The sequence below is a fragment of the Melospiza melodia genome, unplaced genomic scaffold (assembly GCF_035770615.1).
Source record: "Melospiza melodia melodia isolate bMelMel2 unplaced genomic scaffold, bMelMel2.pri scaffold_54, whole genome shotgun sequence".
Taxonomy (NCBI): Eukaryota; Metazoa; Chordata; class Aves; order Passeriformes; family Passerellidae; genus Melospiza; species Melospiza melodia.
Window position 1 is genome coordinate 4,881,087 of NW_026948798.1, and position 71,290 is coordinate 4,952,376.

General features: G+C 51.0%; 2 protein-coding genes across 2 annotated transcripts; both read right to left on the reverse strand.

Moving 5' to 3' along the window:
• Positions 1–20,872: 20,872 nt before the first annotated feature.
• LOC134413847 (olfactory receptor 14I1-like) lies at positions 20,873–21,727 on the reverse strand (the record flags this gene model as incomplete). Its single annotated transcript, XM_063147888.1, has 1 exon — positions 20,873–21,727. A coding segment is annotated over one exon (855 nt), but the record flags the coding sequence as incomplete, so codon positions are not given.
• Positions 21,728–26,851: 5,124 nt separating this feature from the next.
• On the reverse strand, positions 26,852–45,560 carry LOC134413848 (olfactory receptor 14J1-like; the record flags this gene model as incomplete). The annotated part of the gene is made up of 4 exons (XM_063147889.1): positions 26,852–26,857; positions 28,570–28,641; positions 34,197–34,244; positions 45,099–45,560. Coding segments are annotated over 4 exons (588 nt in total), but the record flags the coding sequence as incomplete, so codon positions are not given.
• Between the last annotated feature and the right edge of the window lie 25,730 nt (positions 45,561–71,290).

Here is a 71,290-nt window from a genome sequence, read left to right on the forward strand (position 1 = left end):
ACAGTGTCACAATGGCCCCTTGGCTCTGTGCTGCCATGTCTTACACAGTGTCACCATGGTCCTCTTAGTGCCACAATGGCCCCACAGTGTCACAATGGCCCCTTGCTTCCCCAGGGCCCTGCAGTGCCACACTCATCCAGGCTTTCCACCAGGCTGGAAAAGACCTTGGAGAGCATCAAGTCCAACCTGGGACCCAACACCACCTTGTCACCCAGACCATGGCATTGAGTGCCACATCCAGTCGTTCCTTAAAGACTTCTAGGGATGGTGACTCACCCATCTCCCTGGGCAGCTCATTTCAATGCCCAATCACCCTTCGTGTGAAGAATATTTCCTTATGTCCAGCCTAAACATCTCCTGGTGCAGATGAAGGCTGTGTCCTCTTGTCCTGTCAATGGTCCCTGGAAAAAGAGCCCGACCACTACCTGGCTGCACCCTCCTGTCAGGGAGGTGTAGAGAGTGATGAGGTCTTCCCTAAGCCACCTCTTCTCCAGGATAAACAACCCCAGCTCCCTCAGCTACTCCTCACAGGATTTCTGCTCCAGACCCCTCCCCAGCCTTGTTGCCCTTCTCTGGACACACTCCAGCCCCTCCATGTCCTTCCTAAATTGGGAGCCCAGAACTGGACACAGCACTCGAGACGCTACCCAACCTGTGCTGAGCACAGGGAAAGAATCACTGCCCTGGTCCTGCTGGCCACACCATTCCTGATCCATAGGAGTGCCAGGGGTTGGAGGGAAATGGTGGGGAAGGGGAACAAAGTGATATTGTTTGTCAGCCAGTTAGAGGGCCTTGATTTTCATATCTTTTCAGACTGCATTTGAAAATGCTGGGGATAAATATAATTTGGACGTTGCTGATATCAATCTATAAACAGGAAACAAAAGCAGGACAAAACAGTTCGGTCTATGTTGAGTTTGTGAGGGTCCCAAGGAGGAGGTGAGGGATGAGAATCTGACTCCATGTTCTCAGAAGGCTGATATTATATTATATTATATTATATTATATTATATTATATTATATTATATTATATTATATTATATTATATTATATTATATTATATTATATTATATTATATTATATTATATTATATTTTATTATATTATATTACATTACATTACATTACATTACATTACATTACATTACATTATATTATATTATATTATATTATATTATATTATATTATATATCATATCATATCATATCATATCATATCATATCATATCATATCATATCATATCATATCATATGTTACTGAAAAACTCGTGACTGACTCCTTAGAGTCTGACACATCTGATGGTGATTGGTCATTAAGTAAAAACAATTCACAGGAAACCAATCAAACATGCAACTGTTGGTAAACAATCTCCAGACCATATTCCAAAGTATCAAACACCGAGAAGCAATCAGATAATTATTGTTTTCGTTCTTTTCTGATACATCTCAGCTTCCCAGGGGAAGAAATCCTGACAAAGTGATTTTTCAGAAAATGTGGCAGTGGAACATCTGCATTGTTTTCAAAAAAGGATATTCACTTTGAAAACATTTCTGAAATCTTTCTACGTAACCACAGAGGAATTGAACATTTAAGATATTCCCAGGGCCTTTTCTTGTTTGGGTGTTTTGAACAAATATTTATGAGCTTTTGTCACTGAATTCCTGAACAGGAAAGCTCAGCAAAGAAGAGGCCTCTGGAGTAAGAAAATTCAGCAGCAACCTCCAAGAGGCTGAGGATCCATCCCCATGCGAGCAGCAATGAACAGAAATGGGCACAGCTTTGTGCCTGCCCCAGCTTTGGCATGAGCCCTGGGCCTGGAGCAGGAGCAGCTCTTGAGGGCCCCAAGGCCACGGCTCTTGTGCTGCCCTGGGCAGATGGGATGGCAGCAGGGGCTGCAGAGCTCTCAGCACCTCAGGCAGAGGGGAGCAGGGCAGCCAGGGAGCCTCCTTTGGCCTTGGCCAAGCGCCTTCCCCCATGGCTGGGGCTGAGTCCTGTGGCAGCTGCAGCTGTTGCTGTGCCCTTGCCAGGGGCTGAGGCCGTGGGGCAGTGCCCAGAGCAGCCTGGCCTGAGCAGAGCTGTGGGGCCAGAGCCGGCTGGGCTGGGCTGGGAAGAGGCCCTTGGTGCTGCCCAGAGCTCAGGGCAGCTGGCAGAGCTTGCAGGGAGCTGGGCTCCGAGAGCCTGGCCCAGAAACCATCAGAGTCCATCTCAGCCTGGCTGAGCGAGCAGGGGCAGGACTCAGGCCAGGCCTTGTGGGGCAGGGCCAGCACCTGTACAAGGCATTGCAAGCAGGCAAGTGGCCCAGAGAGGAGGCTGCTCTGTGCCCTTGGTGGCATGGACAGAGCAGGGAGGGGGCCCAGGACATTTGTCAGTGCCAGCCTCTGTGCCCAGCCCTTGGCAGCCCTGGCTGCTGAGCCCAGCTTTGCCCTGGGCTGAGTTTGGCTGTGGCCCAGCTCCATCCTCCTGCAGGCCTAGGGCCTGTTCCCGGCCATGGCCAGCCCTGGCTGCCTCTCTGCTGGCCCAGGGGCTGGCACAGCCTGGGGCGGGGCTGTCTGTGCAGCCCCACAGGTGCCACTGGCTCTGCAGGAGCTGGCAGAGGCTGCCCAGCAGGGAGGCCATGGGGCACAGAGCCCCAAGGCTGCTGTGGGCACCACGGCACAGGGGCCATTCCCAGCCGCAATGCTCCTGGCCTGGGCTGGGCCTGCACAGGGGCTGGGCCACCATGGCTGGGCCAGCACAGAGCCACAAAGGGGCCACGCAGCCGCTGCCAGGGCTGACAGCAAGGCCAGGCCCACACAAGCAATTGCTGAGCATGGCCTGTGCTGGCCTGGCCTGACTGTGCCAAAGGCAGAGCTCAGCTGCCCTTGGGGGCTGCAGGAACAGTCCAGAGCCCAAAGAGCCTCCACGGCTGTGCTGGAGACCAAGGCTGCAGCAGGGAAATGCAGGGCTGCTGTGGATGGGGAGGACATTGAATTCCAGCACACACCTCAGCTCTCTGATGATCCCGGCACCATTCTGGGCCCTGTTTCAGACTGGAGCAGAGCAGATGTTGATGGGACAGGGGCCCTGCGGGGCTGTCAGGGACCTGCAGCTTACAAGGTGCTCTGCTCTCCCTCAAGTGCTCTCTGAGTGATCCAATCCCAGCTGGGCACCTCAGGGCACAAGTGGCACTGGCTGTTCATGGGCACATAACTGATGTCAGCCTGAATAGGGGCACAGCTTTTATTACCTGTTAGTTTCATAATATACAAGCAAATCTTTATTATCTGGGTCATTTAAGTACTGTTAAGAAATGGAACAGTTTTCCCATCAGGAACAGGAATTTCCTGGAGGTGTACAGATGGCAGGAGGAAAAATACTGATCTTGTCTTCTACTGTTGTGACCAATGTTCTGTTTATTACTTCCTCTCCATTTTCCTTCAGGTGTTTTCAGCTCTTCTGTTGAAATGGCCATGTCTAAGAACATCTCTTCCTTTACAGCAGGTGGATCTATGTACTTCTACTGCTATCTGATTTCCTCCTCTAGATGCTCTCTGGTCATTCAAGTGCCTCTCAACTGACTGGCTTCATGCTTTGAGCTGGAAGAAATTGCCCAATATTTCTGAAGTTCAAATAAATATATAATAAATATCCTTTTAATTGTGTTTTTATCTATCACAGAACTACCTTATGACTTTGTCTAAAACTGTTCATGTACAGAAATCCCTGGGGGACGGGGCACATTTCAGATGCTGCTGACACATCACAGAGAGCTAAGGGAAGAGCTGTGATGGTTATAAACTGTTCAAATGTTCAACTTGTGTTTTTTGGCAAGAAACCTTTCTGTGCCTCTGAGTGTCACCAGTCCCTGAGCCCAAAGGACACAAACCTGATGAGTTGTGGTTCCCACTGCAGGGGCACTTGGACCTTGGCTCTGTGCAGGAGAGCTCTTCATCCTATTTCTCTCTTTTCCTCCCTCTGGGCATGGAGGGAGCTCCTGACTTCAGCTTGTGACTCATGTGTGCAAAGAGCAAATCTGGGCAGAAGCAAGACAGGGAGGGTTTGGGGGGACATTGGGATCTGTGCTGGGCACAGAAGGTGTTTTCCATTGCTCTGAGGCTGCCTGATGTGGAAAGTGGATTTAATATCCAGCAGAGAAATGACTTTTGCCTTTGATGGAGCTGTGCCTTCCCTTGGCTTTGTTGGCTGACATTAAACGAACATCCCTCTGTTTCTTGGGCAGCTCCTTCTCCAAGGAAAGCAGGTGGGAGTTGGAGCCAAGGAGCTGAAAGCTGCAGGTGCAGCCTGGGCTGGAGGGAGCTCAGATTTGCGCAAGGCTGCTCTGAGTGCCAGGGCTTGGATGGGGGAAATGGTGAAGTGGGGGTAGGGACAGAGTCTGATTGATTGTCAGCCATGGAGGGTCTTGATTTCCATATCTATTCCAATTGTATGAGGAGGTACTTGGATTCAGTGTCAATTGGAGACTGCAAAGATCGATTTATGAACAGGAAAAAATCCTATACAGGATGTAAAAAATATTTTCTCACTGTATTTTTAAATATAATGCATTCACTTTGAACACACTACTGAAATCTGTCAAATTACCCGCAAAAGATTTGAACACTTAAATCGAATTTTCCCCTCAGGCTTGGCTTGTTAAGGTGTTCTGAATGTTAATGAGCCCAGGGACACTGAATTCCTGCACTCAAGAGCTGAAGGCTGAACAAGCCTCTGGAGCAGGAAAATTCAGCAGCAGCCTCCAAGTTGCTGAGGATGTCAGCAGCCCCCACTCTCCTTGTCTGCCCATTCCCCCATCCCTGCCCAGAGACCGTGGGGGAATGGGCACACAAGGAGAGCATCCCTGGGGCTGGGGCAGCACAACTCAGAGGCACCAGCAGCTCCAGCTGGGCAATGGAGTGTGGAATGTGGCTGGGAAAGCCCTGCCTGGGCTGTGCCAAGCAGGACACACAAGCCCTGACTCCCATGCCCCAAACAATTCTCTCAAGGAGAAATTTAAAATTAATTACAGTTCTTTGCGTACTCTGAGTTGGACTCACTGGAGAAATACCAACAAAAGATTCTTAGGAGCTCAAAACAACAAAACAGCTTTTACTGGAAAATTTAGAATATCAGAGAAACATTGGGAAAAGGTTTAATATGACATTCAATCAACACAAAACACTTCTCAAAGCTTTAACTTGGCCCCTTTACCTTCACAAACTCTTAGCTTGATCAATTTTAAGTTACTCAAAATTGGCAAGAAGAGGAAATTTGGAGAAGGAAAAGAAAACACAGAAAGAGAGAAAGTAATACAAGAAAATACAGAGCAGCACACACACAGCTACCAACTCCTGGATTCCAGCAGTGTTCAGATGGAAATTCCAAGAGGAGGGAGGGTCAAGATGTGTACTTGCCTTGTGGTCAGCCTTCAATATCCCTTGGTTTTCGTGGGCCCTTCCCCCAGGTGGGACCTGGGCTCATTTGGTCCCTCAGGAGCTGGGCTGGGGCTGCAGAGGTGGCTGTGGAGCATTGCCTGTGCTGTGCCAGGGACTGGCAGCCACTGCTGGGCTGGGACAGAGGCGCATGTTTGCTCAGCACCAGAGTCACCTTTCCCTTGCTTGTCCCCAGCTGTCATCCCTGCCACTTGTGTTCTGCTGTACCTGGAACGTGGGGACAGTTTCCCAGGCCTGTCCCTCAGATGTATCTATTTAAAGTATGAGAAACTTCAGTTTCACTACCTTTTGAGTCCCTGAGAATTTTTTTGGAACAGTCTGTGGGACTCAGTCTGATGCAAAGAGCACCAAATCCCCAGAGGGTCATTAAAGTCCCTGTGCTGTGTCTGTGCTGCTGAGCTGGGCCGGGCTCCTGGCCCAGAGGCAGCTCCTGGCAAGGGCAGCGCTGCAGAGAGACAGCTCTGGCCAGGAGCAGCTCCTGTGCACCGCCCAGCAGGGCTGGGGCATTGCCAGGGCCCCTCAGGGACACCAGCAGGGCACAGACAGAGCTCACAGGGGCTCAGCACTGGCAGGGGCTGTGGGATGGTCCCGACACAGCAGCACCTCTGTGGCTGTGTCACAGAGGCACAGAGCAGCTGTGATGTCAGCAAGGGGCTGTGTGACAGCACAAAGTGGGCTGGGTGAGGTCACAGATTGGGCTATGACATCACAGAGTTTGTTGTGTGAGGTCATTGAGCAGCTATGGCATCATAGAGTGGACTGTTTGACACCACAGAGCGGGCTGTGAGACCATGGCATGGCTGTATGACATCATAGAGCTGGCTGTGAGGTCAGAGTGTGTGCTGTAATATTACAGAGTGGCAGTATCACTTCACAGACAGGGTTTGTGACATCACTGAGGGGATTGTGACAGCACAGAGCTGCCTGTGATGTCATAGAGTAGGGTATGAGGCCATAGAGCAAATTCTGCCATTATAGAGTGTGGAACTGGGGCATCAGAGAGTGGGTTGTGACATCACTGGGTGACTGAGAAATGTCATAGAGCAGGAGGTGACATCACAGTACAGATTGTGAAATCATAGGGTGACTCTGTGACATCACAGAGACTTCTGTGACATCACAGAGCAGCTGTATCACATCAGAGGGTGGCATCTCAGAGTTGGCTCTGTGACATCACAGGGGCTGTGTGACATCACAGCAGGTTGCATGACATAACAGGAGGGTGTGACATAACAGGAAGGCTGTGTGAAATCACAGGAGGCTGTGTGACATCACAGGATGTTCTGTGACATCACAGGGCCTGTGTGAGGTCCTTGGGGAGGTTACTCTGTCCCGGCCCCCCTCACAGCTCCCCCCAGAGCAGTCCAACCCTGCTCGTGCACAGCAGGGTCCCCTGTCCCTCTGGGTCCCCCCGCCCCCGGCCCCACAGCCTCCCCCAGAGGATGTTCCATGAGATCGACCCCAGAGCCTGACACGGGGATGGGGGCCAGGGCCCTGGGGGTGGCACAGGGGGACAGGGACCCCCCGGCAGCGTCCCCGTGTCCCCCAGGGCCAGAGCCTGGGCCAGGGCTCCTTCACTCTGATACAAAAAAGGGCTTCAGAGCCCTGAAAAGTCCCTGGCGAGGGATCAGCAAAAAACAGGTTTAATATTAAGGGACAGCAGCACAAAGTTCCTTGGCGAGAGTCACTCTGCTCCTGACTGGACTTCTAGGACACCAAGGAAACAAAGCAACAACAAAACCAAACCAAATCCTGGCAATCAAACCAGAAATGAACAGAGAACTGTCCCTGTGGTGTGTGACACAAGGGCAGTCAGGGCAAGGATAAAAGGAATACCTCCTAAAAACTTAAGAGAGCTCAAACTTAACAGGACTTAACCTTGACTGATACTGTAAACTTCACAATTGTGCAAAAGAACAGCACTTAACAGTATTTAACCTAACTTCTAACCTATGACTTTGACATTTAACAGAGGAATAACATTTAAAAGTATTCAACTCTGCTTATAACTTATATTAAACAACTTAACAAAAGAACAACTCTTCACAGCAATTACCTTAGCTTACACTTTTTGACTTAACCTTACTTACAGGCATGACTGACTCAGCTATCCAAATCCCTCAGAGAGCAGCATTTCTGCCACATTTCCCCAGCACAGGCATTCCTGTGTGCACACAGACAGAAGGAGTCAGTGCAAGACACCTCTGAGCAATTCCCCTGAGGGCAGGAAATGCTCACTGGATTTGACTAAATCCAGTGCCAAAAGTGGATCCTTTGGCATCTCCCCAGCAGACAAAGGGTTGAGCCTGGAGGAGTGGGGGGATCGGCCCAGGCTCCGTCGTTGTTCAGGATCCCCAAGTGCAGCAAACGGGAGAGTTCCCGGCTGGGAGAGGCCCCAGTCAGAGGGAGTCACTGGCCCAGGAGAGCTCCAAGGGCTCCTTTTGGAGCGCTGTTTGCCGGGCCCCAAGAAAGGGGCTGCAGTCCCAGCAATGGCTCATCCTGGTCACACTTGGCATCAACAGCTTTCTTTGGCAGTGTGAGAACAGGGATGTTGTGCCACTGAGGGAACAGAAACAGTTCCCAGGGCTGCTGCTTAAGGAACCAGGAGCTGGTTGGGCAGCAGCAGTGACTGGAGCAGACAGTGTTTGTGATGAGCTGCAGAGGAGCTGAGCCCAGGGGCTGTTGGCCAAGGCCAAGGCCCAAGGAGTATTTCTCAGCTGGCAGGGCAGCCTGAGAAGGGGAGGGGGGAATGCAGCAGCACAGGGCCATGGAACCAAGGGAGCATTGTGACACTATGGGGCCTCATGGAATCATGGAGAGCACTGTGATATTGCTGGGCCTCATGGAACCAAGGGGACTGTACTGACACTGTGTGGCTCCAAGGAATGCAGGGATCATTGTGACACTGTGAGGCCTCATCAAACCAAGGGTCCATTGTGACACCGCGGGGCCTCATGGAACTGTGGAGAACATTATGACGCTTTGAGGTGTCATGGAACCAAGGGGCCATTGTGACACTGTGGGGCCCCTTGAGACACAGGGGCCAATATGGCACTGTGGGGCCTTGTAAGACCAAGGCACCATTGTGACACTGTGGGGCCATGCAGCACCAAGGGACGATTGTGACACTGTAGGGACTCATGGAATCATAGAGAGCCCTGTGACATTGCGGGGCCTCATGGAACCAAGGGGACCATTGTGACACTTTGGAGTGTCATGGAACCAAGGAATCATTGTGACACTGTGACACCCCATGGATTCAAAGGTCAATTGTAACATTGCAAGGCCTCATAGAATCATGGAGAGACCATTATGATACTTCACAGCCTCATGGAACTAAGGAGACCATTGTGACACTGTGAGGCCTCATGGAACCAGTGAGAACATATTGGCCCTAGAGGTCCCCACAGAACCAGGAGGAACATTGTGATCCTGTGGGGCCTTTTGAAACCAAGAGGCCTTTGTGACACTGCAGGGCTGCAAGGAACCAAAGGTCCATTGTGACGTTGCAGGGCCTCATGTCATCAGTGGTCCATTGTGACACTGGGGAACTACAGGAGACCAATGTGACACTGCAGGGCTGCATGGAAACAAAGCTCCAGAGTGACACAGAGGGGTCTCCTGTCGTCAGTGGTCCATTGTGACACTGAGGAGCCACAAGAGTCCACCGTGACACTGCAAAACCCCAAAGGTCCATTGTGACATTGCAGGGTTCATGGAATAGAGGAGTCACGTGATATTGTCGGGCCTGGGGAACCACAGAGACCATTGTGACACTGCAAGGCCTCATGGAACCAAGGCACCCTTGTGATACTTCAGGGCCCCATAAAACCAAGGGAACACAGAACATGTCTGGCTGGCTTGGCCTCCTGGGGGCCACCTGACTGGTCCAGCTGACCTTGGCATGTTGAGGGTTTTTTCTCATCTGCTGCTGAAAGTCTGGGGCCCCATGCTTTCCTATGGAACTCTCCTTCTCCTCCAGGCACCTATGGCCAGAATTGGGATTTCACTGCCCACATTCCTTCTATCCAGGGATTGTTCCCATAGGAATATTGCCAGGACAAGACTGGCTGGCAATGGTTTCAGATGACTCACCTCCCATCTGTTCCCAAAACATTGGGGAAGGCTCCATTCCTCCTTCCTATGGGAAAGAACTGTCCTGCCTCTCCAGGTGCCCATGACCGAGACCGGGGTTCCAACTCCAAAGTTCCCTAAATCCTAAGACTGCTCCCAGACAAAATCTGCCATTACTGACAAGTCTGGCTGGACTTGGCCTAGTGAGGCTCTCCAAACACTGGGAGTCTCTGCTTTCCCTCCTGTGCAAAAGAACTGTCCTTCTCATCCAGGTGCCCATGGTCAGAATTTGGGTTCCACCTCCAACATTCCCTATTGTGACAGACTGGAGGAGATTGTTGGCTCGAAACATTTCATGTGTGGGGGGAAGGAAGGGGGCAGGTCCAGCTTTGTCCTGCCCTGGAACCCCAGCACTGCCCTGCCCTGGAACCCCAATCCCCCCAGAGCCTCTGTCCCAGCCCAGCAGTGGCTGCCAGTCCCTGGCACAGCACAGGCAATGCTCCACAGCCACCTCTGCAGCCCCAGCCCAGCTCCTGAGGGACCAAATGAGCCCAGGTCCCACCTGGGGGAAGGGCCCACGAAAACCAAGGGATATTGAAGGCTGACCACAAGGCAAGTACACATCTTGACCCTCCCTCCTCTTGGAATTTCCATCTGAACACTGCTGGAATCCAGGAGTTGGTAGCCGCGTGTGTGCTCCTCTGTATCTTTTTTGCCTTGCTCTCTTTCTGTGTCATCTTCTTCTGTTTCTGTGCTCCTGCAAATTTTGATTAACATTAAATTGAACAGGCTTTGAGTTTGTGAAGTTGAATGGGCCAAGGTATTGCTTTCACAAGTGGTTTTTGTTGATTGAATGTCTGTTGCAGTTTGACATGAAAAGAATTTTTAAAAGTAGTACAAAACTTTTTGTGTAACTGACAATCTGTTAAACCACTGAGATACTGAACACGCCTCTGTGAAACACAAATGTTAAAGATTAAAAAACCCAGGAACCTCCTCTTTCTTTTCCAGTCAACAAAGAAGAAGTGGGCCCTCGCCCTGGCCCCCATCTCAACCAAACCAAACCAAACCAAACCAAACCAAACCAAACCAAACCAAACCAAACCAAACCAAACCAAACCAAACCAAACCAAGCAACCCTGCCATGGGCTGAGCCCCTTCCCCCCTCCCCAGACTGCCCCCCTCCATTGGCCCTATTCTAACCAAACCAAACCCCAACAACTCTTAAACAGGAAAACAAAAGAGGATACAAAACCCCAACCAGAACAAAGCTGGCCACAGTAATTAAAATCTTACCATCAAGTCCCCTCCCTCAACACAATTAAAACTAAAAACTCCTACAACCGACAACCCATACAAAATAACCCTACAACTAATATTAAACACAATAAAAAGCCCCAAACTAGTCATAAAAGCAATCCTAATACAACTCAACCACAACTTCCCCCACAAGTTATCGGTGGGTCAGGTGTAAATCCTTTCAATACTTCAATCCTCCCTCAACTAAAAAAAAATAAAAATAAATATAAAAAAAGAAAAACATAAAACCATAAAAGTCAGTAAAAAGTTAAATCCCTCCCCCAAAAAAGAAGAAAAAATACCTTACTCTTAAAACTAAAATCGTCTTATAAACTATAAAGAAAAACTCTTTTTCTTTGTAACACATAAAACTATAAAAAAAATTCAAATTAATCAAAATATTTCAAATTAATCAAAGAAAAACCTGCATGTTAAATAAATAAATGTTAAAATAACTGTAATTTTACAAAAAGTTTAAACAGGGGGGAAAAAAGTAATCCAGTGTCCCCAAAAGATCTCCATTGTCAGATATAAAAATAATTTTAAAAGAAAATAATAAAAAATTTTACCTTTAAAAAACTCATCTTCAAAACAATACCCCTTAAGTTGACATGACCCATCAACAAGCTGTAAAAAAGTTTGTAGCAATAAAAACAACATCACAATAACAAAGATCCCCAGACAACTGTTATCCATGACAAAACTAAGAACAAAAAACAACCTATTTTTTCCTCTTGTAAAAAAATCTCCATAACCTTAACAAGAAAAACTTCTCCCCACAGTAAACTAAAAAAGTCGATTCTAGAAATAGTGAACTGACTAGAAATTTCTGGTTTACTTTCTTTACATTTTCAGTAAAATGAAGAAGATGAAAAGAAAAAAAAAAAAGTATTCTAAAAAATTTATTTTAATTCTTACTACCTTTTATTTAATTTTACTTTTAATAAATTTTTATTTATACCCTTTTAAAATTTTAAGCCTACTATACCTTTCTTGTAGTCCTATCTCACAACAAGATAAATACATAAATAATTAACCAGCACTAAAACCCAACATACTCATCAGTACATTAATTAAGAAATCTCAAGATTAGAAAGATCTATAATTAACAAACAAAAAGCACTACAGTGTCATAAAAAACATTTTGCCAAAGTTTCTCTGATTTACCAAAGTTGCCAGTAAAGCCTGTTTTGTTGTTTTGAGTTCCTGAGAATCTCCAGTTCGTATATCTCTAGGGAGTCCAACTCACAGTACACAAGCAATTGTAATTCCTTTTAAATATCACCTTGAGAGAGTTGTTTGGCGTTTAGGGGTCAGGTCTTGTCTGTCCTGCTTGGCCCAGCCCAGGCAGGGCTTTCCCAGCCACATTCCACACTCCATTTCCCAGCTGGAGCCGCTGCTGCCTCTGAGTTGTGCTGCCCCAGCCCCAGGGACGCTCTCCTTGTCTGCCCATTCCCCCACGGTCTCTGGGCAGGGATGGCCTCAGTGGGGGCTGCTGACATCCTCAGCAACTTGGAGGCTGCTGCTGAATTTTCCTGCTGCAGAGGCTTGTTCAGCCTTCAGCTCTTCAGTGCAGGAATTCAGTGTCCCAGGGTTCATAAACATTAAGAACACCTTAACAAGCCAAGCCTCTGGGAATAATTTGATTTTAATTTTCAAATTTTTGTGGTTAATTAGATGAATTCCAGGAGCCTTTTCAAGGTGAATAGATTCTATCTAAAAAGACAGTGAGAAAAGATTACTTAGGCCAAATTTAGGGGTTTTTCCCCTGTCAATTTATTGATACGTGCAATCTCCAGCTGACACTGAATCCAAGTACCTCCTCATGCAGTTGGAATAGATATGAAAGTCAAGAACCTTCATGGCTGACAAGCAATCAGACTCTGTCCCTACCCCAACCCCACCATTTCCCCCATCCAAGCCCTGGCACTCAGAGCAGCCTTGTGCAAATCTGAGCTCCCTCCAGCCCAGGCTGCACCTGCAGCTTTCAGCTCCTTGGCTCCAACTCCCACCTGCTTTCCTTGGAGAAGGAGCTGCCCGAGACACAGAGGAATGTTCATTTATTGTCAGCCAACAAAGCCAAGGGAAGGCATGGCTCTATCAAATGTAAAAGTCATTCCTCTGCTGGATATTAAATCCACTTTCCACAGCAGACAGTCTCAGAGCAGTGGAAAACACCTTCTGTGCCCAGCACAGATCCTAAGGCCCCCGCAAACCCTTCCTGCCCCAATTCTGCCCAGATTTGCTCTTTGCACACACGAGTCCCACGCTGAAGTGAGGAGCTCCCTCCATGCCCAGAGGGAGGAAAAGAGAGAAAGGGGATGAAGAGCTCTCCTGTGCAGAGCCCCTGCAGTGGGAACCACAACTTATCAGGTTTGTGTCCTTTGGGCTCAGGAACTGGTGACATTCAGGGGCACAGAAAGGTTTCTTGCCAAAAAACACAATTTGAACAGGATACAGTTTAACGTTGCAGCAAACAGAGTTCTCCATGATGTCCCAGCCGCATCTGACATGTCCACCATCCCCAAGGGATTTCTGTACAGGAACAGTTTTAGACAAAGACATAAGAAAAGGCACTTCTGTGATAGATATAAACACCATAAAGATGTTGATTATTGATATATTTATTTGCACTTTGGAATGACTGGGCAACTTGCTGCAGCTCAAAGCATGAAGCCAGTCAGTTGAGAGGCATGACCAGAGAGCATCTGGAGGAGGAAATCTGGGAGCAATGGGAAGCATAAATATCCAGCTCGTCTAGTGAAGAGATGTCCTTAGACATGGCCATTTCAATAGGAGAGCTTGAAACCCCAAATGGAAAACAGAGATTTATATAATAGAATGGATACTGGTGACACCAGTAGAAAGCAAGATCAGTATTTCTTCTCCTGCCATCTGTACACCTCCAGGAAAACCCTGTTCCTGGTGGGAAAACTTTGCCATTTCTTAACAGTACTCAAATGACCCAGATGATAAAGTTGTGCCTGTATATGATGAAACTAACAGGTATTAAAACCTGTGCCCCTTTCCAGGCAGACATCAGCTGTGTGCCCATGAAAAGGCAGGGCCACTTGTGCCCTGAGGTGCCCAGCTGGGATTGCATCTCTCCAAGAGCACCTGAGGGAGAGCAGAGCACCTTGCAAGCTGCAGGTCCCTGACAGCCCTGCAGGGCTCCTGTCCCATCAACATCTGCTCTGCTCCAGTCTGAAACAGGGCCCAGCATGGTGCCGGGATCATCAGAGAGCTGAGGTGTGTACTGGAATTCAATGCTCTCCCCATCCCGCAGCAGCCCTGCATTTCCCTCCTGCAGCCTTGGTCTCCAGCACAGCCATGGAGGCTCTTTGGGCTCTGGACTGTTCCTGCAGCCCCCAAGGGCAGCTGAGCTCTGCCTTTGGCACAGTCAGGCCTGGCCAGCACAGGCCATGCTCAGCAATTCCCTGTGTGTGTCTGGCCTTGCTGTCAGCCCCGGCAGTAGCTGCGTGGCCCCTTTGTGGCCCTTTGCTGGCCCAGCCATGGTGGCCCAGCCCCTGTGCAGGCCCAGCCCAGGCCAGGAGCATTGCGGCTGGGAACGGCCCCTGTGCTGTGGTGCCCACAGCAGCCTTGGGGTTCTGTGCCCCATGGCCTCCCTGCTGGGCAGCCTCTGCCAGCTCCTGCAGAGCCCATGGCACCTGTGAGGCTGCACAGACAGCCCTGCCCCGGGCTCTGCCGGCCTCTGGGCCAGCAGAGAGGCAGCCAGGGCTGGCCATGGCTGGGAACAGGCCCTGAGTCCCACAGGAGGATGGAGCTGGGCCACAGCCAAACTCAGCTCAGGCCAAAGCTGGGCTCAGCAGCCAGGGCTGCCAAGGGCTGGGATCAGAGGCTGGCACTGACAAATGTCCTGGGCCCCCTCCCTGCTCTGTCCATGCCACCAAGGACACAGAGAAGCCTTCTCTCTGGGCCATTTGCCTGTTTGCAATGCCTTGCACAGGCGGTGGCCCTGCCCCACAAGGCCTGGCCTGAGTCCTGCCCCTGCACGCTCAGCCAAGCTGAGATGGACACTGATGGTTTCTGGGCCAGGCTCTCTGATCCCAGCCCAGCTCCCTGCAAGCTCTGCCAGCTGCCCTGAGCTCTGGGCAGCACCAAGGGCCTCTCCCCAGCCCAGTCCAGCCAGCTCTGGCCCCACAGCTCTGCTCAGGCCAGGCTGCTCTGGGCACTGCCCCACGGCCTCAGCCCATGGCAAGGGCACAGCAGCAGCTGCAGCTGCCACAGGACTCAGCCCCACCATGGGGGAAGGGGCTTGGCCAAGGCCAAAGGAGGCTCCCTGGCTGCCCTGCTCCCCTCTGCCTGAGGTGCTGAGAGCTCTGCAGCCCCTGCTGCCATCCCATCTTCCCAGGGCAGCACAAGAGCCCTGGCCTTGGGGCCCTCAAGAGCTGCTCCTGCCGCAGGCCCGGGGCCCATGCCAAAGCTGGGACAGACACAAAGCTGGGCCCATTTCTGTTCATTGCTGCTCTGATGGGGATGGATCCTCAGCCAAATGCAGGTTGCTGATGAATTTACTTACTCCAGAGGTTTCTTCTTTCTGGACCTCTTCATTCAGTTCAGGAATTCAGTGAGAAAAGCTCATAAACATTAGTGCAAAAACACCCAAAAAAGAAAAGCCCCTGAGAATAATTCTAAGTTTTAAATTCTTCTGTGCCTATTTAGAGAGATTTCTGAAGTTTATTGAAAGTGAATATACTACATCAAAAAAAACGAAGAAAGAATTTTTTTGTCCTGTTTTCTTTTCTGGTTTATAGATTGATACCAGCAATGTCAAATTGATGTTGATCCTCTGAACCTTCTAATGCAGACAATAAATATGAAAATCAAGACCCTTCATGGCTGACAATCAATCAGACTTTGTCCCTACCCCATCCCCACCAGTTCCCTCATCCATCCCCCGGAATTTAGAGAAGCTGATGAATGGAGTCACATCCAGAGGTGTCCCCAGGGCTCAGAACTGGGGCTAGGTCAGTTCAATCTCTTTATTGCTGATCTGGATGAGGCCATCGAGGGCACCCTCAGTCAGTTCCCAGGTGAGCCCAAGCTGGGAGGGAGTGTGGCTGTGCTGGAGGGCAGGAAGCTCTAGAGAGGGATCTGCCAGGCTGGAGCCATGGGCCCACGACAATGGGATGAGGTTCACCAAGGCGAAGGGCCAGGTCCTGCCCTGGGCTCACAATGTGGTTCTGTGATAGATATAAATATAATTAAGTTCTTGTATCAGGATGCTCAACCTGGAGTGGGGGCAAAATAGCTTAAACAATTCGTGATTTGGAAAGCTGCCAGTGGTGGATGGAGAAGGGAGGTCAGGCTGCTCTTGCTGTTGAGGAAATGCTGAAAGCAGCCTGACTCATTTCATCTCCTCCTGTCCTGGCTGATCTCCCCTCTTTCCCCTTCTACCCATTGGCTTTTGTCTCCCACCAGGCCCCCCTGTGAAGAGCCTGGCTCTGTGTTCTCCATCCCCTCCTGGCTGGCACTGCCAGGCTGGCATGAGGAGCCCCTCAGCCTTCCCTGCTCTGGGCTGGACCAGCCCAGCTCCCTCAGCCTCTGCTCACAGCCCAAGGGCTCCAGCCCCACCTTGGAGGCCCTTCCCAGACCCTGCTCCAGCTGTCAGACATCTCTCCTGCCCTGGGAAACCAAAACCAGTCCACAGTGACCTGGCTGACCCACGTCCTTGATGTCCTGGTCACACAGCCCTGGCCCCTTGGCCCCATGTCAGGCTCTGGGGTGGATCCTGTGGAACATCCTTTGGTGGAGGCTGTGGCTCCAGGTGGGCCGGGGGGATCCCGGGGGACAGGGACCCTGCTGGGGTGAGGGGGAGCTGGGGCGGAGTGACCAACCCAGTGACCTGACACAGCCCTGCTGGGATGTCACACAGTCCCACTGGGATGTCACAGCCTGCTCTGTGATGTCACAACCCATTCTCTGATGTCACACAACTGGTCTCTGATATCACAGCCAACTCTGTGATGTAATATTCTGCTCTGTGATGTCAGATCTCTGCCCTGTGGTCTCACAGTCTGCTCTGTGATGATGTCTATGATGTCAAACCTGCTCAATAACCTTACATACTGCACTCTGTGATGTCATAGCCCACTCTGTGACCTCATGCTACCAGAGAATAAACCAGGTGAGCTGACACCTGGAGCTTGTTCTCCAAAACCCCAGGCCTATGGAAGCCATGTAATGCCCATTGTGTGAGAAGGGGAACAGCAAGTTCACCAGCCTCAGTGTCCTGCCAGGTCTGCCAGGCCCACGGGAACATTGGGGTTCACAACCACCAGAGACCACCAGAGAGACCCCCAAGGACAGAAGAATGCATGCAAAAGGGGAGGGGAAATATGTTAATGATTTTGGGGAAATTATATCATATGTATGTTTAGTGTGGGAAAATCAATGAATATATGTGCAAAATATGGAATATAAACAGAAACTTTCCTGTACTCAGCCTGCAGGGCTTTGGGAGGAGCTATTTCCCATGCATCCAGCTGAATAAAGAATGCTGCTTCTTAATGCTCCATTGGGGTTAAGGAGTTTTCTTTTTTACCAAATTTTTGGTAACACTCCCATGCCAAGGAAAGCTCTGTCTGCTGCTGTTCACAAACAGAGAAGGGCTGGTGGCAGATGTGGGGCTCAGAGGTTGCCTGGAGTACAGTGACCATGAAATAATCAAGTTTTCAATGTTCTGTGAAAGAAGGAGGGGCAGCAACAAAACTTCTACACTGGAATTAGGAAGGGCAGACTTTGGCCTATTTAGGATGCAGAATTGGGGAGTACTGAATCAGGTCCTGATTATTTTAAGGGAAACAGCCTTAAAAAGGGGTCCAGGAAGGATGGACACATTTCAAGAAAGTAATCCTAAGGGGGAAAGAGCAGCCTGTCCCAGTATGGCAAAAGATGAGCTAGTGAGGAAAATGACTGGCCTGGCTGCCCATGGAGCTTTTGTGGGAACTCAGGGGAAAAAAGACGGTGCATAAATTTTTGACAGAAGGCCAAGCAACTTAGGAAGTGTTTAAGGATGTTGTTTGGTTATGCAGAAAGAAGAGTTGAGAGGTGAAAGATCACTTAGAGATTAACCTGGTCACTTCTGCAAAAAATAATAGAAAATGTTTCTATAAAACAACTTAATAGCAAAACACGGGATAAGGAGAACCTCTCCTTTTTATTGGATGCAGTGGGAATATAGTAACTAGAGATAAAGAAAAGGCGGAGATACTTAACAGCTTGTTTGTCTCAATTTTCGATATTACGACAGGCTGTCCTCAGGGACAAGTGTTTTCCTGAGCTGGTAGATGGGCACAGGGAGCAGAACAGCCTCCTGTTCTCTAATCCAGAAGGAAGCAGCTGGTGACCTACTGAGCCACTCAGATGCTCACAGGTGTGTGGGATCAGATGGGATCCATCCCAGGGGGATGAGGGAGCTGTGGATGAGCTCCCCAAGCTGCTCTCCATCATTTACCATCAGTGCTGGCTCAGCAGGGAGCGCCCAGAGGACTGGAGGTGCCAATGTGAGCCCATCCCCAAGAAGGGCTGGAAGGAGGATCTGGGGAACTCCAGGCCTGTCAGCCTGACCTGGGTGCCCAGCAAGGTTATGGAACAGATCACCTTGAGTGCCATCACAGGGCGCCCACATGATGGCCGAGGGGTCAGAGCCAGCCAGCGTGGATTTAGGGGTGGCAGGTCCTGCCTGACCAACCTGGTCTCCTTTTATGACCTCGTGACTCACCTGTGGATGCAGGACAGTCTGTGGATACTGTGTTCCTGGACTTCAAAGCCTTTAAAACCATGAGCCACCGAATTGCCTGGAAAAGCTGCAGCCCACTGCTTGGGCAGGTTCTCTCCTTGCTGAGAGATTTAAGAGCTGGCTGGAGGCTGGGGCCAGAGAGTGGTGGGGATGGTGGTGCACCCAGCTGGTGTCCAGGCACTGGTGGTGTCCCCCAGGGATCTGTGTTGGGCCCCGTCCTGTTTAATATCTTCACTGATGATCTGGCTGAGGGGATTGAGTCCACCATTCACAAATTGCAGATGGCACCAAGCTGGGTGTGAGTGTGGATCTGCTGGAGGGCAGGACAAGAAGACACAGCCTTAAGCTGCACCAGGGGAGGCCCAGGCTGGGCAGTAGAAAGAAGTTCTTCACAGAAAGGGTGAGTGGGCATTGGAATGGGCTGGCTGGGGCGGGGGAGGTGGCAGAGTCACTGTCCCTCTCCAGTGGCACTTAGTGCCATGGTCTGGGTGACAAGGCAGTATTAGGGTATTGGTTGGGCTTGATCATCTCAAAGGTCTTTTCCAGCCTATTTGATTCTGTCATTCTGTGATGATTGGGACACTCTGGGGCCATTGTGACACTGCAGGGCCTCATGGAACTAAGAGGACCATGGTGACACCGTGCAGCCCCATAGAACTAGGGGTACACTGTGATGCTTTGGAGCCAAATGGACCCAGGGAGTGCATCGTGACACTCTGGGTCCTCATGGAACCACAGAGACCATTGTGACACTGCAGGGCCTTGTGTAACCAAGGGGTTTCACCATTTTGGCACTGCAAAACCAAGGAGACCATTGGGAGACTCCAGGGCCCAGTAGAACAAGGGGACATTGTGACACTGCCAGATCCTGTGTAACCAATGGGCCACTGTGACACGATGGGGCCTCAAGGAATCTGGAAGAATGTTGTGACACTGTGTGGCCTTGTGGAAACAAGGGCCCACTGCAGCACCAACGAGGTGGAACTGCAGCACCAACGAGCACATTATGACACTGTGAAGTCCCACAGAACCAAGGGGTCAACTGCCAAATTTTGGGGCCTTATGGAACCAAGGAGACCAGTGTGACAGTGCAGGGCCATGTGTAACCAAGAGGCCATTGTGACACTGAGGGGCCCCATGGAACCAAGGACAGATGACTTTTCAGATGACACCAAACTGGATGTGAGTGTTGATCTGCTGGAGGGCAGGAAGGCTCTGCACAGGGCCCTGGAGAGTCTGGATCCAACACGGTGAGGTTAAACAAGTCCCAGTACCGGGTCCTGCAATTTGGCCACAACCCCTGCAGTGCTACAGGCTGGGGACAGAGTGGCTGGAGAGCAGCCAGGCAGAAAGGGACCTGCAGGGACTGATGGACAGCAGGCTGGATGTGAGCCAGCATTGTGCCCAGGTGGGCAAGAAGGCCAATGGCTCCTGGCCTGGATCAGGAATGGTGTGGCCAGCAGGAGCAGGGCTGCTGTACTCAGTGCTGATCTGTCCCCAGCTCTGCACACACACATTGCTGCTGCAGCTCCAGAGAAGGCAACAAAGGGCATCTCTACAGAAAACTCTGCTGGGACATCCTTTAGTTCTATTAAAGCCACCCACAGCACAGCTCCTATTGACACAGTCAGTGGCTCCAGGGAAGGTGGAGAAAAATAAAATGAGAAATGGTAGAAACAATGGTTTTATATTATGGACAATATTGAAAAACTAAAACACGGGGAAAAAAGAGCAAAGCCAAAAGAACTATCAAAGATTATTTATATTACAAATTATTTATATTACAAATTAATTATATTACTTGGCCTGTCCCTGCTGCAGCCCCGGCACTGCCACCCCCAGGGCTGTGCCCGGCCCCGAGAGCACTCAGGCCCTGCAGCAACACCAGGGCTACCGGGGCAGCGGGGCAGGGCCACGGCAGCAGCACTGGCAACACCAAGTGCTGCTGCTGCTGGGCACAGCTGCTGTGCCAGCACTGATCTGCCCCCAGCTCTGCACACAGACATTGCTGTTGCAGCTCCAGAGAAGGCAACAAAAGGGCATCTATGCAGAAATCTTTGCTGGGAGATTTTTTAGTTCATTTAAAGCCACCAAGAGCGCAGCCCCTCATTGACAGAGTCTGTGGCTACAGGGAAAGTGGAGAGAAACAAAATGAGAAATGGCACAAGGAATGGCTTTACTTTGTTGACAATATGAAAAAATTAAAACAAAGAAAACAGATCTCCAAAATGAAACCAACAAGAAGTATCAAAAATGCGTTTTATTACAAGTGATTTGCAGAAATTGACCCACAGTTTAATGTTTCTGTAACTATCCAATCATCAGTCTCCACATGTCAGTCTTGAGCTCCTTGTTCCTCAGGCTGTAGATGAGGGGGTTCAGGGCTGGAGGCACCACCGAGTACAGAACTGACAGGGCCAGATCCAGGGATGGGGAGGACATGGAGGGGGGCTTCAGGTAAGCAAATGCTGAAGTGCTGACAAACAAGGAAACCACAGCCAAGTGAGGGAGGCAGGTGGAAAAGGCTTTGTGTCGTCCCTGCTCAGAGGGGATCCTCAGCACAGCCCTGAAAATCTGTACATAGGTAACAACAATAAACACAAAACAGCCAAATACCAAAAAGACACTAACTGCAATGATCTCAAGTTCCCTGAGGTAGGATTTGGAGCAGGAGAGCTTGAGGATCTGGGGGATTTCACAGAAGAACTGGCCCACGGCATTGCCATGGCACAGGGGTAGGGAAAATGTATTGGCTGTGTGCAGCAGAGCATTGAGAAAGGCACTGACCCAGGCAGCTGCTGCCATGTGGGCACAAGCTCTGCTGCCCAGGAGGGTCCTGTAGTGCAGGGGTTTGCAGATGGACACGTAGCGGTCGTAGCACATGATGGTCAGGAAGAAATACTCTGCTGACATGAAGAACATAAAGAAAAAGAGCTGAGCAGCACATCCCGTGTAGGAGATGTTCCTGGTGTCCCAGAGTGAATTGTGCATGGCTTTGGGGACAGTGGTGCAGATGGAGCCCAGGTCAGTGAGGGCCAGGTTGAGCAGGAAGAAGAACATGGGTGTGTGCAGGTGGTGGCCGCAGGCTACGGCGCTGATGATGAGGCCATTGCCCAGGAGGGCAGCCAGGGAGATGCCCAGCAAGAGGCAGAAGTGCAGGAGCTGCAGCTGCCGCGTGTCTGCCAATGCCAGCAGGAGGAAGTGCCTGATGGAGCTGCTGTTGGACATTTGCTGGGGCTGAACATGGGGACCTGTTCATGGAGAAAGGACAGTGACAAGTCAGGTGTTGCAGACATTTTTTTCACAGAAATCCTTTCTTTCAGATTTCTGCGTCTTCTGGAAGGCAGAGGCGTCAGAAGAGAATGTAAACAATTGTTATCAGCTGCTGTGGCATGCAATAGGATGCACCTATTTTGATTGGTGATTGGTTGTTGTTCCCATGTTCTTAATTAAGGGCCAATCACAAGTGCAAGCTAGGGACCGAGTCCCTGGACACAACTTTGTTATAGATTCTTTCTTTCTATTCTTAGCTAGGAGCCTCTGCAACTTCTCTCTTTATTCTATTTAGTATAGTCATAATGTATTATATATCATATATCAATAAGTCCAGCCTTCTGATCAAGAAACAAGATTTTCGTCTTTCTCTCACCCCCAGCGACCCACTCAGGACCCTGTAATAGTCAGGAGAAGCTGCTCTGAGCCAAACCTGGGCCATTCCCTATAGCCTGTCCCACTGGGACTCACAGACCCTTGTTCCTGCTCTGGAAAACCTTCACCCAGGTCCCTGCCTGAGCTCCAGTTTTGCTGGCTGAGTGTGCCAGGAGACGCCGGGCCTGTGCATGGGGGCCCTCAAGGAGCCATCCCTGCCCTACTGCCCTGGGATTGTGGCCATGTGGCAGAGGGACAAGGCTGGATATTCAGGATTTGACAGAGGAATTGCTTCTAATGCAGACAGGCTCAATAGCATCTGCATTCCAAGTTTTTTAGGGCATGGATAGCTGGAGCTGTTTTAAGGAATTGTTTTCCTACCCACACATCATTCCTAGCTCTCTGAGGTCAGAAATCCCAAGCACTCCTGCTGCACTCAGAGTTTGCCACTTAGAGATGAGAGAGGCAAAGGATTCCCTGTGGCTCAGGGAAGATGAGGGGCTGTATGGGCTTGTTCCCAGCTGCCCTGGCTTTGCACCTTAGGCTGCAATCAGAGCACAGTCACACTCACTGGGTCACCCTGGGACAAACCAGACCCTGCCCAGAGCAGAGGGATCCCTGAATGTCTCACCCTCTCTAAAGGTCTCTGGGCAAGGTCTCAGCACCCCCTTGTGCCAAGGACACTCACGGCTCCCTTGGCAAATCCAACAGCATTTCCTCAGCTGTGGCAGCTCTGCCCTTCCCCGTGGGACATTCAGGGAGCTCCCAGAGGCTCTGGCACAGATTTGCACCCAGGAGGGCAGCTCAGAGCTTGGAAGGGCACAGCAAGGAGATCCCCGGCTGTGCCCATGATGGGATCTCAGGGAGGGGGCTCAGCTCATTCCCCTTTGCCCACAGCCCCACAGATGCCAGGGAAGTTTGGACACCCCATTCCCATAGACAGCCCTGCCTGGCAGGAATTCTAAGGGCAATGCCTGACTAAGCTACTGCAAATGCCAGAGCCTCCCTGAGAGCAGCAGATAACAGTGACAATATCAGGGCAGGGCAGAACCAAGAGAAGATGTTGTGGTGCTGTGCCTGAGAGGGCAGGGCAGAGACAGCCGGGCACTCAGGACAGTGTTCCCCTGACCAGCTGTGCCCGGCACCTCCCACACACCAACAGTGCCCTCATCCTGCCCCCAGCTCTGCTCTCTTCAGCCCCCTCTCCTTCCCTGAGCATCTCCCTGGGCCTGGACATTCCCTCCTGAGAGGAGCCTTGTCCCTGCCAGCGCTCACAGAGCCCATCCCAGCCTGTGCACCCTGGCCGGGGCCATACAGAAACCTGCCTGTGTGTAGGGCCCTGGCTGGGGCAGGCTCTGTGTGCAGCTGGGCAAGGGCAGCTCAGGAGAGCCCTGCTGGGCCCTGCAGTGATGCTGCTGCTGCCCAGTGCTGAGGAGTGGCTGAGGGCCTTTGGGAGGCTCCCAGCAGAGATACTGACCAGCTTAAGTCACAGTTCTGGAGTCTGTGTAAATGTTCAAACATTCCTTTGATGATCCTGTGTGTCCCTTTCAACTCAGAATGTTCTGTGATTCTGGGATTACAATTCCTGTTCTGCTTCTCTCATCCCCCTGTTGTCTATAATCCAAAGAGAAAAAAAAAAACAAAACCCTTGCAGTAGTGTTAGAACAGTAAAGTAAAGTAAAAGCCAGACACTTATTGGAAGCTTCCAGGTGTCCCAGTGGGAAAGGGCACACCCACCTCCTGATTTCAACAATTTATTAAGGTTGATAATTAGGATATTTAACAGGAACATCCAAAAGGAGATTCAGTTTCCCTAGTTACACATCCCTGGGTCAACCCATTGGAGTAGGTCCAAAGGCTTCTTTGCCTTCACTTTTTATAATGACCGCTCATATTCTGCTCATTCTCAAAACCCAAAATGCTCCTATATGTCCAGTTCCTAGAAGTCTATATAGTATTTCAGGAGTATATAAAAGAATAGGACTATACAGCATTTTAGGGATATATTTAGACAGTCAGGTTATTAAGAGAAAGATAAGGAAACATACTAGATTTAATTCAGGATTAAAGCTATATAAGAATATAATAGTGGTTTAATACAGTTAAGAGTTTAGGAGAGTTAAGTAAGGATTATAGAATTGTAACTATATAATAGTAATTCAGAGAGCTATGAATATATAAAAATGTAAAAAATACAAAAAACTTTTTGTCACCACCCCAACATTCCCATCTTTCTCCAAGTAGGAAATTGAAAACACTCTCAGGAAGCTCCTGATCTTTCCAGCAATCCCTGGCTTACCTTCTTTGGGAAGTGTCCTCCGGAGCTGTGCCCGGGCTGGTCTGGAGCTGGGAGCAGCCCTGCCCCACCCAGCCCCTCTCAGCAGCAGCCCCTGCCCTGCTCAGGGTGGCTCCTTCCCCCACAGCTTCCCCCCAGCGCTGGGAGCAGCTGCCAGGGCTGGCTGAGAGCGTTCCCTGGCAGGCAGCAGAGTCCCTGCCCCAGCACAGTGCCCTGGGCTGCAGACCCTGCTCTGCAGGACAGCCCTGGGCACCCCTGGCTGCAGCCCCGGCTGCTCAGCCCTGCAGCAGAGCCTGGCAACAGGAGCTGCCTTGGGCTGTGCCTGGGCTGGGGCAGCAGGGAAAGCCAGCCCTGCCCTAGGGCCACAGCCCTGCCCTGGAGCAGCTCTGAGAGCCCTCCTGAAAGGTCCTCAAAGCTGTGGGATGTGCCAGCTCCAGGAGATCCTGGCAGGAACTGCAGCTTCTCTTTCCACAGCCAGGGAATGACTGTTTCAAACCTGGGATGATTTCTGCTCTAGTGAGCCCTGAGTGAGCTCTGCTCTGTCCTCCCAGCCCAGGCTTAGTTTAACCCCTCTGTGCCCCTGTGCTGTGCCCAGGGTGGCTGCAGGCAGTGCCCCAGCCCTGCTGGGCTGTGCACAGGAGCTGCTCCTGGCCAGAGCTGTCTCTCTGCAGCGCTGCCCTTGCCAGGAGCTGCCTCTGTGCTGGGAGCCTCTGTGCAGGTTTTTCAAAGGACTTTGGGTTTGGCTTTTGTCTTGCAGTCTCTGAGAGGTTTGTGCAATCATGGGCTCCAATAATCTGCTGTAATTAGTCCCTGAAGAGGCTTTGTCAGTAACAACACTCATTGGGGCTCATTAATACTTTAGGGTACTTTAGTTTTTTTCAGGTATTTGGTGTTTCCCTTTTGATACAGACTCTGTGAGAGCTTTGTACAATCATGGCCCCAATTATCTGCTTTAACGAGTCCCTTGAGAGCTTTGTTCTGACACCCAGTAGTGCTCATTAATACTTTGAGATACTCAAGGTTTTTAAGGTACTTTGGATTTTCCTTTCTACACTGAGTCTCTGAGAGGATTTCATGCCATCCTGGCCTCCAATACTCTCCTCCAAGGAGTCATGAGGAGCCTGTGTTGGGGATGGACCTCAGAGGGACACATTCATGCCTCAAGACACTTTGGGTTTTTTGTCCGTCTTTGACTCCTGGAAAGGTTTGTGCAATCTCCTCTCAGGCTCTGAGGTTCCAGGGCTCAGCTCCAAATGCACCATGGGGCTCATTATGATCAAGTACATGCTGACAAACCATGGTTTTGCTTTGATTTCCCTCTACTGTAGTGTTGTTCACTAGGAAGTTCTTTTTCTATTGTTACAGAGAAGTATTTCAAATAGCTTCCAATAAATCCATATTCCTGTTTTAAGGGTGTATGGTTCTCTTTAGAGAAGAAATGATAGCAGCATTCTGTGACTGATAGACCCAGGGGCTTTCCTAAGGAGGTCTGGCCTGCTCTGAGAAGCTGTGTCTTGAGATCTGACCCAGTGTGGAGAGCCTTGCTCCACATTTCCAAACCCCATCCTGTCTCTCCTCATTCACCTGGGGTCAGCTTAGCTTGGAGAACTTGCTGCACTCAGTCAAGGTGGGGTTTTTCTTCTTTTATTTTAGTAATCTAAAACTCCTAAGCTCCCTGTTGAATACAGACACCCTCCTCACATGTGTGCCAAGCCCAAGCTGCCACCAAGACCACTCCAGACCTGCCCTGGGCCAGCTGTGAGGATGTGTGGAGGCCCAGAGCCCTGCCATCAGAGTCTCAATCCCCCAGACATGGAGGACTGGTTCCAGATAAGAGGAATAGGCTTTCAGGTTAGGGTGAGATGCTTTCTTCTCCCATTGATCTTTGCAGGCACATGATTTATGTCACGTTATGTTACCCCATTGGCCCATTGGCCTAATTATCCTAGTTCAACTCCTATTGCCCACGTTTGTTTAGCCCTAGAATGTTCCTCTCCCTCTGTCCCTCCACTGGCCTTAGTTTGCTGCATTCCTCCACCCTTGTTTCCCTATTGGCTGACCTGACCTCTGACCCCTCCTCTGCACCATCTTCCCCCATATCCATTGGACCCTGACCCTCAGCTCCACCCTCACTACCCCATATAAAACCCTGTGATCTCAGCCTACACCCTGTCTTCATCCCTGGACCCTGTTCAGCTGTGTACCCTGTTCCTGTACCAATAAACCCAGTTTGCAGGAGATCATATGAAAACCCATCCTGCCTGTTCTGTCAGCTTTCTAAGGTAGCAGTGGTCTTTGGGCCCATGAGTGCTGGATGCTCCAAGGGCCTTAGTAGTGCCACAATGCTACACCTGGCACCCGAACAGGCACCCGATTCATTGAGGTCCCTTTGAGTGTCTCCAGTGGTGATCCTGCCAGTCAGACATCACTGGAAGCTGTACCCCTTTGGGTCAGCTGCAACACTGAAGTTAGACTCGAGTTTTATCGAATCTCACTGAAGAAGAAGTCAACAATCCCTTCAACATCTGCGGGACCAGCTTCTCTGACAGCCCCATAAACCCCACTTTGGCTGGAGATTGTGCCCGTGAGACTGAGAGTGAGTGACCGAGGGGCAGAGAGCTCCCAGGGGTTTGGGCTTTTGATTTTCTCTTCCTGTGGGTGGGCATTCCCTCTTCTATTGGGGGGAGCTATGGGAAATAATCAGTCCCAAGCTGCAAAGGATGTTTTTGTTAAGTTCTGGAGAGTTTTAAATTTAGAGGGGAGTTCATTTTCTGAGGGGAGTTTAAAAGGTATTGTTCATGGTTATTTGAGGAGTTTCCTGATATCTCTGTTGATTCTATCTATCAGTTACTGTTTTGGGATGCTGTTGGGAAAAAGCTTTATATTTTACAAACACAAAGGGTTTTAAAAGTTGGGAAATTCTATCTGTTGTTTCATTCAATTTATGGGATCATGTAACGAGTTCATGGTTCCAATCCATTGTCCTGGTTTATTCAATCCTCCCACCACGTTCCCAAACCCATGTTCCCTGAGAACAGGACGGGAGATGGAACCCGCCCTTTGGCACAGACAAGCCATCTGCTATCTGTCATCTCCCCTCCTTTTCTGTCCTCTTCTCAGGGTGGTAGTGGCCATGCTGCCCTGAGATATTCCCTCACCCGCATTCCTTCATCTCCTGATCCTAATCCCCCTTCCTATAAATCACAAGATGGCAATGCTGCTGTTAGAGAGACCACCATTTTAGATTCCCTTCGGCCTTCATCCCCATTTCCTGCCTTTGCTCCACGTACCTCCCCTGTGACAGGCCCCAACTTGATGTTGAGTTCCGACCCTGGAACTGGACATGGGGCCAACTGGAAGGAAGCCATTTTGGCTACCAAAGGCCTTCAACACAGTGTGTTGCCAGTTGGCTGAATGCCCTATGCCCCTCCCAGCAGACTTGCTTCCTCTGCAGAGGAAGAGAGCGATAGCTTATCTGAGAGTGAGGATGAGCCCAAGGATTCTTGGAAGAGGATGCGGAGCAAAGCTGCAAAGGAGGGGGACTGGGAGGTGGTATCCAAGATTCAGGTGGCACCTGGGCAGTATAAGCGGCGGCCAAAACCTAAATCTATTCCCTATGGATTCCCATTTAGGTTTTGGCCCCTGCTTATACTGCACAGGTGACATCTGAATCTTGGATTCTCTACCTCCATAGGGAAATTAAGGACTTAGTTAATGCTACAAAGGACTATGGGAGGAGTTCTCCCTATTTTAAGAATTTGCTGGATGCACCATTTACTGCCCACACGATGGTACCATAAAATTTAATAGAGTGTATAAAAATTATATTGTCACCTGCTGAGTTTATTTTGTGGAAACAACTTTGGATAAATAAATTTAATGAATTGCCAAAAGGTTATGTTGAGGAAGAACGGTGACAACACCTCACAACGGACTGTGTTACCAGGGAAGGAGACTATACTAGACTGCAATATCAGGCTGAAGTCCTCCCCCGGTCAATACTGGAAGATCTCAAAGGTGCTGCATGGTGTACCCTCCTCCACCTGACACTTCTACATCCCACATTGACTTCACTGACATTTGCCAGGGCCCGGATGAGAGCTACATCAAGTTTGTCGATCACCTTAATAAAGTGCTGGAAAAACAGGTAGATGATCAAAAGGTCTGGGATTATCTTATTAGCAAATCAGCTTTCTGTAATGCCATTATTGAGTGCAGAAAGTTCTGGACACCCTCTGCCTTGTCCATGAGCCGACCATCGCTCAGATGGTTGATGCTTGCATTTGCCAAGCGGTCTCAGACCGTGACTCCAGCCTAGCCAAGGCCACAGGCCAGGGTGCAATGGAAGCACTGGTTGCATTAAATGTGCTTCCCCACAATACAGAATGTAATAAAGGCAGTGGAAACTGTTATAACTGCGAGAAAACTGGACATAGAGCAAAAGACTGTAAATACAAGACTAACAACCGTTCTCATTTTTCACCGAGCCCTCAGTCCCAGAGCCATTGCCCAAACTGTTCCTGAAGCCAACAGCACTACCAGACCTCGGGAAACCCCCAGCAGAGCTCAAAATGACCTCAAATATGAAGTTATTCCATCCCACCCTTCCATTAGTGATAGATGTCCGAGGTTACAATGTAAAGATGTATTCTATTCCAATCCTCAAGAGCTGTTGAAAGCAGGAAGGGCATTGTTTTTTCCTTATCTCCTGTAAATGGGCCAATCAATGCCTTGCCATGTGACTCAGAGATAACTCCCTCTGGGAGCCATTTCTTGACCCACCCCATGACTTATAGAATGATTTTAGCTCATTGTGAGATGCTCTGCCCAGTGGGGAGGAGTTAAGCATCCCCACCAGGATATAATCTGGGGTTTGGGACCGAACAAGCTGCCTTTCCACTGGATTTCCCAGGGAACAGCTGCCATTTCCATTGGATCTTCAGAGGAAGGACTGCAGCCACCATTCCAACTGGACTGCTAACAACACCCTGACCAACAGGGTGTCAAGTTGTATTCTGACTTTGTCAATGTTTTTTCTTTTGTATTATTGAATGCATTTTGGTTTTTTTTTTTCTTTTCCTAATAAATTGTAATTCTGACTTGGAGTCTCTCACTGGTTTTGCTTTCAAACCAGAAAAAATGGAAAAGCCTGAGCAGATTTCCTGAACAACAAACCCAACTCGGGAGCCACCTGCTCAGTCCAGGCTGCCAGGATTGGTGTCACCTTTCTCCAAGGGACAGTGTGAGCAGAAATGCTCTCTGGGAGCAGAATTCTCTGAGTCTCCCAGCTGAATTCTCTGTCCCTGTCATTTCCCTGGATCTCTGTTGCAGATGGAGGCTGCTGGTGCCACCGTCACCATTAACATCTCTCTTGAATGCAAACAGATGTTCCCAGTTTTTTATTAAGCAGGATTTGCTCAATGTTTCTACAAAACTTCTGTATTCCTCATGGAATGAAGGGACCATTTTGACCCTAAGAGGGTGACATGGAAGCAAGGAGTCAATTGTGACCCTGGGGTCCCATGGAACCAAGGGGCCATGGTGACACAGCAGGGCCATGTGGATCCAGTGGACCATTGTGACACTGTGGATCCAAGGAGACCATGGAGACACTCCCGGAACCTCATGGAACCAAGGAGTCTATGGTGACCCAGCGGGGCTGCATGGAGCCAATGGTCCATGGTGACACTGCCCATCCAAGGAGGCCATTTGGATACTGCGGAAGCTCATGGAGCGAGGGAGGCCATTGTGACACTGAAGAACTTCATGACACCAAATATCCATGGTGACACAGCAGGGCATCATGGGAACCAAGGAACTGCTGTTGGCAGTAAGGAAACTCATGGAACCAGGAGCCCTTGTGGCACTGCAGAACCAACAGAGCTGCTGGACCTTGTCCCCTGGCCCTGCACAGCTCCTTGGGACGCACGGCAGGAGCAGCACCCTGTGAGCCTCAGGAATGCCCCTCTGGGATCCATGGCACACACTGCCAGGGGCTGGAATTCCAGTTCCCAGCCAGGAAAAGATGTTCCTGTCCTCAAAGGCAAAGCTCTTAAGAAGGAGCCAAAAGCCAAGTGCAGCAAGATCCTACAATGACATTTCACTGCCAGTCTTCATAACTTCACCCATGGTTGTTGTAGCTCATGGATTGGGAACTAAATCAGGGCAGGATCTTTGGTGGGAGCTGCCCTGGGTTAAGCCCTGGAGACACTGAGAGAGAAACAGAGCAGGCAAAGTGAGGCAGGAGAGAAAAGAGGACACCAATACAATCAGCTGAGAAGATGGCACTCTGAAAACAGAACTGGAACTGATGGAAAATGAATGGGACAGAAATCGATAGTTCTGAAAGTTTTATTTACTATCAAAATAGATCACACACACACAGACCTGCACAATCCCAATCCCACACTCTCAAATTTCAATCTCACTTCTCCCAATCACCTTCCAACACCATCTCACCCTGCAGATTGTGGAATCAACTAGATATGGCATGAGACTGAGTTTTTCTGAGGTGGGAACAAGGCAATTTGACATGAATTGAGCCATTTTGGGGTAAAATTGAGGTGTTTTCAGTGGGATTGAATAATTTTGAGGTGACAGACCAATTTATCTTGAATTCTGGAGTGCAAGGATATGGAGAATACTTCCTGAAATCCCCCAAGAACACACAAATCTTCCAGAATATGTTCCCAAACCATAAATTCCACCTCAAACACCTGTTAAATAGTAGGATTTTAGATATCCTTGATCAATTACTTTCTTTTTTGTCATATTTCAAGTGTTTTTAAGTGATAAAGAAAAATCAGAAGAAAATTAAGGCCAAACCAAAAGGATAACCAGCCAGGTGTCCTCCCAACATGGATCACGGGAAATGTGGGTCACCAGGGCCATGACCAATGTGGATCCTCCCATGGGGGATGAAGCTAGAGCGGTACATGAAGCTCTTCGGCAGTTGGAGCACTTGCAGGACTTCCCTTACTGGTGCCTCCATTGGTGTCTGGTCAAGTCAGAGCTGCCAAAGAAACTCTTCCCACACTGGGGACACTCGTAGGGCCTTTCCCCAGTGTGGATGTGCCGGTGGGTGATGGGGATGGAGTTGTCCTTGAAGCCCTTCCCACAGTCAGGGCAGCAGAAGGGCCTCTCCTCAGTGTGAATCCACTGGTGGCCGAGGAGATTGGAGCTGGTCTGAAACCTCTTCTGACACTTGGGACACTCATAGGGCCTCTCCCCAGTGTGGATTATTTGGTTGATGATCAGCTGGGACCTACGACTGAAGCTCTTCTCACATTCCCCATACTTGTAGGGCATTCCCTGGTGTGGATCCTGTTGCCTTCTGATGCAAGGCAAGGCAACCTGGTTCTGAGGAAACGGCACGGCGACCCAAACTCTCCAGGGTCACTCGGACCAAGAACACACACAGACACCAGTATGGTGGATGGTTCAAGACCTTTATTGTCCCGCCTCGTCGGGTTTTATACTGGGAAAGTTTTTTCTCTACGTCAGGGGGTCTTACCTTACTTAGTAATTGGTTAGTAAGGAGTCGAAAGTTACTATTGTTAGGGGGGGCAACATTCTTGGGTGATCCTTTATCACTAGGCGTTAGGGGGAGAGGAATCCTGCTGCTTTCCGTGACATCACGAGATTTTCCGGGCTCCTGACCCTATCTACTACATCTCCCCCCTCCTTTTTCACAAATGAACTAAGTAGTCATATACATAGGTACTGAGATGAGGCATGGGGTTGTTGACAAAGAAAGGGGTTTGGTAAACCTGGGTAGAAAATCTTGTGACTGGCAGTGTTCCCTGGTCGAATTCACAGCAGTTGCTGCCGGCCTATGAACAGGATGTTAGCCTGTTCTAGGCGGGTCTCAATGAATGAATGAGACTAGCTTGTTCAGCAGGCATGGTCCGAAGGTGACAGCTAAAAGTAGCATTGCCAATGGACCTATTAGGGTAGAAATTAGGGTGGTTAGCCAAGGTGATTGATTGAACCAGGACTCGAACTAACCCTGTTGGGCTTCCCTGTCTTTCTGTCTCTGAGCCAGTCTGTTTCGGAGTTCTGCCATGGAGTCTCTCACGACTCCCATGTGGTCTGCATAGAAGCAGCACTCCTCCTTCAAGGCAGCACACAGGCCCCCTTGCTGCATGAACAGGAGGTCTAGTCCTCGCCTGTTCTGCAAGACCACTTCTGAGAGTGAGGAGACTGACTTCTCTAGAAAGGAGATTTCTCGATCCTCTGCAGGTCCTCGTCAATTGTTGCCTGCAGCTGTGACAGTCCTTGGTGCTGGGTCGCCAAGGCTGAGACTCCTGTGGCCGTTCCGGCTGCTCCTAGGCCCAGCAGCATTGCGATAGTTATACCTGTTACTATTTCTATTTTGTGGAGCCGACTGGGTTCCTCGAAATGGCGATACACTTCTTCATCTGTGTGGTACAGGACCCTAGGAACAATCAGAACTTGGACACAAAATTCGTTAGAGTCATCGAATTTGGCAAGGAACACACATGGACTCACTCCAGATCGCTGGCAAACCCACATCCCAGATGCGGATGGGACTACCCACTTATTGTTTTTCCCGTTGGGTTTGACAACTTCGGTGCAGACGTTGCCTTTCCGCCTAGCTAGGGTTGCATTGCCAAAGCGTCTGCCCTGGCCTGTCACTTGACTCAGGGTGATTCCTTTGCGGGGGGTGTCCCCTCTACATTGGTTGGGTGCATCTGCTGTGGAGTAACTGAAGGGAGTGTTTAAAGCGACTCCTTTGTAAAAGGGAGGTTCGACATCGTAACAAAGCCAACAGGATTCGGTTAGGTTAGGGTTGGATTCGTTCAGGGATACGAAGGTAGCTTCTAACATACGAAGGATTGGGTCTGAGTCCGACCCGGCTGAACGGCCTATATGAAAGGCTTCTGCATGGCCGGTTGGGATATCAGCGACCTTTGTGGGCAAGGCTTTGGGGTGGGTCGCGTTTCTCCATTTCGGCACGCTTTTAATCACTTTGTTGGGTCCGACCGCTCGGGGTGCCGACGGTTGGAGCCTAATAATTCGCACATTCACCTTCTCTTTTGACCCTTGAAGGACTACTGTCCACGTTCTGCCTATTGCCCAGCTAGGGTGATGTGGCTGCAAGACTGTCCTGTTGTAGTCTGCGCATTTCCGAAATTTGGGGATTTTATGACGGTTTTGATAAAAGTTTCCGTGGAGGAAGGGGGGTGTTTTGCAGCCGGTGGGTGCCCAGGTGAACTGTAAGAATTTGTCGGGCTCTTGTGGCTCCCACCCAGGCCCTGACGGTCTGGCATCTTTGACAATGGTTTCGCAGCCCCAGTGCCCACAATGTCCCCACGCTGGATGATTGCAGTAGCTTTTCCCAGGGTTTGAAGCTGGGCACCAGTAGGATAGGTACATGTGTGTGGCGTGTGGGGAATTGGGGTCTACCTTTGGCCGTCCTGGAAACAGGTCGGTGATGCAGAGCGCGAAGGATGGGGTGTTTGGTGTGGTGACTTCTCTGAGCACCTTGTCACTACTAAGGTGTTGCATGACCCACCTGAATGGCCGATGGGGGTAGTGATCTGGGCTGGCTTGCCCTCTGGCAACAAGCCCCAACAGCAAAATCACACAGAAACACCGTTGACGCTTGGGTCTCACCCGTGCGAGTCTCTCGGGCGCTGCCTGGCGGCTTGGTGGTCTGTCACTTACCTCAGGAATGGGGATGTACACGTCACGAGGATGTCCCATGAGCATGTCCTGTAAACAGAAACTCGCAACTCTCATCAGTCTCATTCTGCTCGCTATGGAGGTCCGGCTTAATTGACTTAAGTGGACACCACCTAATTTGCCGTCCTTTTTGACAGCTGCGTACCCTCGCCCCGTGAGCATCAACCTCCAGCCCCGTTCCCATTCGCCTTGCTCATTTCTAGTTACCACCTGCAGGCCCTCCTCTAGCATTCGAGTGGCCCAGTGCTTTTCGACGGGACTGTTTGTTTCATCTCCTCTAGGGAATTGATTCAGTGCCAGCAAAGCGGTTGCCAGTATACGTGCCTGGTCTTCTGGGGGAATGGCGATGGCAAAGCCCTCCGCTTTCACCAACACTTCTATCTTGGTTTTTAGGGTCTGATTTGCTCTCTCGACTATGGCCTGCCCGGTACTGTTATACGGGATACCTCGCACTAATGTGATACCCCATTTTGAAGCGAACTCTTGCACTGGTTTAGAAGTGAACCTGGAACCGTTGTCAGTTTTGATCTGTTTGGGGATACCAAGCCAGGCCATGGCTGTCAGCCAGTGCTGAATTGTGGCCTTGGAGTTTGCTTTGGGGTGCTGTGCGGCTATGATCGTTCCTCTATAAGTGTCTACTGTCACTGCAAGCCATGCTCGGGGCTTCAGCAGTTCACACCAAGTGAAGTCCAACTGCCAGATTTCTGAGGGCTTGAGACCTCTCGGGTTGACCCCGCAGTTCCACAGGGGTGACTTCTGGCAGTACGGGCAAGTGGCTACCACATGTTTCGCGTCCGCTGTCGAGATTTCGCATCTCTTCGCCAGTGCTTTGGCTCCGATGTGGAGCGACTTGTGCAGTTGACGGGCTTCCTGCAACGTCCCTATGCCTTTTGCTGCGGCGTCCGCTTTGTCGTTGCTGATCTGGAAGTAACCTTTGACTGGGTCGTGGCTGTTGATGTGGATGACTGACACGATTCCCTGTCGCGAGGAGAGTGCTTCTTCTAGCATTAGGGCTGCTGCTGATGTCGTCACTCCTGGTCCTGCCATGGCTAGGCAAAGCCTTGCCATGAATATAGAGTCCGTTACGATGTTGAGGTGTTCTTCTTGGAAGAGTCCGCATGCCCAGACGACCGCTGCTGCCTCCAGCTGTTGCACTGACAGTGTGGGGTCCCATGCTTTGACGCAGTGCCCTTGACCTTTGGCGGCATGTCCATGTCGACTACGGTCAGCAGCTGAGTCCAGGGTGGCTCGGAGGAGTAGGAGATTTCTCCTCTGAAGCCAGTGAGAGCAAGGGCCAGGTATTCCGATATTGTGGCTGACTCCAAGGTCGGTTGCTTGCGGAAAGGGAGGTGGATGCTTGTCGGCTCTGTTCCCAGGTGTCTCAAGGCGAGTTTCCTGCCTTTCATGATTAGGTTAGCGATGCATTCGATTCCTGGGGAAAATGCACGAGCAGATCTTCCGAGCACCACCCATTGAATCAGTCGGGCCTTTTCAAAAGGTCCTTGGGCCAGTGCTCCCACTCCTCCCTTCGGTGTAAAGTGGACGTATAGGTCCAGCAGCATGGCTGGGTTCCATCTGGCAAGTGTGCTAGTGGACATCTGGCTTTCGATGAAGTCGAGGGAGCTCGTTGCCTGCGGTGTCAACTCCTTGGGATCCCAGGGGTTCGTTCCTTTCAGGAGGTCGTACAAAGGGTCCATGATCTCGGGAGGAACTTGGATGATGTTGCTAAGCCACTGTAGCGATCCCACCAGGCGTTGCACGTCGTGGAGTGTTTTGATGTCTCGACAGACCTTTGCCTTGGGGGGTGTCACGTAGGAGCTGGTGATCCCCACTCCCAGGAAAGTCACGCAGGGTCCTCTCTTGATCTTTGCGCTCGCGATCTCGAAGCCGTTGGCCTGAAGGGTTTCCGTGATTGTGGACACCAGGTGATCTACTTGGCTTGCTGATGGTGCAGCGACTAAGATGTCGTCCATGTATTGAATGATGGTTGCGTCAGGATAGGAGTGTCGGACCAGCATCAGTGCTTTGTCCACGGTGATTTCGCATATGACAGGGCTGTCAACAAGACCTTGTGGAAGTACCCTCCATTGGAAGCAGAGATTGGGCCGCTCGCCATTTCAAAATGCCACGGAAAAGGTAAACTATTCTCTGTCCTCAGGGTGCAGGGGTATCGAAAAGAAACAGTCCTTGATGTCCAGCACTGCACATGGCTGCCTTTCGGGGATGGCTGAGTGTCTGGACTGGACCCATGGGTCGGATCGTCTTGTTCACTTCTCTCAGGTTGTGGATGAGGCGATAGCCTTCTCCACACCTTTTGAGGATCACAAATACAGGGGTGTTCCACAGGCTGACGGAGGGTTCTATGTGACCCTTTCACAGTTCGCGGTCGACCAGTCCAGCAAGGCGGCCATTCGAGGCTCTGTCAGGGGCCAATGCTCGACCCCTACGGGGTCTGATGATTTCCAAGTCAATTTGATTGGCAGCGGAGTGTGTACGGCAGTGGTCCTCAGGATAAATTTGTAATCCAGAAACCTAGCAAGGAAAGAACATCCCTTCCCAACAGGGGTGGAGAATTTTGCAAAATGTAGGGGTAGATTGCTACTGTCTGTTCTGGTCCCTTTTTTGTGTGAAGTGTTATAGCCACCAGCTGGGGGCTTTTCCATGCCTGGGACTGCCCTCCCACTCCGTTCACTGGAGGGACTTCTTTGAATTGCCAATGCCCGGGCCAATGCGCTTGGGGAATAATTGTGCAGTCTGATCCCATGTCCGCCCAGAACTGAAGCCCTATGACGTGGGGATCCTGACTGCGGTAAAGGCGGCATGTCCCCCACACCATCAGGGGCTCCTTCCCTATTCTCATGGCCAGGGCCACCCAGGGATCCCGCGCTGGGGCGTCCCCTGCTGGTCCTTTGACACCGGCGCGGCTTGTGGCGGTGGGGGGTGCGAAAGCATTACTGGTGGTATTGTGCAGTTCTGGCACTGTGTTGTAGGTGGGGATATAAAATTGACTGCTCCTTGTGGGGGCATGGGGTACGAGGGCCCCCTGCCCCACTGGGGTTTTCTGTAACTAGGCCGCTGCACATTCCAGGTGGGAGGGGGCTGAACGCGGCCCGGCCACCCCCTCCCTCTCCTGTTTCCCTGAAGCCTGGATCTGCATTCTTTAGCTAAATGTCCCTTCTTCCCACATGCCCAGCACAGTCCCTTAAGTTCTCCTTTGCGTGGTGGAGCAGCTGCTGATAGGCGCCTTGGCTGGGGGCAGTTTACTGCCAAGTGACCTGCCTGGCCACACTTAAGGCATGCCATCACACTGGTTATTGCAGTGTGAACTCCTGCTTGGATAGGAGCAAGGTGTTCCTCCTTTGCCACGTGTCTGATCATGTCGGCTATGTTAGCCCCAGGTGGCAGTGATCTTAAAATGTCCTTGGTGGCTGAGTTGCATTGCTGGCGTAGGCAGTCTGCCAGCACGGGACCTTTTGCCTCTGAGGGTAATGAGGAGGAATCTAATGCTGCCTGAAGCCTGTCCACAAACTGAGTGAACCTCTCACTGTCGCCCTGTCTTATGGTGGACCACGGGGCAGGGTTAGCCACTACTTTGGAAGCAGAAAGAATGGCCTCTCGGGCAGCCCGTGTGGTTGTCATAACTTCATGGGCCCTTAATCCCTCAGCCTGGGCCTAGGGGGTGATCATAGTGGGGTCTCTACCCATCAATCTCTGTATACTAGAGCCGTGTAGTGGATGGTCAGGTCCCGTTATCTGGGCTAGCTCCTTTGTGCATTGATCCTCCCACCCCTTTTTAAAAACAATCATTCCTGCCCCATCAAAAATCATTCTGCACATCTGTTTGATGTCAAAGGGAAGCATGTCATCCCCCCCAAAAACGCCGTCAATAAGTGTGGTAACCATGGCAGAATTAATTCCCTTGTCTGCAATCGCTTTAATAATCGCCTGTACCTCTTTTGGATTCACTGGAGAATAGGTCCTTCTTTGGTTTTCGCCTGCCCCCCCAACATGGACTGGGAACACTAGCTTGGCTGAAGGGACAGGCTATCTTTATTTTTCGTCAGTCTGTAAGTGGGGTCCGGTCTTTCTCTGATGACCCCTTCACCCATGCGGGAGCGCTGCAACTAGAGACCTTATATGCTGCTGCCCTCCCTCTGTTAAGGCTAGAATCCGAATTGGAGCTCTCCGACTCCCTCTCAGACTCGTCCCGGCTCAAGTCTGAGTTGGAGTCGGAAGCCGAAAGACGAAGTACTTCTGGGCTGCTCTGCCTTTTTCTCGGGCTCCGACCCCGCCCCCTCCTGTGGGGGGCGGACCGTTCCCTCCCCCTGGGGTCCCCCCGCCTCCTGCTGGGAGAGGTCCTTGCCTTATATGGGCTTAATTTGAATAGAGCGCTCTGATTGGTCTCACCCTCCACCGCGGGGACCGCCCCCCCTCCCTGCTCGCCTGCGCATGCCATGTTAGGCGCGCTGACTCCATTTCCGCCCTTTTCCCCCTCTTCTCTTCCGCCCTGACCACGCGGTTGGTCGCCATTTTCGAGCCCATACAGTGTTGGAGAGATTTTATCGATCCAGGCGGTTTCTGACCATCCTGCCGCTTCCCGCGCATCCTCCGCCAGCTCCCCCCAAAACCACTGCGCCCGTTGCTCTGCCTCCTGTGTTGGGTCGGCAATCGGCGGGGTGGGGACGGGTAGAGGAGCCGCGGTTTTGCCGAGAGGCTCCGAGGGGGGGCTGGGATCTGGTGGGCTCCGCGGGGGGGTTGGGGGGGTCTCCTGGGGGTTTTGGGCTCGGGCTGGAGGGGAGGTGGGACGTGCCTAGCCCCCGCACATCCCCATCTTCAATCTGATCACTTTCCAGGGTGGTCTGTGTCATAGCTCCCACCCCCAATTGTGGAGTGGCTATTAAGCAGCTTCTGGCAGCTTTCCAGGTTTCTTGCTCTTGTCGAGTTTTTTGCAGAGCCCGGATGACTCTGCCCCATGATTTTAGGGCTTTCCCTGAGCCTGAAAACACGGTATCCTCGGCCAGGGTTTTTGTACAATTATCCCACACCTCCAGGTGTAAAATATCCACAGGGCTTTCTATAGCCCCCAGCTTGATCAATCTTGGCAATGCGAGAGTCATATCTTTAAGCTTACATTCAATCCCCCACCTCACTTACTACCTTTGCAATTGCTTCCATGATTCGAGGGCGTCCCCTCCGCTGCACAAGGCCAGCTGTGCAGCCGCCGTCCTCTCTCCAGGCGAATCCCCGTTCCCCGGGCGCTGGTTCGATCCCGGGTTTCCGGCACCAGTTGTTGCCTTCTGATGCAAGGCAAGGCGACCTGGTTCTGAGGAAATGGCAAGGCGACCCAAACTCTCCAGGGTCACTCGGGCCAAGAACACACGCTAACACCAACATGGTGGATGGTTCAAAGGCCTTTATTGTCCCGTCTCGTCGGGTTTTATACTTGGGAAAGTTTTTTCTCTACGTCAGGGGGTCTTACCTTACTGTAATTGGTTAGTAAGGAGTCGAAAGTCACTAATGTTAGGGGGGACTACATTCTTGGGTGATCCCTTATCACTAGGTGTTAGGGGGAGAGGAATCCTGCTGCTTTCCGTGACATCGCGAGATTTTCTGAGTGCCTGACCCTATCTACTACATTGGATTGGAGATTCAAAACCAGGAATTAATTTATTTTCATAAATCAATTGCAGGCAGCCAGCTTTGTGAATATTTTCCAGGAGTTGGTCGGGGGTACCGACCAAAGGCTGTCTCCTTTCCAAGGGGTTTAGCCCCGCTGCCCAATGAGCAGTGTGCTGAATTAGGGACCATGGGATGCGTCTGTCTGCTGTTGTTAGGAACACCCCATGTCCCCAGCACCCACCGGCTTCTTGTTCTGGTAAAAGAATCTGATCTCCCCCAGTGAGAGACACTTGACAAATGTGTTCTGTTTCAGATTTTTGGGGGAGAAGCCCGTACTGCTTTGCAAGTTTTGTAAATTCAGTAGCAGTTTACGGGATTTCTTTAGTGGTTTTTTGCGGGCTAAGATCTTCATTATTGATATAGTTGCATTCTGTTTTACTTAGAGGTTTCATGTTATTACAGCAGTGTTTCCTGCAATTTTTCATCAGGGCTAATTCTTTTTGAGGGCAATTTTGATTAATGTGAGGAGTTTCTTTCTCTTCTGTTTCTTTTGAGGAATCAGAGTTCTGTGAATTTTTAACATGTTCCTCTCTCAGGGCAGCCCGTAATAAGTTATTTACGTTTCTTTCTTCATCCAATTGTTTTTGCAAAACTTCAACTAGGTTTTGAAGGGAGTCTATGATAGCATTTTCCTCACTTTTTCGCTTAAAGTGAGTTTCTATTGCTGCTGTGAGGCAGGCACCCAAGACTGAGCAGAGGACGGTTTTATTTGTGCCCAGTATTGAATTTTGATTTATGTTGCATAGAAGATATTCTATCAATAACATTTTCTAAGTTAAACCAATTGCAGCTTGCCCATTCTTCTCCCCCCAGAGAAGGTGTGGCATTGTATTTAGCAAGCAGAGCATAAAATTCAGCTTTATCTTTTGCACTGAAGTTTTTAGTTTTTTTGTGAGGGGACCAAAGCTACACCAGGGAGTTAAGTTAAGTTACACAAATCACACAGCCTTTCCACTGTCCCCTGGCTTCCCTGGGTAGTTGAAGAGACAGAATCAGTCTGGGAGGCCCTGTGAGGTTGCTTCAAATTTGTCTCTTCCCTCCCAGACAGTACAGATACGCACTCACATGAACACACACACACAAATGTTTTCTTTGTGAGGGGACCAGAAACCTAGAACAGGGAAAAAGCCACTCAGCCTTTGCCGGGCCGCCCCTCGCTCCCTGTGTAGGTGAAGGGATAATATCTGTCTAAAAGGCACAGCTTATTTCTTCAGGTCTGTCCCTTCCCTTTTTAGACAGTCCAGGTACACAAAATACAACAGTAAAAAGAGTAACAGTTTCAAATTCAGCTCAAACACAACAGTAACAGGTTCAGATTCAACTCAAATACAACAACAACAGTATCAATATCAATATCAATATCAATATCAGTAACAGCATCAATATCAGGATCAGGAGAAGTATCAGTGTCGGTGTCAGTGCCTGTATCAGAGTCAGCAACAGTAGTGACAGTAACAGTTTCCCCTGTTTTGCACTGAGAGATCTTTTGTACCAATTCCGGAGACAGAGCACTCAATTTAGCATGGGATTTCCCTGCAAATCCCTCTGCCTGCTGGAATACTGTACGTGACGCCAATTTAATGTCAGGGTCCATCCTAGTGGACAGATGACCTGATGGTTCGTAGGAATGATCTCAGAGTGCAAAACACCAACACGGTACAAGGGGGTTTGCAGTGATAATCAAAACAAATGCAGTTTTATTGAAATAACCACAGCAAAAATGCGATAGAGGGATTAAGGGAGAGAAAAAGAGAGAGAAAGAGAGAGAGAGAGCGAGAGGGGATATAGCTACCAACGCAGAGACGAAGTCCTTTGGTGCAGTCCAGCCGAGGCTCCGCCTGCTACATTGGGGAGATCTCGAAGGCTCTAGCTAACTCAGAGGTTTTTATTACTGAAAATTGTGAGGGGGGGGAAACAGATACAATAGGGAACAGATGTAACAGGTAGTCCATGTTCTCAACAGTAAATGAGCTTGATGGATGTAACAGGTAGTCTATGTTCTTAGCAATAAACGAGAGCCATCGTATTTTTGGTCCAGTGGTCACAACCTGCAGGCAAACATCTCGCTTCGGTCAGCTTTCCTCCCCACACACCTCCCCCGGGCTGGGGGTTTCAGTTCCAGTCCTTGGAAGGAGCAGAGGGGCCTGTTAGGAGTTTCATGTCTCAGTCCTTGATGGAGAATCTTCTTACATCTCAGTCTGTCTGTCACGGTGGTTGTAAAACAGGTGAGGGTCTTCTGTGGGAAACTCAGGAGAAGTCCTGCCAGGCCGAGAGGTGGGACATCTTCCAGAGCTGCTATTGTTGCAAACGGGGCATGGTGCCCTCTTCTTAGCATACAGCAAACACACTTGTGTAAACAGTAGCTCAACACTGAGCTTTCAGGTCTCGGGGCCCGTGGCGTGTGACTTTTCTCCTTCAGAGCCAGATATAGATGGGGGGGGGGGTCTTCTCTTCAGTGGTCTCCCAAGGATGATCGTGAGGCAGATGAGGGAAAATTAGGACAGACTCTCACACCAGCCCCTGTAATCCAGGAGGAAGCAGTTGGTGACCTGCTGAGCCAATCAGATGCTCACAGGTGTGATCAGATGGGATCCATCCTAGGGGGATGAGGGAGCTGTGGATGAGCTCCCCAAGCTGCTCTCCATCATTTACCATCAGAGCTGGCTCAGCAGGGAGGGCCCAGGGGACTGGAGGTGCCAGTGTGAGCCCATCCCCAAGAAGGGCTGGAAGGAGGAGCTGGGGAACTCCAGGCCTGTCAGCCTTACCTGGGTCCCAGCAAGGTTATGGAACAGATCACCCTGAGTGCCATCACAGGGTGCCCACAGGATGGCCGAGGGGTCAGAGCCAGGAAGCGTGGATTCCAATGTCTGCATGAAATGGTCTGGATGAGGGGATTGTGTCCAACATCAGCAAATCTGCAGATGACACCAAGCTGGGTGTGAGTTTGGATCTGATGGAGGATGGAGGTAGGAGGGCTCTGCACAGGGCCCTGGACAGGCTGGATCCAGGGCCCAAATCCAACACAGTGAGGTTTAACAAGTCCAAGTGCCAGGTCCTGCACTTTGGCCACAACAACCCCTGCAGCAGTACAGGATGGGGACAGAGTGGCTGGAGAGCAGCCAGGCAGAAAGGGACCTGCAGGGACTGATGGACAGCAGGCTGGACATGAGCCAGCAGTGTGCTCAGGTGGGCAAGGAGGCCAATGGCTCCTGGCCTGGCTCAGGAATGGTGTGGCCAGCAGGAGCAGGGCTGTGATTCTTCCCCTGTGCTCAGTACTGCTTGGGCAGCACCTCGAGTGCTGTTTGCAGTTTTGGGGCCCCAATTTAGGAAGGACATGGAGGGGCTGGAGAATTTCCAGAGAAGGGCAACAAGGCTGGGGAGGGATCTGGTACACAAGTCCTGAGAGGAGTGGCTGAGGAAGCTGGGGTTGTTTATCTTGGAGAAGAGGAGGCTCAGGGGAGACAAGGCAGTGTCAGGGCACAGGTTGGACTTGATAATCTCCAAGGTCTTTTCCAACCTTGCTCATTCTTTGATTCTCTGGAACCACTCTTGGAGCAGACTCAGGATGAGCCCTGGGCCTCCTCTTCAGAAGCTCCAGCAGCCCAGGGTCCCTCAGCTTCCCCTGCCAGCCCCAAAGCCCATCCTGTCAGTCCAGCGGAGCCTCTGCAGCTCCTCCTCACTGCCCCGAACAGGGAGCCCCAGAGCCAGACACAGCAGCCCAGATGTGCCCCCCTGACCTGGGGTACCTCTGGCAAGGGAGCAGCACCAGGCACTGCAGGAGCCTGCAGACAATTCCTGCAGCACTTGTAGGATGATCCTGCTGCCCAAGGGACGTTCCCATGGTGCCAAGTCAGGAACTGCAATGGGGAGTGGGGCCAGAGAGGAAAGGGCAAACAGGGATGGGCTGTTTGCAGGGCAGAGAACAGGGCTGGGCAAGAGGGAGAAATCTGGAACAAGAAAGAGGAGAGAAAGCAAAGGTGAAGCGGAATACTTGCTCAGGGCAGTTTGGGGGTGGTTGCCAGGCAGCCCTGGCTCTGAGAAACAGTGTCTGCAGTGGCACAGGAAACTCCCAGCTGATGGGAACAAACTTTCTGGCTGACTGCAGAAGCCAGGACAAAGCTGAGTGTTTTCCCTGGCGTCCCCCAGCCCTTGCTGGCCCCAGGGGCTGATGGCATTTGTGCTCCCTCAGGTTCATGTCCCCACACCAACAGCATGGGGGTGCTCCCCCTGCTGTGTGCAATGCAAACAGGGGCTGCTGAGCCAGTGCTGCCGTGTCTGTGCCTGCAAGGATGGGGCACCTGTGTGAGCTGGGGGAGAGGCCAGGGCTGCAGAGGATGGATGTTTTTGGCAGCTCCACCAGGATGCTCTGGGACACTGCCCTGCACTGTGCAGCGCACTGGGGATGGATCAGCCCCTGCTCTGCTGCTCCTTCCCATCTCCCCCAGGGCCCTTGCAGAGCCCCAGCCATGCTGTTTGCCCCCAGCCTGCCCACGGCCAGCCTGGGGCAGCTCACGGGGGTTTTGTGTTCTGAGCATTGGCCTGGGCATTTTCTTGAGTGAGCCTGGGCAAGGAGCCTGGAGCCCCCAGGCCCTGGCCTGAGGTGTCAGCGCTGCCCCAGCAGTGCCCATGGCCTGTCCCTGCTGCAGCCCCAGCACTGCCACCCCCAGGGCTGTGCCCGGCCCCGAGAGCACTCAGGCCCTGGAGCAACACCAGGGCCACCAGGGCAGCGGGGCAGGGCCATGGCAGCAGCACTGGCAACACCAAGTGCTGCTGCTGCTGGGCACAACTGCTGGGCCAGCACTGGTCTGCCCCAGCTCTGCATACAGACATTGCTGCTGCAGCTCCAGAGAAGGAAAAAGGGCATCTCTGCAGAAAACTCTACTGGGAAGTCCTTTATTTCCTTTAAAGTCACCCAGAGTTCAGCCCCTCATTGACACAGTCTGAGGCCACAGGAAATTTGGAGAGAAAAAAAAATGGCAAATGGCAGAAACAATGATACTTTTTCTGGACTATATTTAAACATAAAACAAAGGAAAAGAACCTCCACAGTTTAGCCAAAAAGAAGTAGCAAAGATGACTTTGATTACCAGTTATTCGCAGATATTGCCCAGCACTTTAATGTTCCTGAAAGCATGCAGTCATCAGTCTCCACACTGCAGCCTTGAGCTCCTGGTTCCTCAGGCTGTAGATGAGGGGATTCAGGGCTGGAGGCACCACCGAGTACAGAACTGAAAGGGCCAGATCCAGGGATGGGGAGGAAATGCTGGGAGGCTTCAAATAGGCAAATGTGCCTGTGCTGATAAACACGGATAGCACACCCAGGTGAGGGAGGCAGGTGGAAAAGGCTTTGTGCCGTCCCTGTTCAGAGGGGATCCTCAGCACAGCCCTGAAGATCTGCACATAGGAGAAAACAATGAACACAAAACAGCCAAATGCCAAACAGGCACTGACAGCAACAAGTCCCACCTCCCTGAGTTGGGATTTGGAGCAGGAGAGCTTGAGGATATGTGGGATTTCACAGAAGAACTGGCCCAGGGCATTCCCATGGCACAGGGGCAGGGAAAATGTATTGGCTGTGTGCAGCAGTGAATAGAGAAAGGCACTGGCCCAGGCAGCTGCTGCCATGTGGGCACAAGCTCTGCTGCCCAGGAGGGTCCCGTAGTGCAGGGGTTTGCAGATGGACACGTAGCGGTCATAGCACATGATGGTCAGGAGGGAAAGCTCTGCTGACATGAAGAACATAAAGAAAAAGAGCTGAGCAGCACATCCAGTGTAGGAGATGTTCCTTGTGTCCCAGAGGGAATTGTGCATGGCTTTGGGGACAGTGGTGCAGATGGAGCCCAGGTCAGTGAGGGCCAGGTTGAGCAGGAAGAAGAACATGGGCGTGTGCAGGTGGTGGCCGCAGGCTACGGCGCTGATGATGAGGCCGTTGCCCAGGAGGGCAGCCAGGGAGATGCCCAGCAAGAGGCAGAAGTGCAGGAGCTGCAGCTGCCGCGTGTCTGCCAATGCCAGCAGGAGGAAGTGGCTGATGGAGCTGCTGTTGGACATTTGCTGTGGCTGCACATGGGGACCTCTTCATGGAGAAAGGACAGTGATAGGTCAGGAGAGGCTGCTTGGAGCCAAACCTGGGCCATTCCCTGCAGACTGTCTTGCTGGGACTCACCCACCCTTGTTCCTTCTCTGGGAAAACCTTCACCTGGGTCCCCTGCCTGAGCTCCAGTTGTGCAGGCTGAGTTTGCCAGGAGCAGCCAGGCCTGTGCATGAGGGCCCTGAAGGAGCCATCCCTGCCCCACTGCCCTGGGTTTGTGGCCATGGGGCAGAGGGACAAGGCTGGATATTCAGGATTTGTCAGAGGAACCACTCCTAATGCAGAAAGGCTTGGTAGTGTCTGCACTCCCATTTCTAAAGGAAATAGAGGGCAGGAGTTGGTTTTAGGAATTGTTTTGCTCCCCACACATCATTCCTGGCTCTCTGAGGTCAGAAATCCCCAGCATTTTGGCTGCACTCAGTTTGCCACTTAGAGATGTGAGAGGGAAAGTATTCCCTGTGGCTAAAGGAAGGTGAGGGGCTGGATGGGCTTGTTCCCAGCTGCCCTGGCTTTGCACCTTAGGCTGCAATCAGAGCACAATCACACTCCTGGGTCAGCCTGGGATAAACCAGACCCTGCCCAGAGCAGAGGGATCCCTTAATGTCTCACCCTCTCTAATGGCCTCTGGGCAAGGTCTCAGCACCCCCTTGTGCCAAGGACACTCATGGCTCCCTTGGCAAACCCAGCAGCATTTCCTCAGCTGTTGCAGCTCTGCCCTTCCCCATGGGACATTCAGGAAACTCCCAGAGGCTCTGGCACAGATTTGCACCCAGGAGGGCAGCTCAGAGCTTGGAAGGGCACAGCAAGGAGATCCCCCTGGCTGTGCCCATGATGGGATCTCAGGGAGGGGGCTCAGCTCATTCCCCTTTCCCATGGACTGCTTTGCCCACAGCCCCATAGGTGCCAGGGAAGCTTGGACACCGCATTTCCATGGACAGCCCTGCCTGGCAGGAACACCAAGGGCAGTGCCTGACTCAGCTGCTGCAAATGCCAGAGCCTCCCTGAGAGCAGCAGAAAACAGTGACAATATCAGGGCAGTGCAGAACCAAGAGAAGATGTTGTGGTGCTGTGCCTGAGAGGGCAGGGCAGAGACAGCTGGGCACTCAGGACAGTGTTCCTGTGCCCAGCTGTGCCCGGCACCTCCCACACACCAACCGTGCCCTCATCCTGCCCCCAGCTCTGCTCTCTTCAGCCCCCTCTCCTTCCCTGAGCATCTCCCTGGGCCTGGACATTCCCTCCTGAGAGGAGCCTTGTCCCTGCCAGCGCTCACAGAGTCCATCCCACCCTGTGTGCCCTGGCCGGGGCCCTACAGAAACCTGCCTGTGTGCAGGGCCCTGGCTGGGGCAGGCTCTGTGGGCAGCTGGGCAAGGGCAGCTCAGGAGAGCCCTGCTGGTCCCTGCAGAGGTGATGCTGCTGCTGTCCAGGGCTGAGGAGTAGCTGAGGGCCTTTGGGAGGCTCCCAGCAGAGAGACTGACCAGCTTAAGTCACAGTTCTGGAGTCTGTGTAAATGTTCAAACATTCCTTTGATGATCCTCTGTGTCCCTTTCAACTCAGAATGTTCTGCGAATCTGGGATTACAATTCCTGTTCTGCTTCTCTCATCCCCCTGTTGTCTATAATCCAAAGAGAAAAAAAAAAAAAACCCTTGCAGCAGTGTTAGAACAGTAAAGTAAAGTAAAAGCCAGACACTTATTGGAAGCTTCCAGGTGTCCCAGTGGGAAAGGGCATACCCACCTCCTGATTTCAACAATTTATTAAGGTTGATAATTAGGATATTTAAGAGGAGTGTCCAAAAGGAGATTCAGTTTCCCTAGTTACACACCCCTGGGTCAACCCATTGGAGTAGGTCCAAAGGCTTCTTTGCCTTCACTTTTTATAATGACTGCTCATATTCTGCTCATTCTCAAAACCTAAAATGCTCCTATATGTCCAGTTCCTAGAAGACTATATAGTATTTCAGGACTATATAAAAGAATAGGACTATACAGCATTTTAGGAATATATTTAGACAGTCAGGTTATTAAGAGAAAGATAAGGAAACATACTAGATTTAATTCAGGATTAAAGCTATATAAGAATATAATAGTGGTTTAATACAGTTAAGAGTTTAGTAGAGTTAAGTAAGGATTGTAGAATTGTAACTATATAATAGTAATTCAGAGAGCTATGAATATATAGAAATGTAAAAAATACAAAAAACGTTTTGTCACAACCCCAACATTCCCATCTTTCTCCAAGCAGGAAATTGAAAACACTCTCAGGAATGCTCCTGAACTTTACAGCAATCCCTGGCTTACCTTCTTTGGGAAGTGTCCTCCAGAGCTGTGCCCAGGCAGGTCTGGAGCTGGCAGCAGCCCTGCCCCACCCAGCCCCTCTCAGCAGCAGCCCCTGCCCTGCTCAGGGTGGCTCCTTCCCCCCACAGCTTCTCCCCAGCGCTGGGAGCAGCTGCCAGGGCTGGCTGAGAGCGTTCCCTGGCAGGCAGCAGAGTCCCTGCCCCAGCACAGCGCCCTGGGCTGCAGGACCCTGCTCTGCACGACAGCCCTGGGCACCCCTGGCTGCAGCCCCGGCTGCTCAGCCCTGCAGCAGAGCCTGGCAACAGGAGCTGCCTTGGGCTGTGCCTGGGCTGGGGCAGCAGGGAAAGCCAGCCCTGCCCTAGGGCCACAGCCCTGCCCTGGAGCAGCTCTGAGAGTCCTCCTGAAAGGTCCTAAATGCTGTGGGATGTGCCAGCTCCAGGAGATCCCTGCAGGAACTGCAGCTTCTCTTTCCACAGCCAGGGAATGACTGTTTCAAACCTGGGATGATTTCTGCTCTAGTGAGCCCTGAGTGAGCTCTGCTCTGTGCTCCCAGCCCAGGCTGAGTTTAACCCCTGTGTGCCCCTGTGCTGTGCCCGGGGTGGCTGCAGGCAGTGCCCCAGCCCTGCTGGGCTGTGCACAGGAGCTGCTCCTGGCCAGAGCTGTCTCTCTGCAGCGCTGCCCTTGCCAGGAGCTGCCTCTGTGCCGGGAGCCTCTGTGCAGGTTTTTCAAAGGACTTTGGGTTTGGCTTTTGCCTTGGAGTCTCTGAGAGGTTTGTGCAATCATGGGCTCCAATTACTGCTGTAATTAGTCCCTGGAGAGGCTTTGTCAGTAACAACATTCAGTGGGCTCATTAATGCTTCAGGGTACTTCAATTTTTTCAAAGTACTTGATGTTTCCCTTTTGATACAGACTCTGTGAGAGGTTTGTGCAATCATGGCCCCAATTATCTGCTTTAACGAGTCCCTTGAGAGCTTTGTACTGAAACTTAGAAGGGTTCATTAATGCTTTGAGATACTCAAGGTTTTTAAGGTACTTTATGGATTTCAGAATACTTTTAGGTACTTTTAAGGTTTTTCCTTTCCTCACTGAGTCTCTGAGAGGTTTTTGTGCCATCCTGGCCTCCAATTCTCTCCTCCAAGGAGTCCATGAGGAGCCTGTGTTGGGTATCTTTCCCCTTTCTGTTTTACAACAAAGATGGAACTGAAAGAATTTTGTAAGACTTTCTAAAAGCATTCAAACATTCATGGGATTATTAACAATACAACAACAACCACTAAGAGAATTAATAGTCCTATTTTAGCTAGACATCATCCAACCCTTTAGTCCCTTGGACTGGAAGAGTTTATTGAACCAGTCTTTATTTTCCACTTGAAGCTTCTTGAATCCTTCAAGTACCTGAATGCTCTTGTGGATTGACTAGCTGTGGATGGAGAGGTTCATACAACACACGCCCTCAGAGTCTACACAGCCATGCCCCTGTGCCCAGAGTAAAAACTCTATCACTGTTCTGCAAGGTGGCATGTTTGATGGTCTCTATGTCTGAGAGCAGGCCACTCAGTGTGAGGGAGGTAGCATTGGTTTGCTTACTTAACAGGCACCCAGGATGGTCTGATTGTCCTAAAGCTTTAGCTGCAGCCACCCAAGGTAGTCCACACTGGGGATGCTACCATCCAATACCTGGATTAAATCTTGCAAAGCCATCTCTTTGATATCATCCAATACTTCTCTAGGGATACCTGCTGCTTGGTCATCTGGTAGGCTGTGTTGACCTTCTCCAGCTAGATGGTTGATTCCGCTCTTGCCTCATTTTTAGCATAGTCTGCTATTAATTGATTTAGTAAACACTTCCATCCCCCTTTTCACAGGGTGTATTCTGTAGGTGACAACAACATGGACATAATATATTTTAAATCATAGGGAGTTAAGACATGTGCTGTAAACATGGGCCTCATTAGGCCATTAAAACAAGGGAAGTCCCTCCTATGGTCTTTAGCTGCCCTACACAGATCCTTGATTTCCCCTCAAACCAATGGCTGATACCTGGGATTCTGATCCCTTCTTTCATAACATACGGGGGGCAATGAGGGGTTTTGAGACTGTTTCCCAGTCTCCTTCCTTACCTGCTTATTTCCAGATCATTTCCCAGGGATCTTCTGGGTTAAAGGGGTGAGGTGGCTCTGGGGAATCCAAACTATTTTCTAAGGAGGAAGAATAACTTGGAGGAGAAACATTTGGATTAGAAATAGTGTGACAGTTGGCCTTAGTATCTTTGACCATGGGGTCATATTGTTGCCAGAGGGTGAGGCAAAGGGCACTGCCATTTTGTCAGGTGTTGGGGAGGAAGGGCCTTGATTTAGGATGGCAAACAACTAGGCTGGCATTCTGGAGGCATGTCCCAGGGTGGAGGTGGAATGATTGACTGTGGGGGTGTGACCCACAGTTGTGGGGGTGGAGTCTGGAGGTTCGTTCAGGCGGAAGAGAAGGTTGTGGTAGCAGGAAATGGAGGAGCCAAGATGGAGGGAGGATGATCGGGCTCTCAAACCACGTTCAGGCTCCTTCCATCTTAACTCTCCAGGGCATGATACTCCAAGAGAGCATGGCCATCGCCATCTTGGACCATCGTGGAAGGTCTGATAAAGGCAGGTTTGGGGCGAGGTCCCGAGTTAGGAGTGACCAATGGATTGAGTTTTCAACACACTGCTGGCTGGTGAAGGATCTCAAGGGTGGTGTGGATGATGGGGAGTATGTGGGATGCAATGGAGTCCCTTTAGATCAAAAGGTTGTACAATTTAACTTCCACTTAGTCTAAAAATTCAGTGGTATGGATTTCGACACCAGAGGTGTCTGGAAATTTTTTAATGATCCACCTCATGATTGAATTTTATTCTTTCTTTGAAAATATTTCATCATGACCGGTGAGAATTAAAGCATCCATATACACTCCTTTCTACTGTGGACATATGGCTGGCCATTTTTCTTTCTTTGCCTTATGGAGAAGAGCCACCACAACACCTCAAATTAATTATGGGACATGGGTTCATACTGTAAAAACACAATGGCAAGATGGGCAATAAATATCTTGCATTTCCCCAAACCCACCTGCAATCTTATGCAGGTGAAACCATCGTTGTCCCTGCCGATCCTGGGCAAGGTCCCTTGAAACAACGATGAATCCGCCAGGCCCAGCACAATCCAAAATCCCCGGAAGCACTGGCCTATCCATCAGCTAACCCCAGATGACGTGACTGACACAGGGATCCCTGAATGTCATGGTCCCTGTTTGGGCACCAAATGTCCCAATGAGGGTGGCTGTGACAAACATCTCTGGCTCCCTGAGTTCAGGGTGAGTGTGGCGAAAATGAAAAGGAGCAGGATCAATGGAGTTGTTTAAAAGAAACTTTAATAACAGGGTGAAAAATAATAAACATGGAGAAATCCAGCACAGTACAAGGGGCAGGATCCTTAAACCTGAGACAAAGGGGAAGCAGCAACAACTTGGGGCTAGAAAACTAGAACAATTATCATATAGAAGAAATAAGTAACCAATAAACCAATAGGGGAGTAGAACTTGGACAACTTAGCATAACAACACTAAAGGCTTATGGGGGATTTCTCAAGCTCACTCTAAGTTAAAAGAATGATTCCTAGGACTTGAAACGCACACCCAGTTCTTTTGGGGTAAAATCTGGCTGACTCTTGAGTTACAGCCGGGCTAACTCCCACATTGCTGATTTGCACTGGCCCCTTGGGACCATGCAGCCCAACAGAGCCACAATGATATCCTTGGTTCCATGAGGCTCCACAGTGTCACAATGGTCCCTTGGATCCATGGTGCTTTGCAGTGTTCCAATGGCTCCTTCATTTCACAAGGCTCCCAAATGTCACATTGGTCTCCAAAAGAAGAAAGCCATGGAGCCCCCATGTTTCAGCAGCTGATGAACGGCAACCACCAGACGCCAAGGCAAGCCTGATCTGTCTGTCCTGGCAGTTTTGCTTGGAGCAACCCTTGGATATTAAAAATTATGAATGTGGAATCCTAATTTAGAACATTTGTGCCTGGAGAAGGATGATTTTTTTCCATACAAAGAAAAGCCAGAGCCCTTTCCAGTATTCAGAAAATAGGTGAATGCTGGCACTAAGGAGTTAAAGACCAGCCAGACCTGTCTGTCCTGGCACCTTTTGTCTGGCACCAATCCTTCCATACACAGAAATTTGGAGGTGAAATCCAAATTTTGACCATGGATGCCTGGAAAAAATGGACAGTTCTTTTCCATAAAAAGGAAAGCCCAGAGCCCCAATGTTTCAGGGGCAGATGGGAGTGGCCTTCCACATTCCAAGGTCAGCCAGACCTCTCAGGTGAACCCTGGGAGACCAAGGCAGTCATACCTATTTCATGTTCCCTTGCTTCCAGAGGGCCCTGCAGTGTCACAGTGGCTCCTTGCTTCCATGATGCCCTCAATGTCATAATGGCCCCTTGGTTACACAAGTCCTTAAGGATCTTAATGGTGTATATGGTTCCACAAGGCCCCACAGTGTCTCAATGGTCTTTTGGTGCCATGAAGCCCCTCTTTATCACCATGGCCCCTTGGTTTTATTGGGGATCAGTAGTACAACAATGATCCTCTTGGTTCCACAAGTTCCTTTAGTGTCACAATGGCCCCTTCCTTCCATGAGCCCCTGCAGGATCGCAATGGCCCTTTGGTTCCATGGGGCCCCACAGTGTCACAATGGTCTCCATGATTCCATGGGGCCTTGCAATGCTCTCCACAGATCCACAGTGCCCTGCAGGATCACAATGGCCCTTTGGTTCCACAAAGCCCCGCTGCTTCACACTGGCCCCTTGGGACCATGCGGCCCACCAGACCCACAATGATGTCCTTGGTTCCATGAGGCCCCACAGTGTCACAATGGTTCATTGCATCCATGGTACTCTGCAGTGTCACTATGATGCCCTGCATTTCACAAGGCTCCCGAGTGTCACAATGGTCTCCATGGCTCCTCAAGACCCCACAGTGTCACAGTGGCCCCTTGGATCCATGGTACTCACAGTGTCACAATGATCCCCTTGGTTCCACAGGTTCCTACAGTGTAACAATGCCCTTTGGCTCCACAACACGCTGCAATGTCACAATGGTCTCGATAGGAAGGAAACAAGTGAGTCCCAGTGGTGCAGGGTCAGATGAGACGCAGTCACCAGAGGCCAAGGCTGGCAAGACTTGACTGTATTGATAGATGTTTTTGGAGAGTAACCCTTGAATATAGGGAATTTTAGAGGTAGAATCCTAATTTTGGCCATGTGAGCCTAGACAAGAAAGAGAGTTCTTTTCCACAGGAAGGAAAGCACAGAGCCTCAGTGCTTCATGGTCAAATGGGAAGTGGCCCTTGGCATGTCAAATTCAGTGGGACCTGTCACACAGTCCCCAGGAGGCCAAATCAGGCAAACCTGTTCCATGTTTCCTATTTTTAAATGCTTCCCCACACTGTCACAACGGTCTCCTTGATTCCACGAAGTCTTGCAGTGTCACAATGGCTTCTTGGTTTCATGAGCCCCAACAGAGTCACAGGGTTGCCTTGGCTCCATGCGGCCCCGCTGTGTCACAATAGCTCCTTGTTTCTATGGACCCCAATGTTTGATTACTGACCCTTGCGCCCATAGGGCCCCTGATTTGCACAATGATCTCCTTGATTCCATAAGGTTCCATAGTGTCCTTGGACCCACATTGTCACAAGTAACTCATGGCTCCATGAGGTTCCATATTGTCACTTGGGTTGCTGTCATAGGCTGGATGAGATCGATGTCCCAAGATACCTCGGGATGTTTGGAATACCCGTGTGTGGCCAGGGCCGGGTCAGGCTTTCGTTCATGGTGGGACAGAGCCCCGCCCCTTGTCCTGGCCCTGCAGAGCTGTCAATCACACAGCAGATGCTGTGCCAACCCCACTCTGATTGGCTGAGCTGTCAATCAATCACACAGTAAGAGCTGGTGCCTAGCCTGACTCTGATTGGACAAGCAACTGGCAGTCCCACCCCAGGGGCGGGCCCATGAAGGCCCAGGGTGTTAAAAGCCAGAGCACAAGGCCAGCCCATGGTCTGGATCTTGCCTTCTCCAGGGGTTCTTCCATTGGTGACACTGGAGCCCAAGCAGTTGGTACATATGTGAGTGTCTTTCTATAGATCTTCTGTCTTTCTGATGTTCTCTATTTCTTCTCCTTCTAATCCTACTTACCTGGAACATTTTTGGGTAACTAAGCATCTTAAGGGTTAAAGGTTTTTAGGTTAAACCCTTTGCCAAATTTCCTTGACTGTCCATATTTTGCCAGTAAAATTTGTTGTCATTTTGACCTCTTAGCTCAGTTGATTAGAGCATGGTGCTGGTATAACTGAGGCTGTGGGTTCAATTCCTGTGTGGGCCATTCACTTAAGAGCTGGACTTGATGGTCCTCGTGGGTCCCTTCCTACCAAGAATGTTCTTTGCATGTGCCCATGCTGAGAATATCTGGTTGGTGTTTCTCCTGTGCACCAAACTCAAGGAAAGGAAGCTTTGGTTATCCCCAGCATTTCAGTGCTTTGGGCTGTTCCAGCCCCGCAGGCTCACTGTGGCCTCTTGTTTCCATGAGGCCTCACAGTGTCCCACTGGCCCCTTGGTTCCATGGGGATCTGCAGTGTCACACAGGTTTATGACATTTGTCCTTGCTGTCCCTCACATCCCCCTGCCCCACAAACAGCCCCGAGGCAACCGTGAGGGACAGGCCCTGCTCTCCCAGGCTGGGCTCAGGGCTTGGCCTTTCTGCTTCCCCCAGCCAGCCCAGGCCTTGCTCAGCATTGCAGTTCCCTGCTCAGAGCCTTTGGCTCCCTGCAGTCCTGGCCTCAAGGATCTGCTCTCACCAGTCCCTGGGGAGCCTTTGGCACTCCCTGCCCTCAGTGGGGCCCAGCCATGCTCCAAGGCACTTGGAGTTTTGCTTCTGACTTCTTGAGCAGCTACTTCATCCTTCTCTCAGTGCCTAAGGGTCCTGGACTCAGCCCCAAATCTGTCGTAGGAAGGGGACCAGTACACCAGCTGGTTCATCACAGGTCCGGTTTATTGAAGAAAGTATCAAACATTTATACAGCAAATAATAAGCTTATGAATATTCTGTAAGCCAAGCAATCTATTGGTTAAAATATACCATGAACTCTTCCTCATTCCTTAGGGGTTACATCTCTCTTTTCTCATGTCTCTTTCACTATTTGTTATCCTACTGCAGCTAGGCCCAAGGACACGCTATCTCACAGGTGCAAAACTTGGAATTAGCCACGGCTTTGTACTTTTCCAGCCTTCAGCAGCTAAATTCCCAACACATCCTAACCTGGACTATTGCAATGCAGCTGTGAAACATGGGAGCTGCCTGTCTATTGAACTGGGGATACAGAGAGTAACTCTGATCCAGTTTTGCCCTGTCACATTTAAGCCAGAACCTTCAACTTCCATTTGAATTTCCTTCACACCTGAGATGTCTAATGCAAAACAAGACAGCTCCTACTGTGTAATACAAAATGATGGCAAACATTGTTCCTGCAGCAATTGGTATTTCTAATCTGAGAAAATTTCTACTTGGCCAACAGCAATTCTAAATAGTTTCTTTTTAGCTATGTAATCTAAAAAAACATTAATCAAAAAATCCCAGAAAGCAGCATTTGAACAGAACAAACTGAGTCTACTTCCTTTACCAATATCAGTTATTATTATTTGTTTTTACTTGCCTTAGCTGGCTATTTGCCTCTTCTAGGTTTTCAACTAACTGCTTTGTATTTTCTTCTTTTTTCTTACTATCCTAAATAAAGACCCATGTGTCAGCAAAGAAATAAAATTCAAAGTGACTTCTTAAACAATTCAAAGACATCCAAAGCACACTGGCCTGCCTTGTTCACAAGTGTAAATACACTTCCTTTCCAATTCAAACACAAAAAATATCTCAGGTGCTCTAAAGAGCCAAGTCATGTTGCAGCTCATCGTCTAATTTGTAAAATTGAGTAATTCGTCAAATTGAGTATTGTCCTTTCAAGAAAGCTGGAAGTTTACAACTTGCCTCTTGTTGTTCTTGCAGCTTCTGGAGTTCTGCAGCCACAGCATTTTTCTCTTGTGCTGTTTGTTGTGGTAGCTAGGGAAGAGGCGCTGCGGAAGATTTCGCGATGTCACGGAAAGCCAGGACCCTCTGTTCCCCGTAGATAAGACCCTCAGGTACTCATAGATAAGAAATTAACATAGGAATGTGGTCCCACTAACAATAGGAATGTTGCCCCACTGAAGCCAGTAACTTTCCACTCCTTACCCAGTACTTTTCCATTCCCTACTAACCATAGGTAAGAAGGAAAAACCCCCTTTTGACGTAGAGACCCCTGAGACTATAAGACCCCATGAGAAGAAGTAATAAACGCCTTTTGACCGTCCACCACATTGGTGTCTGCGTATGTCATTGGCCCGAACGGCCCTAGAGAGAGGGCTGTCGAGCTGTACCTCAGAACCAGGTCGCCTGCCTTGATCTAGAAGGCAACATTTTGGTGCCGAGACCCGGGAAAGCGGCTTGTGCCCGGGGAACGGGTATACTCCTGGAAAGAGGACGGCAGCTGCGGCAGCAGGACTGACCACAGCGGGGGGGTACACCTCCCGGACCGGCTTGGACCATGGAATCCACAGCGAAGGTCGTAAGTCAGGCTCATGAGCAATGGGGAATTAAAGGTGAGCTCAGGAATTCTAATCTTGCTATTACAAGGCTCCTAGAGCTGGGGACGATTGAACGTCCGGTAAATATATTATATTGGGAAGCGCGGGAGAAGTGCACTGCTGCCTCAGCAGAGGACTCTAAGTCCGCAGGCGGTGGTAAAAACCTCAAAGCGTGGGGGAAAGTAGAAGAGGCCCTACGCAAGATGTTAGAAGAACAGGAGACGCAGGAAGCCGCGCATATACGTTTATTAGCTACACCAAAGCCGGGGGTGGGGGCCGCGACGCAGACCGCCTCTGAGAGCGATCGGATTGAAGGCGGGAATACGCGGGGGCCGGGCGCGTTCCACCCCTTCCCGAGCCCGAGCCCAGATCCCCCAGAGCCCCCAGGAGACCCCCCGGAACCCCCAGGGGACCCCCCGACCTTCCCGCGGAGCCCGCCGGGTCCTAGCCCCCCCGCGGAACCATCCGAAAAAGCCGCGGTTTCTCTATCCGTCTCTTCCCCGGCGGCCGCCGGTCTGGCGCAAGAAGCAGAGCAGCGCGCACGATGCTTCTGGCAGGGACTCACGGAGGAGGCGCGGAACGAGGCCAGATTGTCGGACCCCGCTGGGATCGGTAAAAACTCGCCCCCGCCATGTGCGTTTAAAAATGGCGCCGAACCACATGGCGAGGGCAGAAGGGAGGAGGCGGGGGGCGGAAACGGAGTCAGCCTGCTTGACAACGCATGCGCGGGCGAGCGGGGAAGGGGGGCGGTCCCCGCGGAGGCGCGTAAAGCCAACCAGAGCGCTCTATCCAAATTAGGTCCTTATGGGGTAAGGACCTCCCCCGGCAGGAGGCGGGGGGACCCCAGGGGGAGGGAGCGGCACCACCCCCAAAGGGAGGAGCGAGGTCGAAGCCGAACAAAACGGCATGGAGTGCTGGAAGTGTACCGGCAGTCAGCTTCCAGCTCAGAGTCAAGTAACAGCTGCTCAGACAGCTCGGAAGAGCCGACCGAGTCCGGCTGGGACTCGGAAACCGAGAGAGCAGAATTAATGCGGTTTCGAGCGAAACCGAATAAAGCTTTAAACAATATCGGGAAACAATCGCAACACAAACTCACCGATTGGGGAAAAATAAAAGCAGCCTTTGGGGACCGGGCACCGGCAGCCTCCATGCACGCTTTCCTGGGGGGAGTTGCCAGAGCGCGGGGGAACCAACAAAGGGCATATACCCCAGTTAACCCAAAAGAAGCCAAAGCGATTTCAGAAATAGGGATCAACTCAGCTGTAGTACCCACTCTTGAGGACGACCTTTCTAGCAATAACGATCTGCTCACTTTTGATATTAAGCAAATAAGCCGCATGCTTTTTGATGGGGCGGGGTGGATTGTATTTAAGCAGGAATGGCAGGACGACTGCGTTAGCCCAGGCTTCCGGGGAAGGGCAGCAACTCAGCGAGCTGTCCCCAGCCGGCACAGCTTTCCCTGGCAGCACCCTCACTCCAAGCATCCCGGCCCCGGGGAAATGGGACGTCCTTTCCATGCTCGGATTTCAGATTACAAATTTATCATGAGGGCCACTGCCGTACACCCCCCGCTGCCAATCAAATTGACTTGGAAATCATCAGACCCTGTATGGGTTGAGCAGTGGCCCCTGACAGAGCCTCGAGTGGCAGCTTTGCTGGAACTGGTCGACCGCGAACTGCAAAAGGGTCACATAGAACCCTCCACCAGCCCATGGAACACCCCTGTATTCGTGATCCCCAAAAGGTCCGGAGAAGGCTATCGCCTCGTCCACGACCTGAGAGAAGTGAACAAGACGATCCGACCCATGGGTCCAGTCCAGACACTGCTACCCGCGAACTCAGCCATCCCCGCAGGGCAGCTGTGCGCAGTACTGGATATCAAGGACTGTTTCTTTTCAATACCCCTGCACCCTGAGGACAGAGAACGATTCGCCTTTTCCGTGGCGTTCTGAAACGGCGAGCGGCCCAACCTTCGCTTCCAATGGAGAGTACTTCCACAAGGCCTGGTCGACAGCCCAACCATATGCCAAATCACCGTGGACAAAGCACTGATGCCAGTCCAACACTCCTATCCCACCGCAACCATCATCCAGTACATGGACGACATCCTGGTCGCAGCACCATCGACAAGCCAAGTAGATCACCTGGTGACCACAATCACAGAGACCCTTCAGGCCAACGGCTTCGAGATCGCGAGCGCAAAGATAAAGAGAGGACCCTGCGTGACCTTCCTGGGAGTAGGAATTACAAGCTCCTACGTGACACCCCCCGAGATGAAGGTCAACCGAGAAGTCAAGATGCTCCACGACGTGCAACGCCTGGTGGGATCGCTGCAGTGGCTTTGCAACATCGTCCTGATTCCTCCCGAGGTCATGGACCCTCTGTACGACCTCCTGAAAGGGAAGAACCCCTGGGATCCCAAGGAGCTGACGCCGCAAACAACAAGCTCCCTCGACTTCATCGAAAACCAGATGTCCACTGGCACACTTGCCAGGTGGAACCCAGCCATGCCACTGGACCTGTACGTCCACTTTACACCGAAGGGGGGAGTGGGAGCACTGGCTCAAGGACTCGCTGAAAAGGCCCGACCGATCCAATGGGTGGTCCTCGGAAGACCCACTCGTGCATTCTCCCCAGGAATCGAATGCATCGCCAGCCTCATCATGAAAGGCAGGAGACTCGCCTTGAAACACCTAGGGACAGAGCAGACAAGCATCCACCTTCCGTTTCACAAGCAGCCGACCTCGGAGTCAGCCACAATATCAGAGTACCTGGCCCTTGCTCTCTCCGGCTTTGGAGGAGAAATCTCCTACTCCTCCAAGCCACCCTGGACGAAGCTGCTGACCACAGTCGACATGGATGTGCCACCGAAGGTCAAGGACAGACTGCAGCCAGGACCAACGGTCTTCACAGACGCTTCCTCCACGACTTCAACCGCAGCAGCAGTGTGGCAGGCAGGAAAGCAATGGCACTGTGTCAAAGCATGTGACCCCACACTGTCAGTGCAACAGCTGGAGGCAGCAGCAGTGGTTTTGGCGTGCGGACTCTTCCAAGATGAACACCTCAACATCGTAACGGACTCTATATTCATGGCAAGGCTCTGCCTAGCCGTGGCAGGACCAGGTGTGTCAACATCAGCAGCAGCCCTAATGCTGGAAGAAGCACTCTCCTCGCGACAGGGAATCGTGTCAGTCATCCACATCAACAGCCATGACCCAGTCAAGGGTTACTTCCAGATCGGCAACGACAAAGCGGACGCCGCAGCAAAAGGCGTTTGGACGTTGCAAAGAGCTCGCCAACTGCACGAGTCACTCCACATTGGAGTCAAAGCACTGGCGAAGAGATGCGGAATCTCGATGGCGGATGCAAAACATGTGGTAGCCACCTGCCCTTACTGCCAGAAGTCACCCCTTTGGACCTACGGGGTCAACCCGAGAGGTCTCAAGCCCTCAGAAATCTGGCAGTCGGACTTCACCTGGTGCGAACTGCTGAAGCCCCGAGCATGGCTTGCAGTGACAGTAGACACTTATAGCGGAATGATCATAGCCACACAGCACACCATAACTAACTCCAAAACCACAATTCAGCACTGGCTGACAGCCATGGCTTGGCTTGGTATCCCCAAGCAGATCAAAACGGACAACGGCTCCAATTTCACCTCCAAACAAGTACAGGAATTCACCTCGAAATGGGGCATCATGTTAGTGCAAGGCATCCCATACAACAGTACCAGGCAGGCCATAGTTGAGAGCAAACCAGACCCTGAAGACCAAGATAGAAGTGTTGGCAAAAGCAGGGGGCTTTGCCAATGCCATTCCCCCAGGAGATCAGGCACGTATGCTGGCAACCGCTTTGCTGGCACTGAATCAATTCCCTAGGGGAGATGAAACAAACAGTCCTGTCCAAAAACACTGGGCCACTCGAATGCTAGAAAAGGGCCCATAGGTGGTAATTAGAAACGAGCTAGGCGAGTGGGAACGGGGTTGGAGGCTGATGCTCACGAGGCGAGGGTACGCGGCTGTCAAAAAGGACGGCAAAATCAGGTGGTGTCCACTTAAGTTGATTAAACCGGACCTTCATAGCGAGCAGAATGAGACTGACGAGAATTGCGAGTCTTTGTTTACAGGACCTGCTCGTGGGACGTCCTCGTGACGCGTACATCCCGGTTCCAGACGAAAGTGACAGACCACCAAGCCGTCAGGCAGCACCCGAGAGACCCGCACGGGTGAGACCCAAGCACCAAGGGTGTTTCTGTGTGATTTTGCTGTTGAGGCTTGTCGCCAGAGGGCAAGCCAGCCCAGATCACTACCCCCATCGGCCCTTCAGGTGGGTCATGCGACACCTTAGTAGTGGCAGAGCACTCAGAGAAATCACCACACCAAACACTCCATCCTTCGTGCTCCGCATCACCGACCTGTTTCCAGGACAGCCAAGGGTAAACCCCTATTCCCCACACGTCGCACACTCGTACCTATCCTACTGGTGCCCAGCTTCCAACCCTGGGAAAAGCTACTGCAATCACCCAGGGTGGGGATATTTTGGACACTGGGGCTGCGAAACCATAGTTACAGATGCCAGACCGTCGGGGCCTGGGTGGGATCCACAAGAGCCAGACAAATTCTTACAGTTCACCTGGGCACCCAGCGGCTGCAAAACACCCTTCTTCTCTCACGGAAACTTCCATTGAAACCAATATAAAATCCCTAGATTTTGGGCATGCACTGATTACAACATGACGGTCTTGCAGCCAGATCACCCTAGCTGGGCCACAGGCAAAACATGGACAGTAGTCCTTCAAGGGTCAAAAGAGAGGGTGAACGTGCGAATTATCAGGCTCCAACCGTCGGCACCCCGAGCAGTCGGACCCAACAAAGCAATTAAAAGCGTGCCGAAAGGGAGAAACGTAACCTAGCCCAAAACCTTACCCACAGGGATCAGCAATGTCCCGACCGGTCATGCGGAAACCTTTCAGATGAGCCGCTTAACCCAGTCAGACTCAGACCCAATCCTTCGTATGTTAGAAGCTACCTTTGTATCCCTGAACGAATCCAACCCTAACCTAACCGAATCCTGCTGGCTTTGTTACGATGTCAAACCCCCCTTTTACGAAGGAGTCGCTTTAAACACTCCCTTCAGTTATTCCTCAGCCGACACCCCTCACCAGTGCAGATGGGATACCCCTCGCAAAGGAATCACTCTGAGTCAAGTCACAGGCCGAGGCAGATGCTTTGGCAGTGCAACCCTAGCCAAGCAGGGAGGCAACATCTGCACCAAAATTGTCAGGCCTAACAGGAAAAACAATAAGTGGGCAGTCCCATCTGCATCGGGGATGTGGGTTTGCCAGCGATCCGGAGTGAGTCCTTGTGTGTTCCTTCCCAAATTCAATGACTCTAACGACTTCTGTGTCCAAGTTCTGATTTTTCCTAGGGTCCTGTACCACTCAGACGAAGAAATGTACCATCTTCTTGAGGGACCCAGCCGGATCCACAAAAGAGAAATGATGACAGGTATAACTATCACAATGCTGCTCGGCCTGGGAGCAGCTGGAACGGCCACGAGTGTCTCAGCCCTAGCGACCCAGCACCAAGGACTGTCACAGCTGCAGGCAACGATTGACGAGGACCTGCAAAGGATCGAGAAATCCATCTCCTTTCTAGAGAAGTCGGTCTCTTCACTCTCAGATGTGGTCTTGCAGAACAGGCGAGGCCTGGACCTCCTGTTCATGCAGCAAGGGGGCCTGTGTGCCGCCTTGAAAGAGGAGTGTTGTTTCTATGCAGACCACACGGGAGTCGTGAGAAACTCCATGGCAGAACTCCGGAACCGACTGGTGCAGAGGCAGAAAGACAGGGAAGCCCAACAAGGCTGGTACGAGTCCTGGTTCAATCAATCACCTTGGCTAACCACTCTGATTTCTGCCCTGATAGGTCCATTGGCGATGCTGTTTCTAACAGTCACCTTCGGACCATGCCTGCTGAACAAGCTGGTCTCATTCGTTCAGAGCCGCCTGGAACAGACCAACATCCTGTTCATAGGGCGACGACAATTGCTGTGAATTCAACCAGGGAATTCAACCAACGATCACTTCCAGTCACAAGATTTTCCAAACTTGTCTGGCAAAAGCTTACTCAGGTTTCCCAAAACCCCTTTCCCTTGTCAAGTTACAACCTTATACCTCATTTTAATACCTATGTACATGACTACCTCATTCATTTGTGAAAAGGGGGGGGGAGATGTGGTAGCTAGGGAAGAGGCGCTGCGGAAGATTGTCGCGATGTCATGGAAAGGCAGGACCCTCTGTTTCCCGTAGATAAGACCCTCTGTTACCCATAGATAAGAAACTAACATAGGAATGTGGCCCCACTAACAATAGGAATGTTGCCCCACTAAAAGTCAGCAACTTTCCATTCCTTACCCAGTACTTTTCCATTCCCTACTAACCATAGATAAGAAAGACAAACCCCTTTTTGACGTAGAGACCTCTAAGACTATAACACCCCACGAGAAGAAGTAATAAACGCCATTTGACCGTCCACCACATTGGTGCCTGCGTATGTCATTGGCCCGAACGGCCCTGGAGAGTGGGCTGTCGAGCTGTACCTCAGAACCAGGTCACCTGCCTTGATATAGAAGGCAACAGCTTTCCCAGCCACATTTCACATTTCCCAGCTGGAGCCGCTGGTGCCTCTGCGTTGTGCTGCCCCAGCCCCAGGGACGCTCTCCTTGTCTGCCCGTTCCCCCACGGTCTCTGGGCAGGGATGGCCTCAGTGGGGGCTGCTGACATCCTCAGCAACTTGGAGGCTGCTGCTGAATTTCACTGCTCCAGAGGCTTGTTCAGCCTTTAGCTCTTCAGTGCAGCAATTCAGTGTTCCAGGGCTCATTAACATTCAGAACACTTTAACTAGCCAAGCCTCTGGGAATAATTGGATTTTAATTTTCAAATCTTTCGTGGTTAGGTAGATCTCAGTAGCGTATTCAAAGTAAATGCATGATATTTAAAATGTCAGCGAGAAGATTTTTTTAGGTCCTATTTAGTTTTGTTTTCCTGGGTTTTTTATTGCTATGTGCAATCTCCAATTGACACTGAATCCAAGTATCTCCTCATGAATTTGAGTAGTTATGAAAATCAAGACCCTTCATGGCTGACAAACAATCAGACTCTGTCCCTACTCCCACCCCACCATTCCCCCCATCCAGGCCCTGGCACTCAGAGCAGCCTTGTGCAAATCTGAGCTCCCTCCAGCCTAGGCTGCACCTGCAGCTTTCAGCTCCTTGGCTCCAGCTCCCACCTGCTTTCCTTGGAGAAGGAGCTGCCGGAGACGCAGAGGGATATTCATTCATTGTCATCCAACAAACCCAAGGGGAGGCACAGCTCCATCAAATGCAAAAGTCATTCTTCTCCCTGAGTCCGCCGTCCTCCTGATCCTCACAGCCTGTCTGGTTTCCTTCATCCCTGCATTGCCAGGGACTTTGTGGGACAAGGGAGCTCTGCTCTAGGGATGGAGGGAGGTCCAAGTGCAGCCCCCAGAGTGGAAACCACAACTCATCAGGTTTCTGTCCTTTGAGGGACCAGGAACTGGTGAGACTCAGAGACACAGAAAGGTTTATCTTCATGGCCAACATAAAAATTGTGACCGTGATAAAATTGAATAAACATCAAAACACTTCCCTCAGTTACTTGTGACATCTCAGCAATATCTGACATGTCCATCATCCAAAAGGGATAGCCATAAAGGAATGACTTTAGACAAAGACATAATAAGAGGTGATAGAATAGATAAAACTACAACTAAGATGCTGACTAAGGAGTCATTTAAACTGACTAAGGAGTTATTAAACTTCTGAAAGAGTAGGCAACTCCCTTAAGGTCAAAGCATTAAGCCAGTCAAGCGAGACTCATTGGAATGGTCAGAAAACAGCTGCAGGAAGAAAACTGGGACAGAAGGGAAGGACATAGATCAGCTGCTCTAAATGAAGAGATGTCCTTAAACATGGCCATTTAAACAGGAGAGCTGGAAACACGTAAAGGAAGAGGGTCATGACATATTAGACTGAATGTTGGTGACAAGAGTAGAGGGGAAGATCAGTATTCCTTCTCCCGCCATCAGTAGAAGAATCCAGAAAATCCAGGAAATTCCTTCTCTTGGCAGGAATACTTTGCCAATTCTAAGAAGTACTCAAAAGACCCAGATAATTAAGATTTGCTTATAGACAAAAAAACAAACACGTATTAACACCTGTGCCCCTTTCCAGGCAGACATCAGTTGTGTGCCCATGAACAGGCAGTGCCACTTGTCCCCTGAGGTGCCCAGCTAGGATTGCATCTCTCCGAAAGCACCTGAGGGAGAGCAGAGCACCTTGCAAGCTGCAGGTCCCTGACAGCCCTGCAGGGCTCCTGTCCCCTCAACACCTGCTCTGCTCCAGTCTGAAACAGGGCCCAGCATGGTGCTGGGATTATCAGAGAGCTGAGGTGTGTGCTGGAATTCAATGCCCTCCCCATCCTGCAGCAGCCCTGTATTTCCCTCTTGTAGCCTTGGTCTCCAGCACAGCCATGGAGGCTCTTTGGGCTCTGGACTGTTCCTGCAGCCCCCAGGGGGAGCTGAGCTCTGCCTTTGGCACAGTCAGGCCTGGCCAGTGCAGGCCATGCTCATCAATTGCTTGTGTGTGCCTGGCCTTGCTGTCAGCCCCGGCAGGGGCTGGGCCTGTGCTGGCCCAGTCATGGTGGCCCAGCCCCTGTGCAGGCTCAGTCCAGGCCAGGAGCATTGAGGCTGGGAACGGCCCCTGTGCCATGGTGCCCACGGCAGCCTTGGGGCTCTGTGCCCCATGGCCTCCCTGCTGGGCAGCCTCTGCCAGCTCCTTCAGAGCCCATGGCACCTGTGGGGCTGCACAGACAGCCCTGCCCTGGGCTCTGCCGGCCTCTGGGCCAGCAGAGAGGCAGCCAGGGCTGGCCATGGCTGGGAACAGGCCCTAGGCCTGCAGGAGGATGGAGCTGGGCCACAGCCAAACTCAGCCCAGGCCAAAGCTGGGCTCAGCAGCCAGGGCTGCCAAGGGCTGAACACAGAGGCTGGCGCTGACAAATGTCCTGGGCCCCCTCCCTGCTCTGTCCATGCCACCAAGGGTGCACAGCAGCTTCCTCTCTGGGCCACTTGCCTGTTTGCAATGCCTTGCACAGGCGCTGGCCCTGCCTCACAAGGCCTGGCCTGAGTCCTGCCCCTGCACGCTCAGCCAGGCTGAGATGGACACTGATGGTTTCTGGGCCAGGCTCTCTGAGCCCAGCCCAGCTCCCTGCAAGCTCTGCCAGCTGCCCTGAGCTCTGGGCAGCACCAAGGGCCTCTCCCCAGCCCAGCCCAGCCAGCTCTGGCCCCACAGCTCTGCTCAGGCCAGGCTGCTCTGGGCGCTGCCCCACGGCCTCAGCCCCTGGCAAGGGCACAGCAGCAGCTGCAGCTGCCACAGGACTCAGCCCCAGCCATGGGGGAAGGTGCTTGGCCAAGGCCAAAGGAGGCTCCCTGGCTGCGCTGCTGCCCTCTGCCTGAGGTGCTGAGAGCTCTGCAGCCCCTGCTGCCATCCCATCTGCCCAGGGCAATACAAGAGCCCTGACCTTGGGGCCCTCAAGAGCTGCTCCTGCTCCAGGCCCCAGACCCATGCCAAAGCTGGGGCAGCAACAAAGCTGTGCCAATTTCGGTTCATTGCTGCTCTAATGGCGATAGTAGAAGAACACAAATATTGTTGCAAGTTCATTTATTTCAAATAAATACAATGTGAGAATCCTGATTTACATGAAGTTTCTGAGTCACAAAAAGAGGGATAATTTGAAATTGGAGGTAATGAATACCATCTGTGCTTTGAAGACAACAGCATCAGAATTTGAAGAAATATAAATAAGGAGAAACTTGGCCTGTCATGATGTGCACCAGGGCCCAATGACAGAAGGAAGCTGGAAGTGTGTGGTAGCTGAAAAGGATCCAGACATCAGAGCCCTGAGAGATGTCTTGAGCTCCTGGTTCCTCAGGCTGTAGATGAGGGTGTTCAGGGCTGGAGGCACGACTGAATGCAGAACTGACGGCCAAATCCAGGGATGGGGAGGACATGGAGGGAGGCTTCAGGCAGGCAAATATGGCAGTGCTGACAAAGAGAGAGACCACGGCCAGGTGAGGGAGGCAGGTGGAAAAGGCTTTGTGCTGTCCCTGCTCAGAGGGGATCCTCAGCACAGCCCTGAAGATCTGCACATAGGAGAAAACAATGAATACAAAACAGCCAAAACCTAAACAGAAAATAACAACGATGAGCCCAAGTTCTCTGAGCTGGGATTTGGAGCAGGAGAGCTTGAGGATCTGTGGGATTTCACAGAAGAACTGATCCAAGGCATTGCCATGGCGCAGGGGCAGGGAAAATATATTGGCCGTTTGCAGCAGTGCATTGAGAAAGCCACTGGCCCACGCAGCTGCTGCCATGTGGGCACAAGCTCTGCTGCCCAGGAGGGTCCCGTAGTGCAGGGGTTTGCAGATGGACATGTAGCGGTCGTAGCTCATGATGGTCAGTAGGGAAAGATCTGTTGTGATGGAGAACATAAAGAAAAAGAGCTGAGCAGCACATCCTATGTAGGAGATGTCCCTGGTGTCCCAGAGGGAATTGTGCATGGCTTTGGGGACAGTGGTGCAGATGGAGCCCAGGTCGCTGAGGGCCAGGTTGAGCAGGAAGAAGAACATGGGCGTGTGCAGGTGGTGGCTGCAGGCTATGGCACTGATGATGAGACCATTGCCCAGGAGGGCAGCCAGGGAGATGCCCAGCAAGAGGCAGAAGTGCAGGAGCTGCAGCTGCCGTGTGTCTGCCAATGCCAGCAGGAGGAAGTGGCACTTGGAGCTGCTGTTGGACATTTGGAATATCTTGGCATTGAGATCTGTAAAAAAAGTAATCATGCAATAGTTGTGTTTTGAAATTACTTTTAATATCTCAGCACAGACTGAGGGGCACTTTCCCCCCATTGCCTGCCCAGGGCTCTGCTGCCTGGAACTGTCCCTGCCAGCAGCTGCTTCCCTATGCCAAGGGCTGGGCCCTGCCAGTGCTGCCAAAGCCAAGCCCAGCCCTGGGGGCTCAGCTCTGCCCTGCAGACCCCTCCCAGCTTTGGCACTTCCCAGGGGCCACTCTGGCTCTGCAGGCTCTGATGGCGCCATCAGAGCAACCCTGAGGAGTCTGGAAAAGTGACACTGTTGCTGCCTGTGATAGGCCCTGTGCTGATTTCTCTCACTGCCTGGTTTATTGAGATCTGAGAGATTTTTTTTTTTCCCTCAACATTAACTGAGAGATTAATATCTGTGGACAAAATCCAATTTTGGCAAACCAGAGCAGTAGAGCAAAAAAGCGGGATTTTCTCTTTTTATGCAGCCCCTGTCTCACTATGCTCCATGTATAACCTACTTGGAAATGTTCTACTGTTAAATGTTACCCTAGAAGCAGCCCTGAACAATGCAGCATCCCCACCACACAAGGAGAACACTTCCAAGCATTAGCAGCTGTCTCCTCCCATCCAGATCTTGTCCCTCAGTGCTGGGAGCAGCTGCCAGGGCTGACTGAGAGCTGTCCCTGGCAGGCAGCAGAGTCCCTGCCCCAGCACAGCGCCCTGGGCTGCAGGACCCTGCTCTGCAGGACAGCCCTGGGCACCCCTGGCTGCTCTGCACAAGAGACAATCAGAGAATGTACTCACAGGGTCTGTAGGCATTGGGATGTTCCAGCTTTAGGAGATCACTCCAGGAGCTGCAACTGCATTGTCCTGCAGCCAGAGGTTCCTGTGCCAAGGGCTGGTAGTGATTCTGCCCCAGGCAGTTCTCAGCACCTTCCCAACCCTGACTGAGTGAAGCTCTCTATGCCTCTGTGCTGTGCCCGGGCTGGCTGCAGGCAGTGCCCCAGCCCTGCTGGGCTGGCAGAAGAGCTGCTCATCAAGAGAAATGTGCTTTTGAAGCTCTTCGTGGTTACCAGGAGCTGCCTCTGTGCCAGGAGCCCAGCCCAACTCAGCAGCACAGACACAGCACAAGGACCTTAATGAGCCTCTGGAGCTTTGTGCTCAGGCCCTGAACATCAGTCCCTGAGAAGGAGCTGAAGAAACCGCTCCAGAACTCCAAGTCAGAATCCAACTCCAAAGTTTCTGGGACTTTTAATGGGTCCCGCTGAGGGACACGACTGAGAAAGTGTCCCCAGGCCCCAGGCAAAGCAGAGAACTGCAGGCAGGGATGACAGGTGGGGACAAAGAGAAGCCAAGTCTTGGTGCCCTGGGGCACAGCAGGGTCTGTGCCACCAAGAGCTGTGAGGAGACACCTTGTCCTGAGGCCCTGGGGTCTCCTGGCACAGCCCCAGCCAGGCTGGGTACTGTCACCCCCTTCTCCTGCCCTGAGCACCCCCCCTCCATCCCAGTGGCCTGAAGGATCTGCTGGAAGGAGTCCCTGGGGAGCCTTGGGCAGAAATGGCCCTGGGTGCTCCTTCATGCTCCCTGCAGGGACTGCAGGTTTTTCAAAGGACTTTGGCTTTTGCCTTGAATTTCTGAGAGTTTTTTGTAATCATGGCCTCCAATTATCTGCTGAAATTAGTCCCTGGAGAGGCTTTGTCAATAACAAAACTCAGTGGGGCTCATTACTACTTCAAGGTACTTCAGTTATTTTAAGCTACTTGGTGTTTCCCTTTTGATGGACTCTGTAAGAGGTTTGTGCAATCACTGCCCCAATTATCTGCTTTAATGTGTCCCTTGAGAGTTTTGTACTGACACTCAGTTGGGCCCATTAATGCCTTGAGATACTCAAGTTTTTAAAGGTACTTTATGGATTTAAGAATACTTTTAGGTACTTTTAAGGTGTTTCCTTCCCATACTGAGTCTCTGAGAGGTTTTTGTGCTATCCTGGCCTCCAATTCTCTCCTCCCGGGAGTCCATGATGATCCTGTGTTGAGTATCTTCCTCCTTTCTGTTTTACAACAAAGATGGAACTGAAAGAATTTCGTAAGATTTTCTAGAAGGATCCAAACAAACATGGGACAATTAACAATACAACAACAACTAGGATAATTAATAGCCCTGTTTTAGCTAGATATCATCCAACTCTTTAGTCCCTTGGATTGGAAGAGTTTATTGACCCAGTCTTTATTTTCCACTTGAAGATTCTTGAACCCTTCCTTCAGTACCTGAATGCTCTTGTGGATTGACTCACTGTGGCTGGAGGGGTTCATACAATACATCCCTCAGAGTCTACACAGCCATGCTCATGTGCCCAGAGTAAAAACTATCGTTGTTCTGCAAGGTGGCATGTCTGATGGTCTCTATATCTGAGAGCAGGCCACTCAATGTGAGGGACATAGCACTGGTTTGCTGACTTAACAGGCACCCAGGATGGTCCAAATGTCCTAAAGCTTTAGCTGCAGCCACCCAAGGTAATCCAAACTGGGGGTGCTATCATCCGATATCTGGATTAAAGCTTTCAAAGACATCTCTTTGATATCATCCAATACTTCTCTGAGGATACCTGCTGTTTGATCATCTGGTAGGCTGTATTGTCCTTCTCCAGCTAGATGGTTGATTGTCAATTCCGCCCTTGCCTCATTATTAGCATAGTCTGCTATCAATTGATTTAGTAAACACTTCCATCCCCCTTCCCACAGGGTGTGTTCTGTAGGTGACAACAACATGGTCATAATATATTTTAAATCATAGGGGGTTAACATATGTGCTGTAAACATGGGCCTCATTAGGCCATTAAAACAAGGTAAGTCCCTCCTATGGTCTTTAGCTGCCCTACACAGATCCTTGATTTCCTTGCAAGCCAATGGCTGATACCTGGGATTCTGCCCCCTTCTTTCATAACATACGAGGGCAACGAGGAGTTGTTGAGACTGTTTGCCAGTCTCCTTCCTTAACTGCTTCTTTCCGGATCCTTTCCTGGGGATCTTCTGGGGCTGAGGGGTGAGGTGGCTCTGGGGAATCCAAACTGTCTTCTGGGGATGAAGAGCAACTTGGAGCAGAAACATTTGGATTAGAAACACTGTGACTGTTCAGTTTAGTATCTTTGATCATGGGGTTATATTGTCGCCAGAGGGTGAGGCAAAGGGCACTGCCATTTTGTCAGGTGTTGGGAGGAAGGGCCTTGATTTAGGATGGCGGACTTCTGGGGTGGAGTTCTGGAGGCATGGCCCAGGGTGAAGGTGGAATGACTGACAGTGAGGCATGACCCACAGTTGTGGGGATGGAGTCTGGAGGTTCATTCAGGGCAGAAGAGAAAGCAGGAAGTGGAGGAGCCAAGATGGAGGGAGGATGGTCAGGCTCAGGGGCATCTGGAGAATTT